This window comes from Chionomys nivalis, chromosome 1 (assembly GCF_950005125.1).
Source record: "Chionomys nivalis chromosome 1, mChiNiv1.1, whole genome shotgun sequence".
NCBI classification, from domain to species: domain Eukaryota; kingdom Metazoa; phylum Chordata; class Mammalia; order Rodentia; family Cricetidae; genus Chionomys; species Chionomys nivalis.
Genome location: NC_080086.1, coordinates 144,234,184 through 144,305,559, shown reverse-complemented (window position 1 = coordinate 144,305,559; position 71,376 = coordinate 144,234,184). Strand labels below are relative to the sequence as shown.

General features: G+C 46.7%; 1 protein-coding gene across 1 annotated transcript; it reads left to right on the top strand.

Annotated features, from left to right (window-relative positions):
* Nucleotides 1-34,005: 34,005 nt before the first annotated feature.
* Evx1 (even-skipped homeobox 1) lies at nucleotides 34,006-37,194 on the top strand. Its single transcript, XM_057792303.1, has 3 exons — nucleotides 34,006-34,432; nucleotides 35,909-36,165; nucleotides 36,655-37,194. The coding sequence occupies exons 1-3, from the start codon at nucleotides 34,006-34,008 to the stop codon at nucleotides 37,192-37,194; spliced, it is 1,224 nt and encodes a 407-aa protein (XP_057648286.1).
* The last annotated feature ends 34,182 nt before the right edge of the window (nucleotides 37,195-71,376 follow it).

Genomic DNA, 71,376 nt, shown 5'->3' with positions numbered 1-71,376 from the left:
TTAATCTGCCTAACAACTGTGATTTAGCTGGGTGGTGGTGGCGCACACCTTTAATCCCAGCACTCGGGAGGCAGAGGCAGGTAGATCTCTGTGAGTTTGAGACCAGCTTGGTCTACAAAGCGAGTTCCAGGACAACTAGAACTGTTACACAGAGAAACCCTGTCTCGAAAAATCAAAAACAAAAATGAAAAATTAATTAATTAATACCAATTCCAATTTATAATCATCTCCATCTCTTAGATGGGGAAAGAAAACCACGGCTCAGCCAGGTAAAGGAACTTGCCCAAGGTCATTTTGCAACAGGAGATGACATTAGGATTGCCCCCTCCTGTGCTGAGAATTAAGCCATGGCTTTTGTGCATACTAAGCATGTGACCCATGTGACCTAACACTGTGCCCCAGGGTCCGTATTTCAGTTACTAATTTCCTCTATCCTGTGTGAGCTTGCTGGGTGGAGACAGTAGCCAGGATGACAGCTAGAGACGATGGCCCAGTGGTTATGAGCACATGCTAGTCTTGTAGAGAGGATCAGAGTTCTGCATCTACCACCTACTTCTGGTGGCTCACAACTTCCTGTGAGTCCAGCTTGAGGAAACTCACAGCCTGGCCTGGCCTCCTCTGGCACTGCACTCATGTGGACATCCCTCACACGTATATCCTTCATTTAAAAAAATAAAGTAACAAACTATGTTTTTAAAAGGAGGACAGCTGTTGAGGAGATGGGCTTCTCTGCACTAAGTATGGAGCCATTCTCTAGAAACGTCCGTTTGAACTGGCCTCAGGGCCAGATTCCTCATCAGCAGCGGATCTATGAATAGAAGATTTTCTGATGATCGTAAGTTATAGGAAATGTAGTGCATATGCCGGGCATTTACTACCAGAGGGGCATGAGAGACCTAATGGAGGAGGGAAGGCTGTAACTGCAGAAAAACATCCATACTGGTAACAGAACTCAGTGGCAGCCAGAGACGGTCTTCACAGGTTTCCGGCCCTGCTGGTGGCCCCTCCACCAGGCTCCATACAGGCAGGAACCCCCAGAAGAGGAAAGGGGCCTGTTATAGGAGTCATCAACCTGTCACCACCGCTAGGGTGAATATGGCCTCTGAGTAGGACGGGCGGGGGTGTGGGGGCTGCTTTATAACACTCCCAGCTGCAGGACTGGGGGCAGGGCTGAGGACTCTGAGAGAGAAGTTGAAGCTGAAGGTAGGCCACAAGGAGGTAGACCCACGCCTCTGAGCAGCAGACCTTTAGGGAGGTCTTTTCCCTCAGGGTCTGTCACCATTTGCCTGTGCATGCGTGGATTCCTGTGAGAGAGAAAAGGGATGACAGCCCTGGATAAATGATCCTGTGGAGAATGACATGAGAAACCGGGATGGTGAGGAGACAGTATGACAGGAGATGGGAGGTGTGGGGTGTGGGAAGGTGGGCAGAGGAGGCTGGGGTGCTGGTGGTGGACCTTAGTGGTACCTCTAAGTTTGGCAGACTGAAAGAGCTTGTTCCTGGTGGGCTGGAGGGTGGTGGAGGGTGGATGGATGCTGGAGACCAGTGCCATCTGGATATAGATGCAGGGTGAAGGAAGGTTGGTTGAGCTCCTACTGTGTACCAGATGCTGTAATTTGTTGCTTCTTTTTCTTCCTTAAGATTTTTATTGCTTTTATTTATATGTGTGTGTGTGTGTGTGTGAGTATGTGTATATGTCCTGAATGCCCACAGAGGCCAGAAGAGGACATGGGATCCCTCTGAGCTGGAGTTGCAAGCAGTCATGAGCTCCCATCATGGGTTCTGGGAGCCAAACCTGGGTCCTGTGGAAGAACAATAAGCTTCCTAATAGCTCAGCTCTCACTCTAGCCCGTTTTAAATCTTCTCAGAGGGCACCATCCCCCCACCAGCTTCTCTGAGATGTGTACTGGTGTTGCATCCATTTCACAGATGAGGAAACTGAGTCAGAGGTCAGTGACTAAAGCAAAGTCTTCCCTGTTGGGTGACAGACCCTTTTTCTCAGCTGCTGGGCATTGGGACTACAGGGGAAGCCTACAACAGGGAATGGTGCAGGGGGCCCCACGGGAACTTTCTGTCTGTGATTTTATTTGTTTTCAGGGCCAGGATAAGAGGAAGCGGCGCTGCTCCGCATTTCTGATTCTCTGCCACCCTCAGTCCCATCTTAGGGAGATATCCAATGGTGATGAAGATCTTTTGTTTTTGGGGGGGTGCAGGAGAGAAGGTATCATCCCTTGGGGTAGGGGTTCCAGAGTGCAGTGGCTGTGAAGTTCCTAGAGGACCGATGATGCCAGCTGGAAGGGCTGGACAAGAGACCCAAGTTCTGCAAAGCGCAGAGTGTGGACCTGAAGAAATCCCCAAGGTCTGGACCAGACTCGCAGAAATCTGCCTCCAAGCCTCAGGGCATCTGCACTGATCACAGAGGGATGCTCTAGATTTGGCACATGGTCATGGCAGAGTGGACATCATGACTCACCTTCTGCCTGTTCTTCTTTGCAGCCGTCCTTGGCTCCCAGCTCCATGACTTCACTAGGAGCCAGAACCCTTGGCAAGCACAGGATTTCCTTTCTTTCTTTCTTTCTTTCTTTCTTTCTTTCTTTCTTTCTTTCTTTCTTTCTTTCTTTCTTTCTTTCTTTCTATTTCTTCCTTCTTTTCTTTTTTTCTCTTTTCCTCCCCCCTCTTTTTTTTTTTTTTTGTTTTTTTGTTTTGTTTTGTTTTTGATTTTTGAGACAGGGTTTCTCTGCCCTGGATTTCACCTTGTAGACTAGGCTAGGACTTCTAATCTGTAAGGGAAGCTCCATGATGCAACATGGATTTGCACTGTGAGTTTGTCTCAAATGAGACCTTGCCATGCCAGGTGCTATACGTGATGTTTATGTTCTAAATATTTATTTTAGCTATGTGTTTTGAATAAATTTTATTGAAGCAGTATGTGCAAAACCAAACATAGAGTCAAGAAAATACCACAAAGTGAAGACATGGGTAGGTGCAATACCAGAGAAAGAGAACAAAACCAGTTCCTTGCTACCCCAAGGAGAGCCACTATCCTGTTGTTTAACAAATACCCAAACATTTACTCTTATTGGTCAAGTAAGCAATGCTGGGATGTTTATGGGCCCTGGGTGAGGATGTTGCAGGCTGTCAGTAAGGTACTATCAGTAAGAGGCCTGTGACTGTGTTCCCTGCTTTTGAAGTAGCATGGGATCTTTGCTTCTCCTCAGTCTTGTCAGGGGACTGGAGCCTCAGTGTCTCACTTCTACACCATAATTGAAATTTGAGGTCACCTCCTGTGATCCCCTCAGTGGAGTGGGGTGTGGTCTTCACTCCTGGTACCCATCCTAGGACTGCTGAGGGTGGGTTTCTGTGTCTCAGAAGTCAGAGGCTGGGTTTAGAGTGCAGGATACTTCGGTACTCACGTTTGACACAAATTATGATGTACTGTAATAATAACACATCCCCAACAAGCTTGTTGGAGTCAATGTGCGGCCTGAGGTTCACCATGAAACCTCAGAGATGCTGCCCGGAGATCAGCAAAACAAAGGGATGGATAATCTCTTGCTACTTCCCAACCCAGGGTCTTGATAGTCTTGCTTGAGAGACAGTCTGCTGCTTTTCCCAGTGTAATCTTCCTAGAGAACAGACCTCAGGTGTGCCACAGTCCAGTCTCACTGCTATTTATCATGCATTTCCATATACCAACATAAAAATCCACAGTGGGCTGAGAAAGCTGAGGCTCACATCTGTAATTCCAGGACTTGGGAGGCCATGGTAAGAGGTTTGTCATAAATTCAAGGTCTGCCTATGTTAAAAAACTAGACCCTGTCTCAGAAAACCAAATATCAACACTCTGAGATGTTAGAAAGGAATGAAACACAGGATCATCCACTTTGTTGAAGAACAAAGGATTCTGGTTTCGGTTCTAGAGTCAAGACTCAAAATTCAAGTTCCCATCCTGGGCAGTGGGTGGCTCAGGCCCTTAATTTCAGCACTCAGGAGGCAGAAGCAGGTGGATCTCTGAGTTTGAGTCCAGCCTGGTCTACTGAGTGAGTTCCAGGGCAGCTAGAGTTCCACAGAGAAACCTTGTCTTGAAAAACAACAAAACAAAAACAACTTGAGCCTCCTGCTTGCTTTGTGACTTTGGGCACGTTGGTTCATAGCTGTACAGTTTAGTTTACTCAGACTGAAAACAGATATAACACTTTCACCTAATCAGCCCATAAGGCTGTTGTGAGATCTGAATTTTATGATTCAGATAAAGCACTTAACTCAGGCCCTCAAGGACTTAGATACAACAACAACTAGGTAATTCATTTATTTCATTTTATTCATTTACTTATTTTTATTTAATTTATTATTACCATAGTTTTTGAGGTACAGTCCCATTATGCAGCCTGAAACTCACTATTTCGGTCAGGCTGGCCTCTCACTCCCAGAGATCTGACCGCCTCTGCTTCTTGTGTGCTGGGGAGTGTGTCACTAAGCCCATTATTTTCATGTTTTGGTCTCAAATTTCTCAGGCTGCCCTTGAACTCTTTGTGCGGCTGAGGATGACCTCGATGACCTTTGTACGCTTTCATTATTTATTTGTTGGAGGAGGGGCATGCACACGGTCTGACATCAGTGTAGAGGTCAGTGGACAATTTGTGGGAGTTGGTTCTCTCATTCCATTCTGTGCGAATCAGAGATCAAATCCGGGTCATCACGCTTGGCAGCAGACATATTTACTGGATCAGCCATCTTGCTCATCCATGACCTTTGGACTTCTGATCCTCCTGCCCCCACCTCCTGAGTGCTGGGATTTACAGTTGGTGTCACCACAATGGGTTTATTCAGTGCTCGGGTTCCAACCCAGAGTCTCCGGAATGCTCGTCAATCACTGCCAGCTGAGCGATGTGCTATGGGACAATGGTCTGGTACTTTGTAAAGAGTTGTCACTCATATTTTAATAAAAGGCTGATTGACCAATAGCTAGGCAGGAAGTACAGGTGGGGCGACCAGGCAGGAAATAGAGGTGGGGCAAGGAGACCAGGAGAATTCTGGGAAGAGGAAAGAGTCAGTCTGCAGTCATCACCCAGATGCAGAGGAAGCAAGATGAGAATGCCTCTCTGATAAAAGGTACCAAGCCACGTGGCTAACACAGGCAAGAATTATGGGTTAAGATGTAAGATATAAGAGTTAATAAGAAGCCTGAGCTAATAGGCCAACCAGTTTATAACTAATATAGACCTCTGTGTGTTTTTTGGGACTTAATGTCTGTGGGATCGGGTGAGACAGAAACCTCTGTCAACAGCTGTGTCATATCCCTAATATCTAGACCAAATTCAGTATTCTCAATATTTTATATGTTGTTAATTTTATAAACATGACAAGGAAACTTGCTCTGATTTCACAGGTGGTAAAGTAATGAAATGCTGATATGTATTACATGTGGCTAAACCTCAAAAATATGCTAGGAGATAAAGGCTGGAATAAAAGAGCAACCATTGTATGATTACAACTACCAAAAAAAAATATTCAGAAATGCCAGGCAGTGGTGGTGCACCCCTTGAATCCCAGAACTCAGGAGGCAGAGGTAGGAGGGTCTCTGTGAGTTTGAGGACAGACTTGTCTACAGAATGAGTTCTAGGACAGCCAGAGCTACACAGAGAGACCCTGTCTTGAAAATCCAGGGGGGAAAAAAGGTAATTTATAGGTAAAAGAACAGAGACATCTGAAAATGGGAAGGGAGATTTGCTATAGAGATCACAAAGGACCTCACTGGAAGGGTGAAGGTAGTCCAAAATGGATTTTTTTTTTTTTTTTGGTGTGGTTGTACCATCACGGGACCAAAAAAACATGGACTATTCCACTTGAAATGAGTGAATTTTATGCCATAGAAAATATATAGCCAGCCGGGCGGTGGTGGCGCACGCCTTTAATCCCAGCACTTGGGAGGCAGAGGCAGGCGGATTTCTGTGAGTTAGAGACCAGCCTGGTCTACAAGAGCTAGCTCCAGACCACAGAGAAACCCTGTCTCGAAAAACCAAAAAAAAAAAAAAAAAAAAAAAAAGAAAATATATAGCCAGTTCTGGACAGACGGCCCAGCAGTTAAGAGCACTGACTGCTTTTATAGAGGAGCTGAGTTGTTCATATGGTGGCTCACAACTGTCTGTAACTCTGTCTCAGGAGATCCCACACCCTCTTCTGGCCCACAGTGTGCAGACAAAAATGTACAGGCAAAAAGTACTCATGCACATAAAATAAACAAATAAAAATAGAAATGCTCATCAGCAAAGGTTTAGCCCCCTCCATCCAATAATACCTCCAGGAGAGAACAGAGCCCCGGATTCCCTTTGTTCGTTAGACAGCAGTTAGTTTTTGCATCTCAGTGGATAGGAAGGGAGGAGGCCAACACCTAGGGGGCGCTACACTAAGAATCACCTCGATGAATGTTGGGAGGATCGAGAGCAACAGGGATATCAGGAGAGGAGAATTGGGGAAGTAGAAAAAGACAAGATCTCCTGAGTAAGTCGGGAGCATGGGGACCTTGGGGGAGGGTTGAAGGGGAGGGGAGAGTCAGGGAGAGGAGCCGAAAAAAATGTAGAGCTCAATAAATATCAATAAAAAATAAAAATAAAAAATTAAAAAAAAAAACAAAAGGAAAGGAAAGGAGAATCGAGAAGGATGGGCTTTTCCAGGGATCTGAAAGAGAACGTGAAGTTGTGTCTCACTTAGCAAGCGCCTTCCTCAGCAAGAGCCTCCCTCACACCATTCCTTGAGCTCCAGCAGCATCGCCATCAGCTGCCTGCTGTTGTGAGCAGCGCTGTAACCTGTAGGCCAGAGAGGGTGAATGTGAAGCCCCAGAAGTTAAAGATGGTGACTAGAGTCATGGGCTACTATGGTGGAGTCAAGATTGGAACTCAGATTGGGAGGATGGGGAATGAGCCTGTGAAAAAGCTTAAGTTACATTGTGAGTGTGAGCCTAGAGTATTTAGAGAACCCAAGGAAACATGCTTAAAAAATATTTTTAGTTGCTTTTTAAAGCTGTATGTGTACGAATGTTTTGCCTGCATGCATGTGCGCCGTGTGCATGCCCACAGAAACCATAAGAGAATGTCAGTCAGATCCCATGGAACTGAAATTAAAGATGATTTGGAGCTTCCTTGTGGGTGCTAGGAATTGCAAGCTGGTCCTCTGCAAGAGCAAAAAGCAACCCTAGCCACTGAGCAATCTCCATACCTGAAGAAAACATGGTGTGTGTGTGTGTGTGTGTGTGTGTGTGTGTGTGTAAGAACCACACTGTAGTGGCACATGCCTTTAATAAAAAACAAAAATACCTCCCTCACCAAAACAGAACAAACAAATTAAAAAAAAAAAAAAAGCAAAATGCTACATCAGGTCTCTTGGTGAGGGGGGTAGATTCTTCCTGTTTATTGCTACTGAATGCCATTTATATATATGAATATAATTAAAAATTATTTATTTATTATGTATACAATATTCTACCTGCACACTAGAATATGGGCACCAAATCTCATTATGGATGGTTGGTTGTAAGCCACCATGGTTGCTGGGACTTGAACTCAAGACCTCTGAAAAAGCAGCTAGTGCTCTTACCTTCTGAGCCATCTCTTCAGCTCTACTTTTTTCTTCTATTTTGAGACAGGGTATCACTGTGTAGCTTTGGTTAGCTTGGAACTCACTATGTAGTCCTGATTTTGAATTTACAGAGATCTGCCTGGCTGTGCCTCATGAATATTGGGATCAAAGGTATGTGCCACCACACCCAGCTGCCTTTGTTACATTTTTATGTGTGTGTGTGTGTGTGTGTTTGTATGGGTACGTATGTGCGAAGGTCAGAGGGCAAATTTCAGGACTACTTTCTCTCCTAACATCACGTGGGCCGCTCAGGTTGTCAGTTTTGGCAGCGAGGGCCTTATGCACTGATCCGTCTTGACGATCCCAATATATAAATATTTTAAACATTCATACAACCCTTATCCTCTCTGTGTGATTGAAGTGTGGCTGTGTTCATTCTCAGAGTTTAAACTGAACTCAAGGTTGTTTTTTATTTAAGATTTTTTGAGATAGGGTTTCTCTGTATAACAGCCCTGGCTGTCCTGGAGTTTGTTTTGTAGACCTCCACCTGCATCTGCACCTGCCACTCAAGTGCTGGGGTTGAAAGCATGTTCCACCAAACCCAGCTTTTTTTTAAAAATAAGATTTATCATCATCATCATCATTATTACTATTATCTTCCAGTACAGGTGGGCACCGCATATACTCACTTGGTGTCTCTGGAGGGCAAAAGAGGACACTAGATCCCTTGACACTAGGGGTGCAGATGGTTGTACACCTCCATGGGGGTGCTGGGAGACATATCTGGGTCTTCTAAGAAGTCCAAGTTCTTAGCTGCCATTTCTTCAGCCTCCTGAGTTCAGGTTTTCAGAATGACATCCAAACTGATGTAAACAATCCCGGAACAACAGCCCACGTGTCCAGTCCTATTACCCTTTCCAGCTTCTTTCCCAGAATCCTCCCTTCCTACGCCCATTCACAGCCCTAGAAATCTCCAGCTTCTCAGTTTAGTTCCTCCATGAGACGTGAAGTCTTTTGAGACTGAATAGGAGGAAAATGATGTTTTAAAGATCCACTCTTGCTGGGCGGTGGTGGCGCACGCCTTTAATCCAAACACTTGGGAGACAGAGGCTGGTGGATCTCTGTGAGTTCAGGACCAGCCTGGTCTACAGAGCGAGTTCCAGGACAGCTCCAAAGCTACAGGGAAACACTGTCTCGAAAAACCAAAAACAAAACCAAACAAACAAAAAGATCCACTCTCTTGGTTTGCTGCACCGCAAGACAGTAATTACAGGCAGAGGACAGGCAGTCCAGGAGTGAGACCGGGCTGGGGTGTGGCTCAATTACTACTCACCTAGCATGCATGGGATCTGTGATGGATCCAAGCCCTGCAAAACAAACACATAAAAGGGCTGGTGGGAAAGCTCAGAGGTTAAGAATGACTACTGCTTTTTGCTGAGGACCTGGGTTTAGTTCCCAGCACTCCAATGGCATCTTACAATGTTCTATCCTCAGAAGACACGGCATCCATACGATACACATACACATGAAATTCAACTCCGGCACATATACAAGCAACTAAATAAATAAGTATTTTAAAAGTCCAAAACATGAAGAACAAAAAAGGAAATAAACAACTTAGAAAGCTTCCAAAAGGCAAAAACATCATATTTTCATTTAGATGACTTGAGCACCTGGTCTGCAGACATGACTCCGTGGTTAAGAGCATGAATTGCAGGTAATAGCACACGCCTGTAATCCCAGCACTCCTAAGGCAGAGGAAGGCTCATCTCTTCGAGTTCAAAGCCAGCCTGGTCTTCAAAGCTACAAATGAGTTCCAGGACTGCCAGGACTGTTACACAAAGAAACCCTGTCTTGAAAAACAACAACAACAACAAAAACAAAACAAACAAACAAAAACTACAACCAACAAAACAAAAAGAATGTGAACTGCCCTTGCAGAGTATTTGAGCTCTGTTCCTGTTATCCATGTCTGGCAGCTGACAACTGCCTAGCTTCAGTTCCAGGGGATACAACTCCTCTGGCCAATGTGGGCAACTGCATTTATATGCATAGACCCACAATTAAAAATAATAAAAATAAACATTTAAAGACAATTCTATACCAGGCAGTGGTGGTGCATGCCTTTAATCCCAGCACTTGAGAGGCAGAGACAGGCAGGTGGATCTCTGAGTTTGAGGCCAGCCTGGTCTACAGAGAGTTCCAAGACATCCAGGACTACACAGAGAAACCCTGTCTCAAAAACAAACAAACAAAAACAAACAAGATTTTATTTTTAAATGTGTGTGTGTGTTATTGGTGATAATGAGACACTTAGTGTTCTGCTAGAACAGTCTCCTAACTACTGAACCATCTCTTCAGACCCTAAAAATAAAATGTTAAAAAAACAAGCAAACAAACCTCCATTACAGGAAGAAAAAGAAAGAAAGAAAGAAAGAAAGAAAGAAAGAAAGAAAGAAAGAAAGAAAGAAAGAAAGAAAAGGAAATAAATCGAATGAACAGAATAACTAACTCTTGCTTCTTTCATTCTTTAGGGTCGCAGGACTTAGGAAGACATGTATATATAAACCAGGAAACCTGCAGTAGACATTAAAGCCTGCAGCTTTCTTGGATACTGAACAGGGAGGAGAAGAAGTTGAGGGATGAACACGGAAATGGGAAGATCAGAGAGTGGACAGTGATAGCAATCTGCTGGTCGGGATGGAAGGCATCTGACTTCTTAATCTCTGCTTTGCGTAGGAGGAAGGAATGAACTAATACACGCTCATTTAGAAAGAGATCAACTATGCCACACACACTCCCCTGTCATCCCAAAGCAACGTGAACATGGAATATACATGGTCGCTACATGATCTCCTCCGAAGTCGCCGACCCCATCTGATTAGCTGCAGAACAGTTTCCCCTCCACTCTAGCAAATGTGGGCACAGATGGCTTTTGTAACTTAACTGCTTCATCTTTAGAGAGCTTAGTCGTGTTTGCCGGTGAGTGGATCTCCTTTGTGTCTTGAGAATTCTATGTGCACTGTGGCTTCATTCAACTGTTTTTATGTCCCTATATTGTTGGGTTGTTTTCCTTTTTTTTTTCCTTTTTAACCAAAGCAATATAAGTATTCTTTTAAAAAATATTCTTCAACGCATTGTGTAGGAGAAAAACATTTCAAGAAGTAACATTACGAAGACAAACTGAATAACTAAACTTAGAAACGACAAATTGTTTCCAAAAAGGTTTTATCGCTCCTGTCCCCTCAAGAAAAAGAACACAGAAATAATTGCACGCTAAGCCAGGAGAATACTAGTGTCTTTTCTTTGATTCTGACGATATCAGACCGACCGTGTCTTCGTGTGTGGTGGTCTGTCTACACAAAATGCACAGAGTTGAAAAGAGGCTTGTATATCTGAACTTGGCAGAGTATCGCCTTGGTAGATCGCGAGAGGGAATGGGCTGCGGGCACAGACGTCTGGCGCGGAAAGAGCAGTTCAGGATTAGGACCTTGGGGGGTCAAGGTGTCTGCAGGACTCCCCACAACTCAGAGGGATTGGATCCCGCCGCGCGAGTTTTTCTCGGCAGATGGAGAATTCCTTTTTAAGCCCAGACAGGAAAGGGCGCAGACACCAGCCCACTGCTCCTGGAGGGTCGAATTTCCTCCCAACAAATACCAAGCGTCAGAATGGAATTCCCTCTCCTGGGTGCACTCCCCGCCTCTGCCGCCCCTGCTGCCCAGGCCACCCGCTCGCCTTTGCCCGGAATGCGCACCTCTGGGCTGCTTGGCTCTCACCGCTGTGAGCTGTGCCTGAGCGGAGGGGCCCTTGTCGCTTTGCATTTGTCTGTGGCGTGAGCTTGCAGTTAACCCAATCTGTGGCGGTCACTGCGGATGAAGTGTGCCCTGGTGTCCTTGGAGAAGGAGGTAACAGTAGAACCTGTCGCCAGCATGAGTGTCGGTCTCTTGTGTCACCAGAGGCCGGAGATCTCAGACCACTCCCGCTGCATTGTGCCTTTCGGATTTGGAGGGGTCATCCCGACACATTTGAGTGTTCCAGAGAGTTTGGTTCTTGTCAGCCCGGATGAGGAGAAAGGCCTAAGCTAACCTAGCCACCACAGAAACTCAGAAGGGACTGGGCAAACTGTGGGCAACAGATGGGAGGCTGTAGAGCTTGGACCGATCAGTCCCAGTCTTGGGTAAGGTGCATGCCCATGTCCATGCGGTCTTCCCAGGTTCACCTGGAGACATGGCTGCCCCACTCCCTCTTCCGTGCAGGTTCCCACCTGGACCGCTTACTTTCCAGGTTAGCCTCTGCAGAAAAGTTCTACCCAGGCCTAGTGGGGACCCTCCTGGACTAGTCATTGTTTAGCAGACACAGAATCTTACCGGGATTCAGATACAAACACGTGAAAATGAACCGTCTACCAACACCATCCGCTTGAGCTGAGACTCTGCTCCACCTCAGTCTTGATCCTCTAAGGTCATAAAGGCATTTTCTTCCATTTCTATGTGCAGGCACAGGGGCTTGTCCCCTGAAGATTTTCCTACTGCTGTGTTCGTTGGTGGCATGTCCACACCCCCGTGGCTCTTTGAGAACCTAGTTAGTTCTTTCTGGAAGACAGAAATCAGAAATATGACAGAGTTAGGAGTCATAGAATACCTGGCTGGGACATTCTAAAAACTCAATTCTTTCAATGTCTTTGGCTGGCCGTGACCCAGAGTCGAGATTGCATTCTGTTTACCAGTCAGGGCCCAGAGGAAGACAGTCGTTTCTTTAAGCTTACACAGGGGCGGGACCAAGTTTAAAACCTACTTCCCTGAATCTAGGTCTTTTCTCTGGGCTGCCCAACAGTGGCCAAAGGTTATACATGACCTTCAGGGAGAGGGAGGGGCTCCTGGACTTTCTCCATCTGCATGGACAGAGGGAGTCAGTGAGGGCTGGTGTGGGTCTGGCTTTCAGTTTTCAGTGCCGGTCAATGTCTGAGAAAGTCTAGAGTTGTGGGCAGTTCTGCTCCTGACGCTCACTCAGAACTCTCAATTGTGCTTTGACAGGGCTAATTTGATCTTGCTGGAAATCAGTCTATCTAATCATTAGGGAAATCCCACAAACCTTCGAGGTTGCCATCTATGGGTATGTGGGGACATTTGGCTGGCTGTCATAATATTGAGTCCTGTCCCCCATTTTTCAATGAGTTGCTAAAAGAAATTGGCCAGACTGGCAGAGAGCTACGGTGGTGGGGACTTCATATTATAATGCGCATGGAAAAATGAGTTGTTGGCAGAAGTAACTTGAGTGGAAAAGAGAAGTACTCTGAAAGCCACTTCGTGTTTTAGGGATGGTCATTTCCCACTCAAGACTAAAACGTGCCAGAGGCCTTAATGTTTCTGCACAAAGGAAATAGCAGTGTGAGGCTTTCATGTCAAGTCAGCACATGGAATAGCCATCTGAAACTGTGTTAACTAGTTAGACGTATCGTCTTACTTCACACGGAGTAAGTGAAGACTTTACAAAAAGCTGTAGCTGCTGCCGGAGAGGCTGGGTTTGGATTCGAAACCAAGAGAGTGCAGCAATGGCTGCTGTACAAGAAGTTACCACCCAGTCCTGTTTTAGTAAGGCTCAAGGTGTTTACTAGTTCACTCTGCTTTTACAGCCAACGGGAACAGTGATTAGGAGTCGGCTCTTTTTCTCAACAGGTTTGCTGAGAAATGTATTCATTTCTCATTCTGTCCCCTGAAGAGCTTCTCATTTGTTTTCTCTGAATCTCTTCCCCAATACCCATCTCACTTGGCTATCACCACCATGCAGGCACAATGGTTTTTTACATATTACATATGTAAAATAATTGGGTTACACCAAGCTCGGGTGGCGCACTCCTTTAATTCTAGCACTCCTGAGGCAGAGGCAAGTGGATTAGGTTATGCAGCCAGCCTAGGCTACAGAGTGAATTCCAAGACAGCCAAGGACCACACAGAAAAAGGTTGTCTTGAAACCCCCTATGATGATGATGATGATGATGATGATGATGTTAACAGTTAACCCCAGCAGCTTCTTCTCAAGCCTACCTGGAGGAGGGATAACTGTAGTCTGAATTCCTATGAAGATGCAAACTTGCCCTATTACACATGCACGCACACTCCTTGTCACATGCAGTCATTAATCCTGTTGCCAACTTGAGTAGATTAAGAGGCATCTGGGGGTGGGCCAGAGAAAAAGGCTCAGCACCTAAGAGCACTCACTGCTCCTGCAGAGGACCTGGGTTCATTCCCCAGCTTCCCCTTGTTGACTCACATTATCCTTAACTCCAGTTCCCAGGTATTGCACACCCTCTTCTCACATCTCCAGGCTCCAGGCGTGCACCCGGTGCACATGCAAGCAAGCAGGTGAAACACTCATCAAAAGAAAATAAATCCGAAAAGAAAAGAAAGGAGGAAAGAAAAGTGTCACCTAGGGCATGCCTTTGGTGTGTCCCTAAGTGTGGTTTCCAGAGAGTCCGAATTAAGGTGGGTGTACGTAGCCTCTGGAATGGGGTCCCAGATGTAATAGACATTGTTTGATGGCCCACACTGTAATCTCAATATTCCAGAGGCAGAGACAGGAGGATTCCTGCAAGTTTGAGATCAGCCTGATCTGTTTAGTGAGTTTCAGGCCAGCTAGGGCTTCATAGCTACACATTAGTAAGGACTGAATGTAGGGTCTCATGCATGCTAGGTGAGCACTCGTTATAATATCCTCTGCTTATGTGCACATATCTTTCTCTTCCTCTCCCTCCTTCCCACTCATTCCCTCTCCATCTCTCTATCTCTCTCCTTTTCTCTTTCTAATATTTTGTTTGCTATATTTAAAAAAATTGAGGAAATATCTCTTTATTATATAGTCGGGCTGTCTTACAGCTTGTTACGTAGACCATGCTGGCCTCAGACTCAGAGGTCCATCTGCTTCTGCTTTCCAAGTGCTGGGATTAAGACATGCACCACCACATCCAGCTTATTTTACTTTTTTTTTCCCCTTGAAGACAGGGTTTCTCTGTGGCCTTGACTGTCCTGGAACTTGCTTTTTAGACCAGGCTGGCCTCAAACTCACAGAGATCCATCTGCCTCGGCCTCCCGAGTGCTGGGATTAAAGGCATGCACCACCACACCTGGCTTATCTTACCTTTAATCACATGAGTATACACATATGTATACGTCTGTGTGAGTGTGTGACATGTGTGTGCAGGTGCCCCCAGGGGTCAGAAGCATCAGATCTCCTGGAGCCGGAGTTAGAGGAGTCCCAAGTTGCCTGATGATGATGGGAATGCTGGGAGTCCACTCAGATCCTCCGAGGAGTAGTATGCACTCCTAGCTGCTGAGCTCTTCCGGCCTCCATCCAGCTCTCTTTTCATACCATTAATTTTGAGACACTGTCTCCCTAAGTCACCCAAGCTGGCCTTGAACTAATTCTGTAGCCCAGTGAGTCCTGCAGTCCTCCTGCTTCAGTCTCCTAGTGGCTGGCCTTGCAGTTCTTCAGCTTGGTGCAGTACTGGGAATCCAGTTCAGGGCCTCACCAATGGTAAACAAGTGTTCCGTCATGGAGTTACAGCCCCAATCCCAGCTGCCTTTCCTGCTTTGTCCACAAGGCAGGGACAGCTTAAACCTGCTGTATTCTTATCAGAATTGGAGGCTCAGCTCCCACAGGCTGAGAACTTTGTCTTGTAGGTTGTACTAGTGAGAAATTGCCCCTGGTGTCATAAAGCCTGAGAACAGGGTGTGGGGTGTTATTCATGGATAGACAGGACACAGGGCACACTTAGCATTTGTAAGGTTCTGGGTTTGATTTACAGAACCAAAAGTCAACCACCCAAGCATAAAAAAATGAATCTAAAACAGTGTCTTAGTTACTGTTCTATTGCTGTGAAGAGACACCATGACCAAGGCAACTTATAAGAGAAAGCATTAACTAGGGGCTTGCTTATAGTTTTAGAGAGGAGTCCACGGCCATCATGGCAGGGAGTGTGGTGACAGGCAGACATGCATGATGCTGAAGAAGTAGCTAAAAATTTTTCCTTCCAGGGCTGGAGAGATGGCTCAGTGGTTAAGAGCACTGGCTACTCTTCCAGTCCTGAGTTCAATTCCCAGCAACCACATGGTGGTTCACAGCCATCTATAATGAGACCTGGCGCCCCCTTCTGGCCTGCGGGCACACATGGAAGGAATGCTGTACACATAATAAATAAGTAAATCTTTAAAAAAAACTCATCTTGATCGACAAGCAGAGGGAGGGAGGGAAGGAGAGAGAGAGAGGGAGGAAGAGAGAGAGAGAGAGAGAGAGAGAGAGAGAGAGAGAGAGAAAGCTGAGCCCTACCACAGCCTTTTGAAACCCCAGAGCCCACCCGCAGTGACACACCTCCTCCAACAAGGCCACACCTCCTAATCCTTCCTAAACAGCCTACCAATGGGTAAACAAACATTCAAATATATGAGCTTGTGGGGGCCATTCTCATTCAAACCACCATACATCATACATGGCTTAAAAATAAATGGCAGGTTAAATTCCCACCCTGAAGTCTGGGTAGGGGTCCAGGGCTGGTGGAGAGCGCATATGTCAAAGATGCAGACTGTTTCCATCTTACCGCTCTGTCGATTTAAATTCAGCTTGTCAGCGGACGAGCTCCAGGTGGCAGGACAACAGAATGGTAAAGACTGACAGTGGGTTTCTACCTTAATGTCTTTACTGGAATGCTGCTAGAAGCAGACATGTGATTTCTGACATGGGATGCCCCTCTGTATGCTGTGAATATGTCTTATTACCCTAGCCAGGCAGAATAGAGACAGGCAGGAAATCCAAGCAAAGAGAAAGGGAAAAAGAAGGCAGAGTTGAGGGAGCCGCCAGCAGCCACCAGAGAAGAAAAATGTGAGGTAACAAGGCACCAACCTCATGGTAAAACATAGAATAATAGAAATGGGTTAAGAGCTAGTTATTAATAAGTCTGAACCAATAGGCACAAACAGTTTGTAATTAATAGTAAGCCTTGGGGTGGTTATTTGGGAACTGGTGGGTGGGAGAGAAGCCTTCAGTTACAGATTTCGGTTTCTGTTCCTTTGAGTCTGCGTTTAGTCCCAAGGCCTCTTCCAGCTGTCACTGAAACAGGGGGATTTATCTTCAGACTTGACATCCATGTGCTCAGGTGAAGAAAGAAACCCTTTCACCATGGCTGAAGGGGCTAGGGGAGCAGTCAAGTATGTAGACGGGTGGCTTAGCATCCCAGAAGCCCAGGGTTCTAGAACTTGGTGACCAGCAAAGAGAGGAGCACAGAGTAGGGACTCAGCAAATGTTGTATAGGCTGAGGTAAGCTTAAGTGTCCTTGGAGAACTTTCTGAGAGCTTCACTAGGGATGTTAATAAGATATGAGTCGGTGGGGGCACAGTGGCACAGAGGGTAGAAAGAGGAAATCAGGAGTTGAAGGCCAGCACCGGGCAAGTAAGGTTTTTGCTTTACCGCCACCAACAAAAACACTGAGTCCAAACAAGCAAAAACTAAAACAAGCCACTGGAGATGTTCTCTGTGCTCGGGAAGAACAGCTTTGGAGGAGATGCGCAAAGGAGACCAAAGGACTTTTGCTTTTCAAATTTGCTGCACCTTTAAACCATCTTTCCCATCTCAAACACCACTGAGATGGATCCAATAAGACTTCTTTTCCATTTTCTCCTCTCCTCTCCTCTCTTCTCTTTCTCTTCTCCTCTTCTTTCCTTTCTTCCACTTGCTCAGGCTGGCCTCAAACTTTTAGGTTCAATTCATTCACTTTTCTTGTTCTCCTAGTAGCTGGGGCTATAGACATGGCTCCATGCCTGGCTTGCTTTTTCCTTCCTTCCTTCCTTCCTTCCTTCCTTCCTTTCTCCTTTTTTTTTTTTTTTTTTTGAGATGGGTGTCTTTCTATGTAGACCAAACTGGCCTTGAACTCACAGAGATCCACTTACCTCTGCCTCCTCGGTGTTGAGTGCCACCATGCCCAGCATCCCTTGACTTTTCAAATACATCCACCTCCTGCTGACACAGAAGAAAGTCTTACACCATCAACTGTAACTCTTCCATCATGTTAGGCTAAGCTTGGCAGGAATAGTTCTTACTGAGCAATTAATGCTAGCACACCAGTGGAAGTCTTCTAAGGACTGAGCTCCTTGGGTAACAGTGAAGGAGTGAGCTGTCTTGGAAGTCCATTCGTGTCCCGAGTTCTCTTTTCTTCTCTTGTGTCCCCATTCTTTAGCCCTCCTCCCACCCATCCCCATAGTGCTGGTTAAGTATTAATGGATTACTAAGTCTCGAGTCAGCAATGCCTTGAAATGTGGCTCCTCCCCGGAGTATGAACTCTGTAATATGCAGAAGAGAAAGAACCATTACAAGTCCAAAGAGTAAAAGCTCTAATGGCAGGCAATATGGTTATGTGTGGGCTAACAGCTATGCAGAGATGGCCAGTGAGATTCCACCCACTCCATTTTCAAGGAAGTTGAAGCGTTTAAGGTTATGTGACTGAAGCCGGGTCTGTCTGGCTTTGAACACATGCTGTTCCCGATGGTGTATTGCCTCCATGGGTGGAGTTTTGCTGTCCACATCTTCCTTTTATCTTACAAGCACACGGTAGGGAGCTGGCATGCCATAACAGCAATTGCCAGCATTTATTGAGTCTTAATATGTGTTAGGGTGTCTTCTAAGTGTTTTATATGTGCCAACTCATTTAATCCTTACTGGCACCTTACTGGCATTTTTATAGATGAGGAAGCAGAGGTTGAAATAATTTAAGACATTTCTCAATACCGCACAGCAGGTAAAGGGAGTGGCAAAGCTGGAATGAGAACACAGGCCGGGTACTTTGAGCTTTCGTGCTCACCTGCTATTCTAGATTTCCACTAGGTTGTCATGAAAAGAACCATTTTACTTATAACCCAATGTAGTTGCCATGTAGGAACAGGGCGTATTCTGTGAAGTTATTTCCTGGGCATTATTCCCACCATGCTCCCTGCTTCCTCCCACTTTGAGAGAAATGTTGAGGAATGAGTGTCTCAGTTATTGTAAAGTAAGATCGGGAAGCCAGTAACATGTGTGGGAGGGTATGCATAGGAACTTGTGCTTATACAGCGCCAGCTCTAGGCCAGTGTTAACTCTTTTCCATCTCGTTAACCCTTCAGAACAGCCCCAGAGGCAGACCTCTTATTCTCTCATTTGGCAGCAGGGTTTTAGATGTAACATCCTGCAGTTTTGGGTGGTCCAAGGTCACTGACTGGTAGTGCCAGAGCTGAAGTTCAAACTCAGGTCTGGCTTGCAAATGTATCCTCTTGCCATGTCATGAATCTCTTTGAAGGACAGAAGTCTTGGATAGACAGGTTAGAGAAAACTGCTTCCCATCGATTCATGTTCAAAGCAGCTATAGACATTTTCCAGCTAAGAGCTGTCCCGGGGGCCTGTCTCTCCTCCTGAACTAAGTCCAGGCCTCACTCTATTTAAGACCAGTTCCTTGATGCCCTTCTGCTAGATCATAAGATCTCACAGTCTATATCTATGTAGAAAAACCTGTATCTGTATAGATTTGTGCCAGGCGGGATGGCGCTCCCCTTTAATCCCAGCACTGGGGAGGCAGAGGCAGGTGGATCTCTGAGTTCGAGGTCAGCCTGGTCTACAGAGTGAGTTCCAGGATGGCCAGGGCTATACAGAGAAACTCTGTATCAAAAACCAAAAACAAAGTCAAACAAGACCAAACAAACAAACAAAAAAATGGATTTGTGGCTACCGAAAGTAAAATGTGTAGTTTACAAGCAAAGGGTTCCCGAGGATCTCCCATTCCCTGTCTGTGTGACTTCAGGCAAGTGGGTTAATGTGTTTCTGCCTTGCTTTTCTCATCTGTTAAGTGGGGAGACCCATCTCTCCCTGTGAAGGTTGTTGTAATATTTAAATGGCAGTATGCGGGGCTGGAAGCTCATGCAGAAGAGTCAGATTCTGTTCCCAGCACCCACGTGGCTGCGCGGCATTATCTGTAACTCTAGTTCCCCTAGAATTGGATGCTGTCTTCTTCTGGCCTTCATGGGTACCAGGCATGCACATTGTACACTGTCATACATACAGGCAAACACTCATACACATAAAATATGAATTAAAAAGTAAAACTAAAATAAGATAAATGAAGTATGCAAATATGTTCTAAGCTGAACGCCAAGACATGGCCTTTGCTCTGTCCACTGTTTGTATCAGCAATAGAAAGGCAGGTTTAATAAAGACAAAATTCGTCTACTTTTGGAGTTAATCTGGCCCACAGTTGCCAGAGGACCATATTTAGCGTTGAAATCACGACTTGATGGCACTGTTGTCACCGGTACTCCAATCCTTCCCCGAGAGCCCAGCTTCAGGACAGAGTTAATCTGGAACTTGGGTTCCTTTTGGCCCTTTTCATAATTATTTTCATAACATTGGCATTTACTTCCTCCCCTGACTCTTTCTAAGAACAGTAAGGTTAAGTCCAGGCTAATTAGGAAAGCATTCCAAAGTTGCCAACAACGGAGGTAATGAAACAAACTCAGGCCAATGGTAAGAGCCCTGGTCCACAGTCCACAGCTTCATGGTGTATACTTTCAGTTGTTAGTAGCATCTTGCAGCTCTCTCTCTCTCTCTCTCTCTCTCTCTGTGTGTGTGTGTGTGTGTGTCTGTGTGTGTGTATGTGTGTGTGTGTCTGTGTGTATATTGGTAGGTTTTAATGATGGGCCAGGGACCAAGAATAACTCTTCATTCATTCTGTCGAACCCCTTGAAAAACTATTTTTGGGGGGCTGGAGAGATAGCTCAGAGGTTAAGAGCATTGCCTGCTCTTCCAAAGGTCCTGAGTTCAATTCCCAGCAACCACATGGTGGCTCACAACCATCTGTAATGGGATCTGGTGCCCTCTTCTGGCCTGCAGGCATACAGACAGAATATTGTATACATAATAAATAAATAAATAAAAATATATAAAAAAAACAATTTTTGTTCCTTGAGACTTTGTTCCATGTCATGGCTGTGAGGTGATGTTGACTAAGACTCTTGATCTGTCCACATCTTGGCTACTGAAATTGGTCACTGAAAAGAACAATTCATTCTCTACTTTCCTGCTTCACTAGAGACCTGGGGGAGGAACAAAGAGAATCCAGGCAGGGAAGGCAGCCTGCACATCTAAAGAACAGATGAATGAAGCTGGGGTGTGATAGCATGTCTTTACTCAAAGCGTTCAGGAGGCAGAGGAAGGTCGATCTCTAAGTTCAAGGTTAGCCTGGTTTACAAGTGAGTTCTAGAATAGCTGGGGCTGTACAGAAACCTTGTCTTAAAAAACAAGAGAGAGGTGGGGAGGATGATTAGGCTGGGGTGGCATATACTTACACTCCCAGCACTTGGTACTCAGGAGGTAGAGGCAGGAGGATAAGGAGTTCAAGACCCATCTAGTCTACATGAGACATAAGAACTTGTCTTAAACAGATAAAAAAGAAAAGGACAGGGAAGGGAAAGAAGGAAGGAAGGAAGGAGGAAGGAAGGAAGGAAGGAAGGAAGGAAGGAAGAAGAAAGGAAGGAAGGAAGGAAGGAAGGAAGGAAGGAAGGAAGGAAGGAAGGAAGAAGAAAGGAAGGAAGGAAGGAAGGAAGGAAGGAAGGAAGGAAGGAAGGAAGGAAGGAAGAAAGGAAGGAAGGAAGGAAGAAGAAAGGAAGGAAGGAAGGAAGGAAGGAAGGAAGGAAGGAAGAAGAAAGGAAGGAAGGAAGGAAGGAAGGAAGGAAGGAAGGAAGGAAGAAGAAAGGAAGGAAGGAAGGCAGGCAGGCAGGAAGGAAGGAAGGAAGGAAGGAAGAAGAAAGGAAGGAAGGAAGGAAGGAAGGAAGGAAGGAAGGAAGAAAGGAAGGAAGGAAGGAAGGAAAAAGAAAGGAAGGAAGGAAGGAAGGAAGGAAGGAGGAAGGAAGGAAGGAAGGAAGGAAGGAAGGAAGGAAGGAAGGAAGGAAGGAAGGAAGGAAGGAAGGAAGGAGAAGAAGATGCTTGGTACTGATACAATGAAACATGAGGCAGATATAGTGATGAGTGCCTATAATCTTACTGCTGAGCACGCTGAGGCAGGAGGACAGTGAATTTGAGGTGCCAGATTAGACAACACAGCAAGACCCTGCTTCCAAGCTGGTGAGATGACTCAGAGGGTAGAGGCTCTTGCTGCCAGGGCTGATGACCTGAGCTCAGTTCCTGGGACCCACATGGTGGAAGGAGAGCTCATGAAAGTTGTTCTCCAACCTTCACCTGTGCGCCATGGCATATGCACCCACACTACAGAAATAAACACAAGAAAAAAAAAAGAAAGCAGAAGAAAAGGAGGACTACGGGTGGTATCTGATAAAAAACAAAACAAAGACAACTAGGTGATGGTGGTGCACGCCTTTAATTCCAGCACTTGGAAGTAGAGGCAGGCGGATCTCTGTGAGTTTGAGGCCAGTCTGGTGTATAAGAGCTAGTTCCAGGACAGGCTCCAAAGTTATAGATAAACCCTGTCTCAAAAAACAAAAAAAAAAACAAAACAAAAGAGAGACAGAGAGAAATAGAAAAAGAAAAGAAAGACTCTGCTTTGAGGGAAAAAAAAAGAAATAAATAAATAAATAAATTAGAAAAGACAAAGATGTCAGAAGGCATAACAGTGTCTCTCAGGTTGCTATTAGCTGGGTGATAATCCCTCTGGCTTTAATCCCTCTGGAACTACTTCTCTTCTTTTTTGGGGAGGGGTGTATTTCTTTACCTGTAAAGAGGGAATATAAAATAGATGTTAGAATGTTTTTGTTTTTGTTTGTTTGTTTTTTAAGACAGGATCTTTGTATAGCCTTGGCTATTCTGGACCTCACTCTGTAGATCAGGGTGACCTTGAACTCAGATACTTGCCTCTGCCTCCTGAATCCCAGCTACTTTTAGAATTTTCTATTTGACAAGTGTCTTGTAACAGCTGGAATAGTAGCCAAGAAAATCCTCTATGAATATGGCAGATAATCCAACTGTTAGGGTTTTTTAGTTTCTTAGTTTTCATTTTATGCTTATAGGTTTTTTTTTCCCCCTTCATGCATGTCTGTGCACTGTTTGTGTGCCTGTTGCCTGTAGAGGTGAGAAGAGAGCATCAGAGCCCCTGGAACTGCAGTTATAGGTGGTTACAATTCACCACAGGGTCCTGGGAATAGAATCCCGATTCTCTGAAAGAGCAGCCAGTGCTCTCAACCACAGAGCTGTCTCTCTAGCCCTATTTTTATTTTTTGAAACAGGTTCTCCATGTCACAGTGGCTGACCTGGAACTTGCTATGTAGACCTTGCTGGTCTTAAACTTGCAGAGATCTTCTTGTCTCTGCCTCTAGTGTTCCAAGTCTACAGGTGTGCGCTACTATGCCAATCTTGTTCTTGTTTTTGTTCGAGACAGGGTCTCTCTGTAGCTTTCGTGCCTGTCCCGGAACTAGCTCTTGTAGACCAGGCTGGCCTCGAACTCCCAGAGATCCGCCTGCCTCTGCCTCCCGAGTGCTGGGATTAAAGGCATGCGCCTCCACCGCCCGGCTCTTGTTTTTGTTTTTAAGTAAGATCTTATTGTGTAATTCTGGGTGGTCTCGAACTCACTGTGTAGATCAAGCTGGCCTCAAACTCAAAGATATCTGCCTCTAGAGTGCTGGGAATAAGGAGGTGTGCCATCATTCTGATTTAGTATGTTTGTATGTTTATATATTTAATGTATGCAGTGTTCAGCCCGCATGTATGCCCACAGGCCAGAAGAGGGCATCAGATCTCATTACAGATGGTTGTGAGCCATCGTGTGGTTGCTGGGAATTGAACTCAGAACCCCTGGAACAATGGTCAGTGCTCTTAACCTCTGAGCCATCTCTCCAGCCCCCTGTTTTAGTTTTGTTATTACTATTGTTATTGATATTTGACACCCGAGAATGGACCCAGAAGCTTATATGGGCTCAGTTTGCTTTCTGCCAAAACCTAACTCCCCGCCCTGCTGACTGTCATACCGCTCCCTGTAACCCCTGTGAAGTCCAGTGCTTTTAAGATCAAAGGCTCATAGAGGCAGGCCTGGTGGATGCCAGGAAGTAGGGGAGGCCTGGCCCACAATATTATTCCCTTGGATTCAGCTGTTGCTTCTGCCATTTAGTTAGCTGTGTGTTCCTGAGCAAGCATTTGACTGCTCTTTGACTTAGTTCCTCCATCTGTATAATGGACACAATGACAACTCTAGCAATCTACTGGAGTTGTGGGGATTGAGTGGCTTATGAGCAGAGCACCTTGTCTAGTACCCAGTACTCAGAAGACACAGCTCTTCTTTATTCCTCAATCATCTTGGTACCTTAGGCCCAGGGGACCTAATTTATAAAACTCACTGTATCTATAACTTATCAAATGTCAGCCTAGGTATAGTATGTATAGAAAAATCTGGCAATGAGACACGATATACACATCTATAGCTAAATGTCTCAGTTCTTTGGGGCCCTTCTAGAGATGTTTGATCTTAGCCTAAATTAACATCTTGAGATATTTCCAAAGGAAAGTCCTCCTATGGGGTGGGAGTATAATTCAGTAGTGAAACCCTGGGCTCATCCCAGTGAAGGGTAGAGAGTGCAGTGATATCTTTGTGGTTGTTGTTTTGTTTGTAAGCTAGGACCTCCTATAGACTAGGAAGACCATGGACTCATTTCTGTGTATATAAGTATATATATATTTAACTTTTTTTTTGGATTTTTCAAGACAGGGTTTCTCCGTAGCTTTTGGTTCCTGTCCTGGAACTAGCTCTTGTAGACCAGGCTGGCCTCGAACTCACAGAGATCCGCCTGCCTTTGCCTCCCGAGTGCTGATATATTTAACTTTTTTTTTTTTTTGGTTTTTCGAGACAGGGTTTCTCTGTGGTTTTGGAGCCTGTCCTGGAACTAGCTCTTGTAGACCAGGCTGGTCTCGAACTCACAGAGATCCGCCTGCCTCTGCCTTATATTTAACTTTTAACAAATTTATTTTACTTTTAAATTTTAGTTTATACGTGTACATATTTTTCAGGCATGGAAAGCCGTGCATCACATGCATGCCTAATGTCTGCAAAGGAACGAAGAGGGTATCAGATTCCTTGGAACTCGAGCTACAGCAGGCAGTGAGCTGCCACATGGGTGCTGGAACCAGAAACCCAGTTCTCCAGAAGAGCAACCAGTGCTCCCAACCTCTGGGCCATCTCTCCAGGCTCTTGTTGGTTTATATTGAGAATGACCTTGAACTTCTGATTCCCCTACTTTCACCTCCTGAATTCTGGGATTGTAAGCCTACACTGCCATGCCCAGTTTATGCCACGTTGGCAGTGGAACCCAGGGTTTTATGCCTGCTTGACATGTGTTCTACCAACTGAGCTACATTCCCAGCCTAGGTATCTGTGTGTAACTCAAGCCTAAAATGCTGCATTCACGAGATACTTGCAGAACCATGCCCCCTTACGGATTAATATGCCCATAATACTGGGAGCCTCCGGAAAACCCGTTTCTGTACCTTATCCTTCCTCGTCCTCAGTTACTTCCAGTGCTCTTCTTCTGCGTTCTGTTAGTGTGAAGAGCTACTTAGAGGTGAGAAAGTAGAAAGGACAGGGATGCTCAAATACGGCAAATACAGTGTATGTCTCAGGCAAAGAATCGCAGAAATGGTGAGATCCCCAGGGTCGCAGATTTTCATCCTGAATATGCATCGTAATCACTTGAGGGGCTTGTTGAAACACATTACTGCGCCCATTCTAAAGAATCTGATTTACTAGACCCCAGAGTGGAGTTCCCCGATGCTGTGGAGACCACACTCCAAGAGCACTGTTGGGGTGAATCTGGAAAATGTTGCTTGTTTATCAGTGGACCCCAGGATTAAGTGTGGGAATAGTTGCCCAAGATTGGTAAGCAAAGCAATGCCCAGGAGCTCCATAGCCCAGGCCGGGTGAGTCACATCAAGTGGAACCATGCATGCTGGAAAGACGACCGAACTTCTTTCTGTTTCATGATACAATATCTGTTTCATGATATTGGGGGGCGAGGGGGTTCTGCCCTGGTTCTCAAATGACTGGGGAGGAGGTAGGGTGGCATCAAAAGAGAGCTACATCCAGTTCCCCACCTGTATTTAATTACCGGTCCTAGGAGCTGAGACTGTGTGGGCGGAGACCTCGCATTCAGACGCCACAGGAGTCTAACTCCAGGGAGGGCGAACCCGGAGTGAGGCTCACTAAGGCGCCAAGATCAACTGACCTCTAGCTATGCAGAATTTGGGTGCCTGTCGCGGCAGAGCCCAGGGATCTGAGCCAGCGAGGATGCTGCGACAAGACGCGACTTCCGCCTCTGGCGATAGGCAGTGGGGGGCGCACCAAGACAGCAGTTCGAGAGCCCTGCTTTGTCACCGCGGCAGCGAGGGGCGGAGAACGCAGGATGGGACTGCGAAGACTGGGTGGGACACCCGACTGTCTCTCAGCAAAAAAGGGACATTGTAAGGCTGCAGCTGGTGCCGCTGTGGTGATGAACCGAAGGGACATGGACACCATAGCGGGCCAGCTGGTGTGCATACTTCTCTCCTGGCCCTCAGCGCTTGATTTCTGGGCTGACATCACTTTTACGCCTCCCTAGCTGGTACGAGCTGTGTCCCACCCTCGGTGACCCGCGGTGGTGCGCTTTCCAATACTCACCAGTCTGGGCCGGGGACACACAGTCCCTCCACGTTGCGGCGCCCTGCGGGCCATATTGCAGTTGATCTATTCTTTCTGTAGTGTCGGATCCTCTGAGTCTAACCCTAACAGCCGCAGCCTCCCTGTCAATTAGGGAAGGGTGGCCCTTGTCTAGATATTTCAATACTCAAAGCATCTTGATTGTCTGGGTGTTAGGATGCAATGTGGTCACGGGTTCTGGGGACACAGGGCCAATGTCCGAACGAAAAAGCTTGCTTTTGGAAGCTCCTCGATATGAGTTTAAAAAAATCGTTCGCTTTTCGCTCCTAGCTGTGTGTCCCTGAACAAATTTTCTAATCTTTCCGAGACTCCGTTTCCTCTCTTCAATAGCTGCACGGACTCATCTGGGTTGGGAGGGGACTTTATGAAAGTCAGCCCCCGGAAGTCTCAAAATCCAACAGAAGACCCTAGAGAAGTCCGGCTTCACCGACCAGTTGGACTAGCTGGCCTGGGCAGAGTAAGGGACGCAGGGTCAGTTTTCCCATCATGCACCCAGAGAGTTCTGGTGTCGGATGGCTGACTGCGTGCATCTCCTGTCGGGGACAAAGGGCAATGAGAGTGGAAGGGGTGTCAATATCCTTCTAATCTGGGAATCCAGAGAAGACAGGGAGACCAGCACTCATTAGGATGCTTCAGGATCAATAGGGGCATTTTGATTGCTGCATTTGAAGGTTGTCCTGGTGGCCCGCGGTTTGTCTCCCTTTCATACACTATTAAGTGGATGCGGTGTACATTGTGGAAGGCGCTTGATTTCTCTGTTTTTATGCCAGTACCAAGCCGTTTTCAGTACTGTAGCTCTGTAATAGAGTTTGAAGTCAGGGATGGTAATGCCTCCAGACAATCCTTTATTGTATAAGATTGTTTTGGCTATCCTGGGTTTTTTGTTTTTCCATATAAAGTTGATTATTGTCTTCTCCAGATCTGTGAAGAATTTTGATGGGATTTTGATGGGGATTGCGTTGAATCTATAGATTGCTTTTGGTAGAATTAGAAGGCGCTTGAAAAGGAAACTAGGCAGTGGAAAAGGCTAGCCTTTGGGTGAAATGCTGGAAAGCAGAGCAAGCCCTGGGCATTCATGGTGCCCATACATGAAGTCCCAGGGACAGAGGCAGGAGACTCACCCCACTTGAGGACAGCCCGAATACCACAGAACTTCCGGTCCTATCAGTCTAGGCTACACAGCCAGGCTCTTATGTCACCCGCTGACCCCTCTGTAAAGTGCAAAGCATCTTGGTGGCAAAGTGACTGATTAGTTCAGGCAAAGCCCCAGGTTCTAGCTGCAGAATCACAAAATAAAAACCAAACCAACAAAAGCAGAGACACCCCTCCCTGGGCTGGGAAAGGAAGTCCTGAAGTAACAGAGTGATGTGGTAACAGCCAGGCAGTCCCAGTCACTCTTGTCTCTATCTCTATAGCCGGTCATCCAGAGTCAAGTCCCACCTTTTAGGGAAGCTTCAGTCAGACCATCTCTCCTTGATACAGGGCCAGAGCCTAGAAGTTTTCAGTGCAGGATGCGTATAGACCAGCCCAGTGGTATAAGCAGGCCTGGCCAGACACTTAAGTTTTGTCCCTTGGGCCAAGCAATCAGGAGGACAGTTTGAGGTGAACCCTGTCATGTAAAGAAAAGCCCCAGATATATATATTTATCTCCCTAAAAATGGATTAGGTCATTCTGTTTGGAGTATGGTAGCTCTAAAGATCTTAGGGGAGGGGAGAGAAATCCCAGAAACCAAAGACTACTTTCAGGACCTCTGTGAATTCTGTAGGAAAAAGGATGCCAATATCTATGAGGTTATAATTCCCAAGGAGTTAAATGTGTTGTGGTAGTTGGCTGGGCATGGTGACGACACAGGCCTGTAAATCCCAGCACCCTGGCAGGCCGACGCCTGTGATTTGGAGCTAGGCTAGTGGGTTTCAGGTTGCCCTGTGTGACTGGTCTTGTGGCCCGGGGAGAAGCACTCAGAGTCAATTGCAATGGTCTGAGGGGATGCCTTAATGTGTCCCAAACCAGTGATTATAGTGACACTTGGGTATTTTGGAGCTGGATCCTGAAGATCTGAGTTTCTACCTTCAGGTCCTAAAGACCTGCTTGGCCACATGGTTATTTTCTCCTACAGACCCCTGTACAGTCTTCACCCAGCTGCCATTCCCTATCCTGTAGAGGGAGTGTTTCCAAATGGTTTACAGCTATTTCTTTGCCTTTTACTCCCCTGCAGGTTGGAGGGGAGTAACCAGAGTTTCATTGTTCTACCCCCTCTCTGAGTTCATCAAGGAATGAGGCAGGGGAGAAAAGACCCTGGTGAAAATCATATGCTGACTTTTTAGGAGGAGAGCCTCAAAGCCAGTGCCTGGCACTGTATGGAAACCAGGGTCTCCAGCATGCCAGCAAGAATTCTACCACACAGATAACACCCCAGCCTCAGAACCTGGTTTGAGCGTGGACTCCAAGGCAGAAGGAGGAGAGCAGCATCCTCTTACTCGTGCATCTACTGCTTCCTGTTTAGGCTTCTCGGCTGCAAGCCAGGGATAATTCATTCTGTGCTGTCCACCCCAAGCCTGCTGAGGCTGGAGAACATAATCCCACAGAAAACAGAACAGTGGCTGATCTTACCACGGGACTCTTTGTCCTCCTGGGAAGAAATGTATGATGGGGAGGGGTGGCATCAGTGACTCTGGATCCTTTCCTCTAAGGAAGAGCTCTTGAGGCTGGAAAGGACATGCTGAGGACCCAGACCTGGCTAGATTCTAGAAAGACCGTAGGGGCCAGGTGGTGGTGGTGGTGTACCCCTTTAATCCCAGCACTCAGGAGGCAGACACAGAGGCAGGTGGATCTCTAAGTTTGAGGCCAGCCTGGTCTACAAAGTAAGTTCCAGGACAGCTAAGATTGTTACAGAGAGAAATCCTGTCTCCAAAAAAAAAAAAAAAAAAAAAAGGCTGTGGAGTATTACCTCAACAGGGTGAAGAGAAGTCATTGCTGAGGGATTCCTCAAAGACAGGCAAGAAGACAAAAAGACCTTATGAAGAGCCTAGGCCTGACAGTCATCATGCCCTGGCTAATGCTAATTGTTAGGACCCTAACATCTGGGGGAGAAAAGGCACTGCAGCCCACCAGAGACCCTTGATGAACTCTTCTGTAGATGAAGAAATGAATGTCAACTAGCTTTGTAATAACAGCAGCTCTCACCAGGCGGTGGTGGCGCACATCTCTAATCTCAGCAAGCACTCAGGAGGCAAAGGCAAGTGGATCTCTGCGAGTTCGAGGTTAGCCTGGTCTACAGAGTGAGTTCCAGGACAACTAGGGCTACACAGAGAAACCCAGTTTTGACCCCCCTCCCCCCAAAAAAAGAGCAAGTTTCAGAACAGTAATGATCTAAGAGACCATGCCCCCCTGTTAGAGCAAGCCTTGGCCTTTGTATGCAGGTGGAGAGAACAAACAGCATGGGCCCCATCCAGGCCTTGTCCCAAGGGAGGGGGTTTGCATCATCTTAGGAACGGCCTCAGGTGTCGCTGTCGGCACTCATAGTGAGTGGGGTACGGGCCTCTAGTCAGATGGCAGAACAGGAACAGGAAGCCACTGGTTTTCGGGGAAGATGAGGAGGGCAAGGAACAGAGGAAGAAAAGGCAGAACTGGGTGCCTTTGGCGGTTCTTAAAAGCATCAGGCATGAGGGGGCAGGAAGCACCCAGTTCCTTGTCACTGATACCTGTGTCCTGATACATCAGGAGGCCCAGAGGCAGAGAGCACTTGTTCAAACCGGACTTCAGAAGCCTCCAGGTCGACCTTCTGAAGCGGAAACAGTTCGCGGCTGTCCTTAGCAGACCTCTCCTCACCCCACCCACACCCCGAGCCTGTGCCCAGGGAAGAAGAGGGGGAGGTAATCTATCTGTTCAGTTTTGATTACTAGGCTCCTGTAGTCTGACTTCCAGTGAAGCTTGTTCTCCGGGCAAGGGGTGGGGGTAATGTTCCCCCCAAGGGGCACCACTCAGTGACTCTGAACTCCAAAAGAGGCCTGGACAGCTGATAGACACTCCCACTGCCGGCCCTTCTAGCTGCAGAGATCAAGCCTCACAGAAACTTCCAAGGAATAGCCCCGACACAGCTTGGAAGGTCACAGAGGACCAGAGGACAGTATCTACGACAGCTGGGAGACTCTTACTAGTTTAAAAAGATGCTCTCTTTGTTCTTACGTTTGACCAAAGAAAAGTTAATTTTTTTTCTTTTTCTCTGATAATGCCCCCACCCACCCACCGGCAGGAAGCAGCGGCTCTAGCTCCAGCACCAGGTCTCCGGACTTTCACCCTTTGCCTTTCACCAGGTGCAAGCTCCGCGATCCAGGCTTCGAAGGCGCTGGGGATGGCTCAGGACCGCTGTCCACCGCGCCTGGTGGGCCTCGGATCACCCAGGCAGCCCCCGCAACAGCCGCCTGCTCTCTCCGGAGCTGGGTTTTCATCCGAAGAAGCGAAGCGAAGCTGTTTCCCAGGGTCCGCGCGGCTAGTAGCAGAAACAGTGCTTCAGATTCCATTTAAAACGACCGGCGCGACTTATCTCCCGTCGGCGCTCCAGGATTCCCAGCCACCCTCTACCACTCCTAGCCAAGGCGGAAGCCGAGCCTGCAGCTTTTGAAGTTCAGAGAATTTCAGTCGGCGGCAAGAAGCTGGCGGCACCCGAGCCTGTCGCCCCAGCAGGGGGGAAAGGACGGCAAATCGGCAGGGCGTCAGGGGAGAGGGATGCTCGGGGCCGGACTCATTTTAGACTGTTGTTGCCCCCTCTTCGTTTTCGAAGGGTTATTCTGCTTCACGCGCTATCAGAATTTTCCTGCCTTCTTCCTCTGTGCACTAAGCAACCTTCATAATACAACGACAGTGACGATTAAATTTAGTACAATTCCCACGCAGGGGAAAACAAAGACAAAAACGTAAGACAAAACAAACCCGAAAACGTGCCCTACCTACTCCGGCACCCTCTTTTCAACTGTCGTTGGGAAAAAAAAATCTCACCTCTCTTCATTTGACGTCGGCCAACTGCTTATTTTAGAAGTGACATTTAGTTGGATATCTTTTTCCTGTAAGCACTGGGGTGGGACGGGAGGGGAGACGATAATCAGTAGGGACCTAAAAACTAAACAAACGGAGGCTGCTTTAAAAAAGTTGGCCTGAAGTCTGGAGAGGAATGGAGGTGGGGGTGGGCCGAGGAGGGATGTCCGTGAAGCACACGGGAGCTTAGAAGAGGCTGCTGCCCCCCTCCTGGGGATGTAAGGGGAAGCCCTGCTCCATAAGACTGACCCAGGAAGGAGACTAAGTGGCACCCCTTGATCTCACAACCCTGCTCTGCTTTCATCTCCAGGGAAAATACTGAGTAAAAAAGGATCAAACATCGAACATTCCCATTGAATGCAAAGCTGGGGGCGGGGCAGGGAAGCCCAGAGTCACTCTAGGGACCAACCTCCCTAGGAGGGGGAGGGCAGTGAGGAGGCTGTGAGAAGGTGGTTTGTTCGTGGGGGGTGGGCAGGGAGAGTGGGTGTCACACAGAGGCAGCACTGGAAGATTTTGGTACAGCAGCAGCAGCAGCTGCTGCATAGTCCTGAGACAGACCCAGACAGTAGAGAGAGCAAGCAAGGTACTGGGGCACACAGGCTCTGGCTGCAGTGAGGAAGGCGAGGAAGGCGGGACAAGCAAGAATTGGTGGCTACTTCCTCATGGCAGAAGGACCCACTATGACCTCTCTCCACCCCCCACATCACTACTCTTGACCTCTGAAATATTTCTCTAGATTTCTGGGCTAACAGTGCTCAGCAGGATGGTGGCTTAGGTACTCATAGGGAGTGGAAATACCTACTGGACACTACCCTCCATGATCCTCTGCCCTTGTCCCCCAGGCAAGGTTAACAAATATTTGCGGCATCATAACAGAAGAGGAGACCAGGAGTATGTAAGGGGGGGGGAACAAGCCGTCCACCCCCATCCCCAACCTCTTGCTTCTTCCATCATTCCCTAATCCCAAATGAGAAAGATTGAGGAAAGGAAAGGTGGTGAGAAAATGAGAAAAAGGGAAGACAGCTGAGAGAGTTGTAGAAACTTTCCTAGAAGCCCGGGCTTTGCCTAGAGGAGCTTTTTTTCAGCTAGGTGGGCAGGCCGCTGCTCTCTGGGGGAAACTGCCGTGGAGGGGCCAGAGAGAGGGGAGCTAAACCTAGAAGATGAAAAAGACCCATCCCACCTGCCAGGCTTCCAAGGAGAGTCTATTCCCTCTCCAACAGCAACTCCCAGAATTCCACAGCCCAGTCCCTGATCACCTGGTTTTTCAGGACATTTCAACGACTTTCTCTTCTATCCTCAAGTTTTGGATATAGGAAATCTCTTCTGGGCAGAGCCCTAGAGAGGACCCTACAAGTTCAAACCCTGCTGGTGCCATTTGTCACACTCTCCACTCTATCCACAGCTGCCCTAAAACCTCCAGGAAAGGCCAGCACCTTCTCCTACCTAATGTCCTTCAGTGCCACCAGAATAGGGCCCCTGGTTGCCAGTGCCTCTTCCTTAAGAACAAGCCATTTGTGGCGGAATTCGTTGCCTCTGAACAAATATTTAAAACACACGGTAGAAAAAGAAAGATCACTCAGACCCCTTCCCCATCCAACATACCTGAAATAGCCTGGAGACCGCAGGAACCAAAAGATGTTTTCTTCTGTGAATAGCCAACGCCAAGTCAAGTCAGGCCATCTAGCTAGGGAGAGAAAATTAACAACAAAAACAACAAATCATCGAACACTTCGAATTTAAGCCAGATTATCTGGGGGAGGGGGGCTTTTCTTCTTAAATCCTGGAATAACGAGTCAGCACCCAAGGCCAGTTTTTTAAGGGGGGAAAAGGATTATCTCTTGGTTCTTGGGGAAGAAAAATAAACTTTGGTTCTTAGAAAAGAGACAGGTGGGGTTGGGAAGACGAGGGAGAAAAGGGTACCGCAAACTCTCCAGACAACCTGAGGGGGTTTACATTTTTCAGTAGCCTGTAAAAAAAAATTTTGAAGCCGGCTTGAAGGACAGGCGGTTGCATTAATGCTCAGAGAAGCCGGATTTGTAAGCAGCGTCTAAAAAGCAGCTACGAATGTTTCCATTAGTATTAGATCGAAACACCAAGTTAAGAAAATAGAAGTCAAAACAACAATAAAATTTCAAAAGCGTTCTCAATTACCGAGTCCCGCTGCCCCTGTGGAACTCGCTGGGCGCCTTAAGCGCTCCCTTTTCTGTCTGCGGAATTCCATTTGCATCCTCTCTGCCTGGGTGTCTCCCCCTTTCTCAGTGTGTGTGTCTCTCTGTTTTCACACTCTCCTCCCCATTCGAGCGAGGCCCACACCTGGCGCATCACTGCCGAGCCATTAGCTGCGGGTTTCCTTTCATCTTCGCTGTGGCAGACGTTTCTATTTATCCACTTGCGTTCGCCGAGTGGCGTCACCAGCGGTACTGTAATGACGATTGCAGCAGGAGGATGACAGCTTAGAAAGAAGAGGGCAATGGGGCTTCCTCCCAGAGGCGGTGCGGCACAGAGGAGCGCTCGCATCACAAGGTGACCCTAGCTCCCCACGGCCAGCTCCGCGGTCGCAGAAGACACCGCCCTGGGGCTACTTGGCGCCCCGCCTAGTCTCCTGGCCTCCTTAACTCCTTTTCTCAGCCAAGATCCCAGGGAGCCTGGGGTTAGGAGCTTACTTGGGGGGCCATCCCCCTTCCCCCCTCCGGAGAGCCCGGGGATGGAGAGCCGAAAGGACATGGTTTTGTTTCTGGATGGGGGTCAGCTTGGCACTCTGGTTGGTAAAAGGGTCTCTAATTTGTCCGAAGCCGTGAGCAGCCCACTGCCTGAACCGCCAGAGAAGATGGTGCCCCATGGTTGCCTGAGCCCGCGAGCCGGCCCTCCGTCTGCCCGGGAGCGTGGCGGGGGAGGCCCGGAGGAGGAGCCGGTCGATGGACTAGCAGGCGGTGCTGCAGGGCTGGGCGCCGAGCCACGGTCTGCCGGAGCCGCCGTGCTTGGCCCGGGACCCCCAGTCTCCTCCGCGGACAGCCTTTCTGGCCAAGGGCAACCCAGTAGCTCAGACACCGAATCGGATTTCTATGAAGAAATCGAGGTGAGCTGCACCCCGGACTGCGCCACCGGGAACGCCGAGTACCAGCACAGCAAAGGTAGCCACCTTGCCCCTCCGGTCCCCGGTCCACGCACTGCGCCCACACTTTACTTCATCTCAGGCCAGGTGGAAGATACTCCTTTCCCTTGGGGCAGGATGCCTGGGTTGGGGGTGGGGGAGAACACCTGAACAACTCCTATGCTTTCTGCACCTTGGTGTGTGTAGGGTCTCTTGTGTTACCGTATTGGTGGGACTCAGAGTGACAGCTCTCAGAAATATTAGGGTGGTTGACACAAGTCTTGGGCTTGAGGGATCCAAAACGCACCCCAACCCCCCCCCTAGCTTTTTGTAGGAATGATTTTGCTGCGCAGGGAAGACACCTTGCATCGGGTAAGGCAAGATCAAACGCTAGTCTGGGCAGTTTGTGACTGGAGGGGTGCAAGGCGCATGGAGGCGCGGAAGCCAAGAGTATATAAAGGACCGTAAAATCGCGGCGGACTCTGGTCTCCAGAGTGTTGCAGCCCTCCGACCAGTTTGCACGTCGGTCAGAGGTCCAAATTACCTTGTCACTTCCCGGGCTGGCGGCGCCAGGTCGGAAATGGTCCCAATGGTCTAATTGCCTTTGGTCTCCGGTTGCATTTGAAAAGGCGGGGATTGGGCCCTCCCCTCCCCCTTTCCTTCAGTCTCACTTCTCCACCCAAAGGAAAAGCAGCTGCAGGGGGCTAGAGCCCCACCCTTCTCTGGGGTGGGTCTAAGGGGTTGATCCTTTGACTACAGAAACCTTCTCACCAGGAGCTAATGGGAGTGGGGGTGGATAGCTCAGAAGGGAGCCTCTCTCTACACCAACAATATCTACTAGGAATGAAAAGCTGGGAACAGGAGCCCATCAGCAGACACACCTCCACAAAGCCATGGGAATGGGTGGGAAAGGCTTGCACCTACTTTTAGGCCAACACCGCCTTGTTGACTACCTACTTCCTTCTCCGACCATCATGTCACCGGCGTAACCTAGATTCTCTACTGTACCCTGTCCTCACAACCTGCACTCAAATCTACCCTTCCTGCAATGTATGCAACCCAACACATTCTCACACCTGTGCAGGAATTCTGGCACACACCCAAGAGCAAGAGCGCTCACTGCATGCTCAACAATCCACAATCTACTAACCAACCTCAAGAGTTCATAGTGTTCCAGCAACATCCTTGGCCATCCCTGCCAACCGGAGCAGAGAGCTCAGGGATTATGCCCTTTGCTGTACCCAGGGGCAAGAGAAGGGGAAAGGAAATTGGAAGAGGTTAGACCCAGCATGCCTCAGGTCCAGGTCTTCCAAACAGCCTCTTCAAAGTTGCCCCAAACCCTCTATTCCAATCATTCAAGACCTTCTGCCGATGCTTCCAGAGTCCACCCCCCCATCAGTGACTTGAGGTAGCTGAAGGGTTCTCCTAATGGCTCTCCTTCAGCCTGAAGTCAGTATTGTTTGTGTTTGTGTTGTGTCTCTGTGTATGCACCTGTGTGCTCTGGGCTCCTGTGCAGGGTCGGGCTCTGATGCACTTGGCGGCAGTCCTAACAGTGGCAGTGAGGTCCCCAAAAGCAGCGGTGGTAGTGGCAGTAGCGGCTCACAAGGCACCCTGGCCTGTAGCGCCAGTGACCAGATGCGCCGATACCGCACTGCCTTCACCCGGGAGCAGATTGCACGGCTGGAGAAAGAGTTCTACAGGGAGAACTATGTATCAAGGCCGAGGAGATGCGAGTTGGCAGCAGCCCTAAACCTTCCTGAAACTACCATCAAGGTATGCTGGTCTAGGACGCTCGAGGCGGGCATAAAACAGGGTTAGTAGGAAGGAAATGCCAATCACTTATCTCCTGAATTGCAGTTGGGGAGTCTAGGCCTGGATTTTTCCAATCCGAGACGTGCAGAATTGCCCTTTGACAGTCCCTTTCCTAGGCAAATAGTCTACCGAGGCAGGTGACTTAGAGGAAGTGTCTCAAAGGACAGGGAGGATATGGGACATAAATCTGGGGGAAATGCTTTTTACCTCCTCAGACCAATCGAGGCAGGTCCTGCGATTTGCATCTTCACTCGCAGTGAAGAAGGCGAGCAGGTCCCTAATTCTCCTTCCTACGGTTTCAATCTGGGATGGCTGTGGGTGACCTGCTCTTGTTCAGGCGGAGTTGGCTTTGGCTCTTCCCCGCCCTAGGGGTATTGCTTCCCAGTGCTCATCCCGAGTTGGGTCTGGGTCTCTTGCAGGCATCCAACATTCCCCCTCCTGTTTCCCCAGGTGTGGTTTCAGAACCGACGCATGAAGGACAAGCGTCAGCGGCTGGCCATGACGTGGCCGCACCCGGCCGACCCCGCCTTCTACACGTACATGATGAGCCACGCGGCGGCCGCGGGAGGCCTGCCCTATCCCTTCCCGTCGCACCTGCCCCTGCCCTACTACTCGCCCGTGGGTTTGGGTGCAGCGTCCGCGGCCTCGGCTGCCGCTTCGCCCTTCAGTGGCCCGCTGCGTCCGCTTGACACGTTCCGCGTGCTGTCGCAACCCTACCCGCGACCCGAACTGCTGTGCGCCTTCCGCCACCCACCGCTCTACCCCGGCCCGGCGCATGGATTGGGCGCCTCGGCCGGCGGCCCCTGCTCCTGCCTTGCCTGCCACAGCAGCCCGGCCAATGGGCTGGCACCTCGGGCCGCTGCAGCCTCGGACTTCACTTGTGCCTCCACCTCCCGCTCGGACTCCTTCCTCACTTTCGCCCCCTCCGTGCTCAGCAAGACCTCCTCCGTGTCATTGGACCAGAGAGAGGAGGTGCCCCTCACAAGATAAGGGGTCGCCCTCGGGCTGCTGGCTGCAGGACGCCATGGGGGTGGGGTGGGGGCCCTTTGGGACTCCTCTAGCGTCCCACCTGCCAACCCTCTTCCCAAATGCAGAGGGGGGAAAGGAGAGGGCACCACAAAGAACTCGGTCTAGAGGATCCAGGAGCCCCGGAAGTGGCAGTGGCCATCTACTTGGGAGCAGGAATGGGTTGGGAAAGCAGAGGTTGTGGGAGCTTCCTCTGGAGAGGCCGGTCTTTGCCATTCTCCACCAAAACCACAGCGCTGTCAGAGGTGGAGGCCTTGGTTCAACAGCTAAACAAAATTCAGCAGCAACAACCTACCCCCACGCCCCTCATACCCTGTACCTGGGCCCCCACTCTCCTGTCAAGGGCAAGCATTGAAAAGGGAAATCGCGGTCTCTTGAAACAAAATGCTGTGTATGCAGAGCAGGTAGAGATTAATCTTCAGGAGCTTTTCCAAAGCGTGGCAGGGGGCTTGTTGATGGCAACATACCAGCCATTTAGGGGAGAGATGATTTACTGCTAGGGAGAATTTTGCCCCTTGGCAAGGAACCTGGGGCTGATTCACCTTCTTGGAGTCCAGCATCTTTCTGATCTAGCCTCTGCCAGCCCCTGACCTCTTTCCGCATTCGTCTCTCAACTTGCCGCTCCAGCCTTCTCCCTTTCTGTTTCAGGTTGCAGGGAAACTACAGGGGCTCCAGGGTCCCTAGGAGACCAACCTCTTCTCCCTTAACCCAGCACACACCCTGATTAGCAAGTCATGTGTGAGGAGGGTTGAATGTTGAATGTATGTATAATAATGATCCGTCACTCTGCTGGGCCACCAAGCCCAGAGCTGAGCTGTTCTAACAAGGCACCTGGGAAGATCTTAGGGAACGGAGACTTACATCTTCTCATTATCTCCCCACATTGCGACGAGGCCTTGGCTTTCACCTGCCCGCAGAAACCTTCAGCACTCTGGAGGGCCCTGTCTCTACCCTTCATTGGGGTTTATTGGGGAGCCACCCCGGACTCCTGTATTCATCCTTTAGCCAGCGTTTGAGGAAAAGGGCAACTTTAATCACCCAATGCAAGCTTCACCCCACCGGGAGGGAGCGGTTCTTCCTGTAGGGCATGAATTTGGTTTGGTCTGGGGTTTTCCTTTGCAACCCAAAGAATTTGCTGTTATGATTTGTTAACCATATTGCAATAAAAGCTGAACACGATTCTTACTTTAGCATTTAAACATTTTTTTTTTTTTTGGAATCAGGGAGCACGTTTACTATTTTTGAATTTCCAATTTAGCTACCATGGACACGGATAGAAAAAGATGGGCTCACAAAAGGGGTCTCCTAAGTCCCTGTTGGACTTTGGCAGGCTCCACACAGACATAGCTGGAAGATGGAGGCTGTCTTTCAGCTGCCTTGGGTGTATGTTTGGTAAGTTCTGGGACTATCTGAGACTTGCAATAGATAAATGGGACCTCCCCTAAAGGGTTGAGTCTGCCTAGGGCTCACCCCTCGAATGGATGGCTCCTCAAGGTTTGCCATCTTGAGACCTTCTTTCAGCCCAACCCCAGATGCAATAAGTGGGCACGGACACGTGCCAGACTACAGAGAGGTATGCTTGCTGGCGCGGTCAAGCCTTCCTCCATAGGAGGAAGTCACTGCATGAGGGTTGGAATAGTCTTGGTGCCATCCATCCACGTGCTAGAAATCCCACCTGAAGGATAGAATTCTGGGACTTCAGGGTAAGATTCAGGAGGGTCAGGTAGTGCTTGGAAGTCACCCCACACATCCACTCATTCTAGAATCCCTGCTCAAGAGCCTTCATTATCAAGGCTAAGAAACTTTAGACCGTTTAGTAGTGAGGGTTCTCTGCTGGTGTCTCGGCTGGGCAGGTGGGGGCTCTGCCCTCTTATATGTAGTGGCCCCTATATGGAGCCTTCCACCCAACAACCAAACCCCACCGCAGGCCCTCAAAGTTCCTTCCAAAGCCAGAGGCTCCCCAGTGCCAAATCGGAGCAAATTTTGCAGTTGCTCGGCATTGGGCAGAGATTGCTTGCGACAGGTAAATGGGCTGCGGGTTGCCTTAATGCCAGGCGTATTTTCAGTTAATAGGGAGGGAAAATGAGGTGTCTGCAGCGATATTGGAAAGTACAAGATCGATGATCCGGCCTCGTGTCCAATCAGCAGCCTTTAATTGACTGTATTTTCTGGGTAATTGAGCCTCTCTTCCTCCAAATTGAAGTGGAAGATATAACAATACATCTTGCCAGGAGGAATTACTCATTACTTCATAATGAAATTTCCCTTTTGCCAGGGTTTGCGGTTTGACGGTAGGCACCACTTCTCACTCTATGGCCCCTCACTCCCCAAAGAGCTTAGCCGCCTGCACCAGGCCATGCCATCTGGCTTGACATGCCCCACTTTGTCTGGGAGAGTGGAGTTGACTATGAAGACACTGTCCATCTCTGGCTTCAGTTTCTGTCTGTATAAGGGGCAGGACAGACCAGGCAAGGAGCCTAACGTGGGACTGTTTTTGTTTTTTTTTAAGTTCTGAGTATCTTGTCTTAATTGAACCCTAGTGTGGTCCCATTTTGCCCGAGGCTCTGTGCTGTGTGCATCAAACAGGGGCTAGGGTGCACCCGTGAGCTTCAGGTTCCGGACTGTTCTCCCCATCCCCACCCCCACCCTCATCAGCATCCCACCTCCACCCACCTCCAGGCTCTGAAGCTCTGAGTCCAAGATCAATCTCAACAAAGTTTAGCATTTCACTTCCAACTCATTTCCCCCTGCAGCTTCTGAGTCCTGGCAGGACCTGCAGATCTGAAAACAAGGTCCAATGCTCAGCTTGGGTTTGCCTAGACCCGCAAGACTAACCACCACCCTGCAACCCGAGTGTACGTGCGCAAGGCCGGGCCCGTCGCTGGCTTGTTAGTGTGTGATTGATTGCCTTATTAAAGCGTGTTCTTGTAAGTGTGACCAAACTGATTGCATTGCATATGTTTGGGATAATGCTCATTTTAAACAACAGGATAAAGCGGATGAGCTCGGCAGAGCCTCGAAGACGAAATGATTCTGGCCAGCACTTCCTGAACTCTGGCATTAAATTACTCAGTTACATAGCAAATTGCTTAGCTTTCCCATTGTTACCACTATTTTTTTGGCGATGGGGGGGGCAGGTGCTTTACAGTTTGATCACGTGGTCTGTCCTACTGATGACTTTTCTAGTCACCATAACAGATCCACCTTCCTAGACTCCAAACCTGTAAGGAATCACTCGACATGGAGCCCTCCACACTCCAGGCAGCCAGAAAAAGAGGTTCATCGTGCACCCTGTCACCCAGAGGACACGGCCCCAAATGGAAGCCTTGGGGACCCCACAGTATGCCTCCTCCATCCTAAATGCTTTTATGGAAGTTTAAAAGATCCCTTTGTTCTCCAGGCTTCTCCTGCTTGGTTGCTTCTATTATTCTCCAACCGAGGAAACACCCGTTGCCATATGTCCTCCCGAGAGCACGGGTGTCACAGTGGACAGTGGTGGAAGATGTCCAGACGGATGGCGTGCTCCACATGGGACGAGCTTCCTGGACTCAGCATCTTTCCCCTGCACAGTGAGGGATGGAAAAGAAAAAGAGTGTAGCAAGGTGTGTGTGTGTGTGTGTGTATGTGTGTGTGTGCCCTAATCATCTCCACTCCCGGCTATTTGCAGCAGCATTTTCTTTCTGTGTGCCCAGCTCCCGACAAAGAAATCCTCAGCTTGTCTCCACTCACGCCAGAAAACTTGCACTAGAGCCAAAGGGCTCGAAGATTGAACTTCTTAAGGAACACCTTTGGGGTATGCTGGAATTCTGATTTGTTCAAGATGATGACGGTCATCAGGACAAGTTGCAAACAATGACACTCTTCAGGGTGTCATTTGTAAGTGCAGTTGCACAGATTCATTCGCAGTCTCCAGCTAAAGCCAGTCTGCGAGAGAGAATAGATGCATGGGCAGATTTCTTCCCCGCTCCCCTCTTCCTAGGCTCTGCAGGGACAGGAACATTGGAGTGCAGTAGAGAGAACACCAAGGCCAAGCTCACTCTTTACTCAATGTATGGGACCCTGGCAATGTTGACCCGAGTGGGGAAAACAAAAACAAAACCCAACCCCAAATCCTAACTATAAAACCCATCACGTTATCTACAAAACCAACAGAAACACAAAGTCGTTTCCAAAATTGCCTTCTCAGCACAGAAGTATGTGATAGTCTGAGTAGGAGGGAGAAAGATTGCCACTTAAAAATAACATGAAAGCATTAAGTAATTATTTAAAACAAGGCTGTTTAGAAAAATATTTGTATTTATTGCAGCTGCTCAATTGGCCTCGTTAAAGTCGGCAAGCATTTAAATTGTGTTACAATCTCATTTAAATCCTGCTCCGTTCCAGCAGGCTGAAGAGCTTGAATAGACCAATCACTTCATAATGATGATGAATGAGAAATTAATTCAGATACAAGCAAGACAATTTAGGCCTTCATCTGTTTAAATAGCCTTCCAATATTATTCGCGATCGCGGGTCACAGATTGAATCAATTGTCCAATCTTGTGAAAGTCATATCCTTACATCTTCATCGAGATTATTTATAGCGCAGTGAGGGCTGCTGAAAGGTATACGCCGTTAACAGGGACAATTACTTAAAGGGAAACGTTTATAAAATGGAAAACAAATGCCAGTGTTGGTAACAAATGGAATCAAACGCAGCCATTCCAATCTGGCAGCTGGAGAGAAGGTAGCGCCATAGCCGCTCAGGAAGAGAGGCAGATTCTGACCTCTCCCGGGCCCAGGTGAGGCCGGGAATTGAGGGCGCCTGCGCTCTAGCTGTCGATGTTGCTGCGCGATCACCTCAATCTGGCCCTTGCTTGCTTCCTTTAGGCTCTTGCGTTAGTAGTGCAGAAGGCAGTCCAGCAGTTTTCCGGAACCCGCATCTTGAGGAACAGTCCCCGGCAGGGGTCCCAGTTTGTGCTTAGGTCTCAGTTCCCCTTGTGCCGGACTCCAGCCTTTCTCCGTTCACCTCTACCAGGTGGTCTTGGTGGTGGAGCAGCAGAAGGTGTCCTGTGCACAGAGTGGAGGTTGCTGATAGTTTTTGCAGGCTCTATCGCCTCTTAATTTAGCATCCTTCTAAACTGAAGGGCTCTTGGTTCCGCAGGCCCCTCGATTTGCTCCCTTCTGTACAGCCCGCTGTCTTCCCACCCAAGAGCAACGCCTGGGTCTCCCCACTCTGAAGTGTCTCATCCTGATTCTAAATCTTGAAATAATCTTTTCCCACGAGGCCAGGCTCATATCGTCTCCCTTCTTTGTCAGGAGGTCCTCTACCAGGACACATGGAGTCAGGGTGATTGTTACGACTTTGAGGGGACAGGTGTCTTCCCAGAACGTCTCTCCCGCCCGCATCACCCCCGTGCGGCTTGTTTAGGAAAGACCGGCATGGCATGAGGCCGGCAGAGAGATGGGTTCTAAGCACGAGTCTCATCTCAGCCAGCTAAAAGAGCCTGTCCCAGGGAGAAAGAGAGAGAGAGAGAGACTTCTAGGCGGCGCTCTTAGGGGGAAGTTATTGGGGTGGCCTCAGAACACAGGAGCAGGGAAGATTGGTCTGTTCTGTTCCGCAGAGCCTGGAGGATGAGGGAGAACAAGTGGATCCTGAGAACACAGGAGGAATCCGTGCGGCCTTCCAGCTCTGGCCTCGGGATGGTTTATTTATTTTTTATTTTTCATTTTCTTCTACTTCTGTATTTCTCTATTTGAAACAAAAGCCCAACTAACGGGTCACTGGCGCTCCGGAGGACCTACTCCTGGGAGCGACTCTGATGTATTGCTGTCCAATTAGTGCCTTTAATTGGCGTCCTCAGGGACGGGCAGGCCGAGAGCTGGGACGCAGCCTCCTCTCGACTCTCCTGCACACTGAAAAGGTAAAATTTATAACGCGCTGTGGGAACCCCTTGGGAGGGTAACGAGCAAGGGAGGAAGCGAAGGGAGAGTGGCAACTCTGTGTTGCTGAGGATACATCCTCCAAACTCGGGGGTCCAAGGGGAAGGGTCCAGAACACGAGTGTTCTGCTCAGTTTTCTGTGCAGGAGCGTCAGAGCGGCTAAGTCGCCGAGGCTTATGAATTTCCTTGCAGAAAAGCCAAGGGAGTTTGCATTGTCTGTAGATGCCCAACCCCATGTGGTCTCCCATCTCGTTAATAATGGCTGTTTGTTAACAAGGATGCGGAGGTTAAATAATCCGGGTGGAAGATTAAACACGCCTCATCAAGGCGCTGGGAGCTGAGCCTCGGAGCAGAGACCTGCATCACAGCCAGCTAGCCTGCTGGAGCCTGGAGGAGGGTGGGAATAAAGAGCTGCACTAAGGCGGAGGAAAAGGAAAGTTCTGGGGCTCTTGGAATGGCCAATTTCTAGACCTGCTAAGTTGAGAATCCAAATCAGGCTGTTCCAGTAGGAGGTGTTTTTTCCAATTTGTGGAGGAATCTGCTTGGGGATCAGAAAGTAGCTGGTTCTGAATTCAAGGCTCTCATGTTCCAGTTCCTCCACTAGGAAGTAAGGGGTGTTTGTATACCACTTGACTAGCACTCATGGGACACAGGAAATGTGGCTCCCGGTTGGGTACTTGCCCCTTGAGAGCTGTTTGAGGAGCATCCCAATATTCTCCCCAGTCCGCTTGTTCTTTTGTATGAAATGGACAGGAGATGCTTCGTGCTGATGATCTTCTTTCCTTCTTTCCTCCATATCCCCAGGAGAATTAGAAAGTGGAACTCCCTTTCCTCTGCACTGTCTCTACTTAACCTCAGAGAGTTCAGTCAAGGAGAATTTCATTTAGCAAATATTTAGGGCCTACTCTGTGCTAGTCATGGTGGGACATGTGTGCTTTTAAACTGGAGAGCCGATTAACAATTCCTATTTTCCCCACTATTTTTAAATATGTGTCATAAAGGAAGACAGGGAAAGAAATTTTGAAGGCAAGAATAGAATGGGCACATATTTGCATGACAGAGAAGCTGCTGAGTGAGGTATAATGGAACTGATTAAAAAGAAAAGATAAAAAAAAAACTTGAGGAGACTGCAGGGATGTCACTGAGGACAGACAGTGCACACAGTAGCTCCTTGAGCAGGTGTGGAAGGAATTGCAGAAGAGGTGGGAGGGGGAGCCCTCTCTGGAGTCCTGGGGAACAAGGGCTCGGAATTTGCTAAGAAAGGATATGTACATCAAATGTTGCCGATTTTCTATTTAAATGTTGTTTCAACAGTTGGAATTATACTCGCTACCTGATTTCAAGAGAAATCACTTTTTATTTTTTACTAAGCAGAGAACTCAGCTGCTAGGCTGGTACTCCAAGCTTTCCCCCTCAAAGAAGATGAGTTAGCATCCCGTTGAGGTTTCCTCTAGACAGCAGTAAGGATGGTTTCCGAGTCTGTCTACCTTCGGTTGGAAAGGCCAGAGGTGATGATGCTGGCCAGTGAGACAGACACAGTGGGGGCTGAGTCTCTGCTGGTAGCATCCTCTGTGCTGTGCTTGCCCGGAATCATTTCCCTGACTCTCAGCTCTGCTGAGTTGAGCACTGTTTTCATGCTCACCCTGAGACACGGGGAGCTCGGAGCAGGCTCGTTCCTGGACTGTGTTACACAGTCCATGGATCAGTCTGACTCCAGAACTTGTGCTTACAATCACACCACTAAAGCTAACTTCCTGATGTAGCAGGGTGACTGGGGTAGATGATATGTTTCTCCTTGAGTTGCTAATATCAAATATCAATTCTAGATAAAGGCAGCCAGTGTGGGGGAACGGGATGGGCTGACACTCATGTATCTATTTTAACAAAAAATATTTGTGCCTGTTGCTTGGGATCCAACCCATGACCTCATACATACTAGGTGAGCATTCTGCTCTAGATGTCTATTATTATTATTATTATTGACTTTTTGAGTCAGGTTCTCACTATATAGCTCAGGCTGGCTTGGAATTCAATGTATAGACCAGGTTGGCTTCAAACTCAAGGCAATCTGCCAGCTTCTGCCTCCTAAGTGTTGGGATTAAAGACCATACACCTAGCAGATGTCTGTTTCCAAATAGCGTAACTCTTTCTTCAGTCAGTGCTTTTTAGAGGATATTCTGCAAGCAATGTGGCCCAATACATGAATTCAATGAAGATCTTTAGTATCTTTTATATGGGTGATACCAGATTAAAGTTTGCATAATGTTTTCATTTCACATTTGGTGTTGATATGGCTTTTTGGGGGCCTCCTCACTATTAATTTGCACTGTGCTCAAAAATAACCCATTAGTGGTGACAGCTGTGGTGAAGAGGCTCCTATGGGGGGGGCACACAGTAGCTTTGGCAGGGAGCCTGCCAGAAGAGAACTCAGGAGATACCTCAACTCGTTTGCTGTTTGATTCATAGCCTTCATTTCTTTAGTATCGAAACTTTATGTTTTACAAAATACAAGTGTATTGACACCTATTGGCAAAAGTATAAATAATTTGAGTCACATAAAAACATATTCTGAGGGCTGGAGAGATGGCTCAGTGGTTAAGAGCATTGCCTGCTCTTCCAAAGGTCCTGAGTTCAATTCCCGGCAACCACATGGTGGCTCACAACCATCTGTAATGATGTCTGACACCCTCTTTTGGCCTGCAGACATACACACAGACAGAATATTGTATACATAATAAGTAAGTAAATAAATAAATATTTTAAAAAAAAACATATTCTGACCAGATGGTGATGACACACATCTTTAACCCCAACACTCAGGAGGCAGAGGCAGGCAGATCTCTGTGAGTTCAAGGTCAGCCTGGTCTACAGAGCTAGTTCCAGGACAGCAAGGGTTACACAGAGGAAACCCTATGTCAAACAAACAAACAAACACAAAACCAAACTAAAAAGAATGACAAGAATCATAGTCTGGCAGGACAGAGGTGGTGCACACCTTTAACCCCAGTAGAGGTAGGCGGATCTCTGTGAGTTCAAGGCCAGTCTGGTCTACCAGAGCAAGTTCCAGGTCAGCTAGGGCTGCTACACAGAGAACCCCTGTCTCAAAAACAAAAACAAACAAAACAATCCTATTCTGGAGTCAGGATCCCTGGGCTTAAATTTCCACCGCTGATCCTTACAAGTTGTGTAACCCTGAAAGTTTTCAAACCCTGAGTTTCAATTTCCCCATCTGCTCAACTGAGATGAGAAAAACAGGCCTGTGGTTGTTACACATAGAGTAACCCACAGTAGGACAGTTGCCTTCTTTCAGAGTGAATGTGCAAAGGCTGGGATGCAGAGACAAACAGAAACCATTGCCCTTTTGTTAAGTAACTGTGGAGGTGACATGCCATCACTTGGGATAGGGATATTATAGTTATCAGAAGTAGCCACTAGGTCCAACCCAAGTTTAAGGGGCAAGTGCACAGGCACAGGGCATCAGATGTAGGAGGCAGGAGTCTTTGCGTGCTATTCTAGAGGTCTTACAGGGTTGCTGCATTACATGGCTCTATATTTATGGAGAGTTAGAAGAGTCGTTTAATTGCCACTGTCCTCTCCCGCTGATTTAATGGAATGGCCAGCTCTTCATGAAGATTCTCCTACCCCAACTACAGGCTCCATGCATCCTATTTTTTTTTTTTCGAGACAGGGTTTCTCTGTGGCTTTAGAGCTGTCCTGGAACTACTCTGTAGACCAGGCTGGTCTCAAACTCACAGAGATTCGCCTGCCTCTGCCTCCCGAGTGCTGGGATTAAAGGCGTGCGCCACCATCGCCCCACAAAGATAGGTAGGTTTTTTTTTTTTTTTTTTTGGTTTGTTTTTTTTGCTTTTTTCGAGACAGGGTTTCTCTGTGGTTTTGGAGCCTGTCCTGGAACTAGCTCTTGTAGACCAGGCTGGTCTCGAACTCACAGAGATCCACCTGCCTCTGCCTCCCAAGTGCTGGGATTAAAGGCGTTCGCCACCACCACCCGGCCATGCATCCTATTTTTGAGAAAGGGTCTTTCACTGGCCTGTAGCTTGCCAATCACGGTAGGCTGGCTGATCAGTGACCCTCCAGGATAGGCTCAGTTCTGCCTCCCCAGTGAGTTCTAGAGCTAAGGCCTAGGTCCTCCTGCTTGCAAGGCAAACACTTTACCAAACTGGGGTTCCTCACTAGTCATCATCTTTATTTTTATTATTATTATGTGTATGATGTGAATGTGTGTGTGTGCAGGTAGAGGTGTACCATGGTACCCACATGGAAGGTGGAGGTCACAGGAAGGTGTTCAGGAGTTTCTATTCTGGTTTCTGTGAATCAAATTTAGGGATGAGGGTTATATAACAAGAAATTTTATCTTTCCAGCCCTGTTCCTTTTTTCTTTTTTCTTTCTTTCTTTCCTTTTTTTTTTTTTTTGAGACAGGATCTTACTATGTAGTACAGGCTGGTCTTGAACTCAGGATCTTCTCGCTTCAGCCTGCTGGGATTATAGGCGTGAGTCCCTATATTCAGCTCTGAACTTCCAGGAGGGTGAGGCAGTTTGGACAGAGGCAGGGTCTGGGGAGAGAAACTGGGTTTAGTTCCTGGTTGTTGTTTATTGGTTGAGTGGGCAGGAACCTTTAATCTCCTGAGGTGAAGGCTAGAATCAAGTGATGGACAAAGAACATCTCCCTGGTCTGCCCTCTTCCCTTTATCCCTAATCATTCATTGACCCTTTGGGCAGAGAATATGATTTAACCGCAAGTCTCACTTTCTCTGGGGTCAGAGCTATTATCTGCAGATTCTACCTGTTAGATTTGTCACAGAGCTGGGGCAGACTGCTGCTGCTGCTGTTGATGGTGGTGGATGAGCTGTGGAAAGTTCCATGCTGCTGCATATTAGAGTCCCCTGCGGGAGACCGTCCACTAGGCCGTGCCCTAAATTAGCTGAATGTGACTCTTACCATCCGCGACCAGGGCGTCTGCGGTTTCCGCAGCTCTCCAAGAAAATCTCGAGGCAAAGAAACGCGCTGTTTACCAAAGTTGGGTGACCTTACACGCCTGATATATTTCACTTGGGCCAAGTTAACATGTCCGGATGTAAGTAAGGGATAACTCTATTTCTCGGTGGCCCCGCTGGGAATAGCATGCTCTAGCTGAGCGTCTCTGGAGTTGAACTTAGTGGAGGAACCTAGTGAAAGGCAAAGGCTGGGGTGGCCGTGGACAGGACAGCTCCGACAGGGCACAGAGGACCGACCTTGCTGGCGTACTTTCACCTGTGTGTCACCCTACTAAACCACCAGGAAGGAAGTGCAAGAGCTGAGTGACCCCGCTGAAGCTCCGGTTACAGACACTGGGAGATAAGCTCTGTGTTGACTCAAGGGAGCTTGGGGAAGAAACCTTTGGAAGCCTGAGCGACTTCTGTTATCTAAATGACCAGGACTGGCCAGGTGCCCTTAGGAATTAAGACTGTTTAGGATCAGAGATGGGCTGGCAGGAGTGGGGGTGGGCTGGCTGAAATATTCTGGCAGTCCACAGAACATGTCTCCACCCCCAGGGAAGCACTCAGCGCTGCCGGAGTAGATTGGCTTCTGAAATAGCATGATTTCATTTATTTATTTATTTTATTTTTAAGACAGGGTTTCTCTGTAGTTTTTGATGCCTGTCCTGGAACTAGCTCTTGTAGACCAGGCTGACCTCGAACTCACGGAGATCCGCCTGCCTCTGCCTCACGAGTGCTAGGATTAAAGGCGTGCGCCACCACCGCCCGGCTCAACATGCCCCATTTCTAAGGATCTTTTTAATAAATTAGAATTACGATTTAGCCTGATGAGATTTTACTCTTATTTCGCATGTAGCAGGGTTTGAGTGCACTACAGTCAGGGCTTCCCAGCTGGCTTCACTGCGGTTCCCTCCCTTATCCATCCGTCCACCGATGAACTCTTCGTTTGTTTCCCAGTCTCAATCACTGAGTCATCTCATCAGCTCTCCTTAGCTCATTTTTGATGTTTTTGTTCCTGTTATTTTGCTATAAGACTTCTTTATAAATTTTGGATAATTAACCCTTTATCAGAGAGGTTGACTTCATATACTTTCTCCCATCTATACATTGATTTTTTAAAAAATTTTGTTGGCTGTTTCCTTTGTTGTGTTTGTGAATATCGTTGCGATAAATTCGGGATGCACATATCCTTAGCGGATGGTGACTTCCCCTCCTTAGAGTTCAGGGTTTACCCAGAAGAGGGATTGCTAGGCCGGATGAAATGAAAGTTCTAGTTTCAATTTCTTTGGGAAACTTCCTACGGTCTTCTGTAAGGCTGTGCCAATCTATATTCTTGTTAATGGTACATCAGGGGCTCCCTTGGTCATTTCTTGTGCCCCTCCCCCTCACTAGGGTTGAACCCAGGGCCCTATACATACTAGGTACGCACATTACCACTAAGCTTATATTCTACCTTGAAATGCTTAGAAATGCCTTTTGAGACAGAGCTTTGCTAAGTGTTCCAAGCTGGCCTTGAACTTGCTTGCCTTTAAATTTCAGTCTTCCTGCCCCAGTTCTCTAAGTAGCTGGGATTCTCTCTCTCTCTCTCTCTCTCTCTCTCTCTCTCTCTCTCTCTCTCTCTCTCTCTCTCTCCTCTGCCTTGCATTCACAACCATAGGATGATACAGAACATTGACTGCTTTTGCTCCTGGACACTCTCAGCTGAAACACAGTAGCTACCACACAGAAACCTTTTCGGGTCTCTTGGTTTTTTTTGTTTTGTTTTGTTTTTTGTTTTTTTAATTTCTTTTTCACCTGTTTATCCCTCCCGTATTTTGATTTGATACTCTCTACTGCTTTTAATTTGTGCTTTGCTGATGATGAAAAACTGAAAAATGATCAGGCATTTTTCATATACTTGTTAGACCAGGCTGACCTTGAACTCAAAGATCCGCCTGCCTCTGCCCCCTGAGTGTTGGGATTAAAGGCGTATACCACCACCATCAGGCTTCTTATTGACCAATTTTATGCCTGTCTTTGGAAGAAATATACGGTCAGGTCTTTAGCTCATTTTTTAAGAATTACTGTTTTTTTTTAATTAAATCTTTCAAAAATTTTATGTGTATGGGTGTTCTGCCTTCAGTGCCTAGAGTTACAAAGGGTTGTGAGCCGCCATGTGGGTGCTTGGACTCAAACCTGGGTCCTCAGGAGGAAAAACCAGCACTCTTAATTACTGTTTTTTTTTTTTTTATCTTTTTATCTCTCCTTAACTCATTTTGAATTCTTTTCTTTTCTTGCTATTTTGCTGTAAGACCTCTTTATACATTTTAGATATCGTCAGAGAGGCTGAGCAAATATACTTTACCATCTACACAATGATTTTATTTTTTATTTTGTTGACTCCTTTGTTGAGCAGAATCTTTGCCGTCTTAGGGTTTTGCTTTTTTTAAATAAGGTATCCTAAAGATCATTGTCAAGGCCAGCATCAGGCAACTTTCTCCCTGTGTGTTCTTCTAGAAACCTTATGATTTCGGGTCTTTTATTCGGGTCTTTTAGTCATTTCAATTTGGCTTTTATGTCTTCTGTGAAGTAAGACTCCAGTTTTAGGATGTGATGTGCACATGGAACCCAGCAGTCCCCAAGGTGGGCGTGGATATGGTATTCCATGTTGTGCTTCCCAGTGGGCCTTAGGCTGTCTTCCTGGGTTGCTGTACGTTTGTATGAATGTGTGTCCCTTCCATCTTAGACTTGGAATTTCTAAATTTTGTATTTCTCTCCTTAGAGTCAATGGAGACTCAGATCCTCTTCCTACACACCTCCCTTCAGTACCACTGGGGGATTTCTTCAAAGCAGAGATTCTATTTATAAAATGTAGAGGTTTTTAGAGGCCTTTGGAGATAGTTTCAGTTGGTGGATAGTTGAATGGACAGACTTTGTAGTTTTGTTTTCTGGAAAAGGAATTTTTGCTGTGTATTCCAGCTCGGTCTTGATTTGGTTCTCACCTGAGAACTGGGGTTACAGGTAGATTACAGGTATGCATTACCATGTCTCACAGTCGAAATGTCTATTGAAGTTGGGTGGTGGTGGCACAGACCTTTAGTCCTAGCACTTGGAGGCCAAGGGAGGTAATCTCTGTGAGTTCAAGGCCAGCCTGGTCTACAGAGTGAGTTCCAGGATAGCCAGGACTGTCACACAGAGAAACTCTCTCTCAAAACAAACAGACAAACAAACAAACAAAAACAAAAAGAAAAGAAGAAAGAGAGAAAGAAAGGAAGGAAGGAAGAAAGAAAGAAAGAAAGAAAGAAAGAAAGAAAGAAAGAAGAAAGTGATTTAAAGTGATTTTTGTGAAGTTAACTGCATATACAAACACACACAGAGGCCCACATACATGTGTTCTACACTGAATTATACTCCCAAGCCTCACAGTATACCTTTGGATGTGTGTTATAGGGTTTCCTATTGATGGGTGGTACTTTATTTACACCCAAGATGACTTTGAGATGACTTTCGATCCTCAGTGAGAAGCTGTGGATCTTCTAATTTTTCTCCTTTTCCTGTGGTGTTAAGTCCCAATGACATAATGAGTTAGCTTGGCCCTTTTTTCTACTGTGTAATTTTTGGACAAATCATGCCTACAAGATTGCTTTGACGTAGATAACATTCGAATGCTTTGTGCAGTGTTACCCCTTGATGGACAGTCTTGTTGCTTAAAGGAAGTCACTTCGGTTATTGGCTAATGCAGCATGTTCTGTGCCCATTCCTTCCACCCTTCAAAGTCAATTATTCCAATTTCAGGGCAAAGCAATACATTCTTGGGAGGAGGGTTATCTGCAACAGCTTTATTTTTGTTTGCTGCAGGCCCTCTGCTCTTAATCCCATTTTTCAGGCTGTGTTTTAATTCCTATCACACTGGATTTAAAACTACATAGCAAACGGCACAACCCGGCAGTGTTATAGGGACCAGGGGAGGAGAACTGATTTCTAAAATTGTGTTTACCAGGTGCTATTATCTGTTGATTTTTGTGAAGGATGAAAATGCCTCGTGTCTGCTTTGTGTCAAAAGGCAAAATGAGCCAAATTAAACGGAATATCCCTGCTGTGAGGGTGCTAAGTGGTTTTCAAAGAGCAAGGCTAATATGACTGATTTCATTTTTGTACTTAGGCGCTTCAGTGCAAGGAACGGTGTTTTAAGGCACACCCTGCTAATAACGCCTATTATTATTTGGTGTGGTTTTGATCTAATACACGTGGTAGCTTTAGCATTCCAGTATTCATGTCAAACAACGTCCTCTATGACTGGTCTCTCTACATTTAATTTTCCGGCTGTCTCTTCAAAGTAGCTGCTAAATTGGAACAAAGAAATCATCCCGTATGATTTAAAACATCCCGTTTAAAGCAGCCACCAAGAGCCCAAGTTCACTGTAAATTCGGAGGGATTGGAAACAGTGGGTTTGGCTATGGCTGCAGAAGGTAATTTGAGATCTTCCACGGAGAGGGCGGCGTGAAGACTTTTCAACAGCCAAAGTGAGGGCAGTCCGGATCTGTAACAGGCAGGGTTGCTTTCTCAGGAATAAAAAGGCAGCTAGGTCCTGAAAAGGGGTTAGACTTTGAAACCAGGCAAGCCTGAGTTCAAATCCTCTCTTATCATTTATTAGCCGTGTGTGAAAAATCAACCCCAGGATGTTTCTGAGTAAGAGTTTCCACCCATCTCTGGAGCAGTGACCAATTCGAAACTGATATCAGCACCCAGACTTCCTGCCTCCCTCCCAAGGCAGAATGATTAGCCCGCATCCCCTCCCCCACCACCTCCACCTACCTGAAGAGGAGGTGGGACCTTTGAAGTGCAGACCCTGTCAGCAGGGATTACCTCCCCTGCTGAGGAGACGCAGCCTGCGACGGGAATTGCAAATGACGTCGGTAAAATCCTGTTTGGAGTGTTTGGAATCTTGGGAAATACCAAGGCCCTGTGAGACAGTGCCTGGTGCCTGGGTCTCAGAAGCCTTGGCTGGCTCGGCTTACCGAAGACTGGCAGACTGAGGCCAGTTCCAGTGCTCAGCCAAAGGCCAGGCCATTCTTGGGCTGGGAGACACAGTTCTTCTTTTTCTCTTTCTGAAGTATTTGGAGGGGACTTTTATTAGAGAGCCCAGTGGGGATTTGGACCGTGGGGATGGTACCAACCCAGCTTTGTTCTTCCAGTGTCTTAGGGCTATTTCTGGCCTAGAAGGACATCTGTCCCTCCAAATGTTCTTCCTTTGCAAACTTTTAAAAAGAAAGAAATCTTTTTTTTTTCTCCTTTTAATATGTGTTGGTGTTTTGTCACGGGTGTCAGGTCCACTGGAACTGGAGTTACAGACAGTTGTGAGCTGCCATGGGGGTGCTGGGAATTGAACCCAGGTCCTCTGAAAGATTTGTTTTTTATTTTTTTTTTTTTTTAATTTGGGTTTCTCTGTGTAGCTTTGGAGCCTGTCCTGGAACTAGCTCTTGTAGACCAGGCTGGCCTCAAACTCACAGAAATCAGCCTGCCTCTGCCTCCCCAGCGCTGGGATTAAAGGTGTGTGCCACCAACGTCCAGCTTCTCTGAAAAACTTTTAAAAATTCAGGATCAACCTACCTCTGGACCCAGCAATACCACTCTTGGGAATATACCCAAGAGATGCCCTATCATACAACAAAAGTATATGCTTAACTATGTTCATAGCAGTGTTGTTTGTAATAGCCAGAACCTGGAAACAGCCTAGATGCCCTTCAATGGAAGAATGGATGAAGAAAGTATGGAATATATACATATTAGAGTACTACTCAGCAGTAAAAACAATGACTTCTTGAATTTTGCATGCAAATGGATGGAAATAGAAAACACTATCCTGAGTGAGGTAAGCCAGACCCAAAAAGAGGTACATGGGATGTACTCACTCATATTTGGTTTCTAGCCATAAATAAAGGACATTGAGCCTATAATTCGTGATCCTAGAGAAGCTAAAAAAGAAGGTGAACCCAAAGAAAAACATATAGGCATCCTCTTGAATATTAAACTTCATCAGGCGATTAAAGGAGACAGAGACAGAGACCCACATTGGAGCACCGGACAGAAATCTCAAGGTCCAAATCAGGAGCAGAAGGAGAGAGAGCACGAGCAAGAAACTCAGGACCGCGAGGGGTGCACCCACACACTGAGACAATGGGGATGTTCTATCGGGAACTCACCAAGGCCAGGTGGCCTGGGTCTGAAAAAGCCTGGGATAAAACCAGACTCGCTGAACATAGCGGACAATGAGGACTACTGAGAACTCAAGAACAATGGCAATGGGTTTTTGATCCTACTGCACGTACTGGCTTTGTGGGAGCCTAGGCAGTTTGGATGCTCACCTTACTAGACCGGGATGAAGGTGGGTGGTCCTTGGACTTCCCACAGGGCAGGGAACCCTGATTGCTCTTCGGGCTGACAAGGGAGGGGGACTTGATTGGGGGAGGGGGAGGGAAATGGGAGGTGGTGGCGGGGAGGAGGCAGAAATCTTTAATAAATAAATAAATAAATAAAATATAAAGAAAGAAAGAAAGAAAGGAAGGAAGGAAGGAAGAAAGAAAGAAAGAAAGAAAGAAAGAAAGAAAGAAAGAAAGAAAGTTAAAAAACGAATGTGTATAGTGTTTTGCCCACATGCATGTCTGTGCACTGTAAGCAGGCCTGGTACCTGTGGAGGCCAGAAGAGGGCATCAGATCCTTTGGAATTCGAGTTACAATGGTCGTGCACCGCCATCTGGGTGCTGGGAATCAAACCTGGTCCTCTGGATGAGCAGCCAGGGCTCATAACCACTGAGCCTTCTCTTCAGCCCCAGCATTTTTCAGACTCTTAAAAGTTTCTTTCAATAACAAACTTTTTACAATAGATAAGCTCTGAACGTTTTATATGACCCAGTACACACACAAGCTCACACGGGCACACACACACACACTCCTCTGGAACAAATATTTCCTACAACAATGTTTATATTTACTCATGGACTCTGTTGGGCTCGTCCCCATTCTAGTTTGTAGATGTTGTAACCCACGAGATTTCTTTACTCACTGTACGAATCGCACCAGCCTTAAATGAGTTATTGTCAGTAACCCTAGAACCTCAAAGGAGATTCAGGCTATGCCGAGTAGATTCTCTTCATACCCACTCCGGCCCTACACACTCATATGTGCCTATACTATAAAGACCCTGAACGCCGAAGACTGGCCCAAACTTGACCAGGCACATGAGGTTTGGTTTTTTTTTTCTTTTTAATTTGCTGTCTATAGTTTTGTGGGTCCCCAATGATTCCAAACTAGATTTCCCAGCTCTTTGAGGACACAGCTGATGGCGAATATAGATCTACTGAGATGATAGCTGGAAGGACTGAAGCTTGGGTTTGGTAGGCGGAAGCAGGCCAGGGGTGAGGGGTGAGTGACTTTAAAGGGGAGGATAGAAGGCAAGCAGTGAGCGCACTTGTGTTAGAGTCGATTGCTGGTTCTCTGCTCCCTGTATATTCCTTTAGAGTAAATCTTGAAATTGACCTGGGCGGGCTGTCTCCACTCCCCTAAGCTGCTGAATCCTTGGCCTGGCTAAGCTAAAAGTCTAGGGAGAAAGGGACTGTATTCAAGGCTGTTGCTTGCATAGATGCCGGTTGGATGCTGTGATGGAGAGTACTAGGGCAGCTCACCTGCCCCTTCACAGGACGCAAAGCTGGAGGAGGTACACCTGTTCGCTCAGAGACCTGAAAATACGTCCAAGAGCAAGGGTTTCCAAATCTGAATGTGTGTTTAAACCACTGGGGTAACTGGTTACTATACAGACTTACCTTCAAATATCTCCAGGGTGGGGCCTGGAAATTACACATGTTAAGACACAGTTAAAAATAAAAACTAAATGCGGGAGACCGGGGTTCAATTCCCCGACAGGGAGCCAAAAAAAAAAAAAAAAAAAAAGAAGAAAAAAGAAAAAAAAAGAAAAACTAAATAAAATAAAACTGTAAAGCAGTGATCAAGGGCATTTCTATAACCAGTCAGAATTGCCACTCTGCTCCATAGTAAGTTTGGGGCACACCAAGGCTACTTGAGACCTTATCTCAAAACAACACAATAAGCAAAAGACACGCATGGAGAAAATAAAGCTTATTCTGGTAACTGTTTTTATGTGTTCAGCTCTGTTAAGGGTATGCACATAGTGTGTGGTACATCTCGAGAGCCATCCATCTCACAACATTGAACCTGTGTGCTTACAATGAAGTCCCTAAATCAAGCAGTGGTGGTGCACACCTTTAATCCCAGCACTCAGGAGGCAGAGGCAGGCAGATCTCTGTGAGTTCGAGGCCAGCCTGGTCTACAAGAGCTGGTTCCAGGATAGGCTCCAAAGCTACATAGAAACCCTGTCTTGAAAAACCAAATCAAACCAAACCAAACAAAACAAAAACAAAAACAAACAAACAAACAAAAAAACCCACGAAGCTCCCTATTCCCCCTGCCCTGTTTAGACCCCAGGCTGTGATCCCCTACTTCTTCCTCCCAAGTGCTGGGATGACAGATGTATATCCCCATGCCAAGGAGTTTGAAAACCTGATGTCTCTGTAACTTTAATGACCCCAGAGAAGGCACATAAATATAGCCAGAAACTATGTCAGGATGCTTTCTCTAGGGGGAGAAACACACTTGCAGGGCATTGTGAGAACGGCGTGGCTGAGCATGGCAGAGCTGGGGACTTTCTTGTCCTCCTTCTTTGGGAAATGTAATTAGATGTTTTATCCTTTATGAGAGAGGCCTGATCCACAGAACAGTTTGCGAGGCATGATCCCAGTTAGCCCTATAGGCTATGGTGTTGGTAGAACCTATTGTTTAAGTGAATGTTTCTCTCTCTCTCTCTCTCTCTCTCTCTCTCTCTCTCTCTCTCTCTCTCTCTCTCTCTTTGGTTTTTTGAGACAGGGTTTCTCTGTGTAGCCCTGGTTGTCCTGTCCTGGAACTCACTCTGTAGTTCAGGCTGGCCTTGAACTCAGAGATCTACCTGCCTCTGCCTCCCAAATTATGGGGTGTGTGTCACCACACCCAACCTAAACATTTTCTTTAATTGAGGGGATACCAAGGGGAAAAAAAAGACAAAATAAAGAAAAAGAAAATGAAACATCCTTCCAGATTCCCAAGAGCACACAGGATACAAATTTTATATCAGTGTGTTAAGGGCCAAAGATATATAATAGGGGAGAGATATAAGCAAATATCTATGAAATATTTCTCATATGCCAGACTCTACTTTAGGTGCTGGACATAATCTGATTTAAGACAGATGGTCTTGGAAGGTTTCCTGCAGGTGATGACATTTGAATGAATGGATGATAAAAGTAAACTAGATACACAGTAGAATATTACTCCTCTACAACGAAAAATGAAGTCCTATAGTTTGCAGCAAACTGGAGAATGTGGTGTTAGGATTCATGCATTAACATTATGGTGTTAAAATCCAGGCAATTTGCTGACAGGGTGCACTCGGGCAGTACCCTGGCTAGCCCAAGGTCCTATGGCTGCTAGGTCACTCTCTCTCTCTCTCTCTCTCTCTCTCTCTCTCTCTCTCTCTCTCTCTCTCTCTCTCCTCTCCCCTTTACCCTTCTCTCAACAAACTCCACACTCAGGCTCTGTCTGCAGGGCTCATTTGTTTCCCACCACCGTGAGGCTCTCACCCGCCAGGGTCTCTCTTGTACAGTTTTACAACAATGGTAAGTGCAGTGAGACAGACAGTAAGTCCACACTACATGGTTTTCACTTCAGTGTAGATGCTAAAGTGAGGAAGTCTGAATGTGAGCTGAGTTATCAAGGAAGAGAAGGAGTTCGGAGTTAACCAGCAAAAAGGTCAGAGAGTAGGAAGGTACATTTTCTAGCACCTCGTGGTGATTTGAGGAGATAGAAGGCCAGTGTGGTTGGCTAGAGATTGGTGCAACAGAGGCCTAGGTTATGTCTTTGTAACAAGGCAGATTCTGTAGGTCCAAGTAAGGCCATGGGCTTAGCATGTCTTTTCAGTAGACACAGAGCATTTTTGTTGCTGTTTTGTTTTTCTTTCGTTCTTTCTTTCTTTCTTTCTTTCTCTCTCTCTCTCTCTCTCTCTCTCTCTCTCTCTTTATTTATTTATTGGTTTTTGAGACAGGGTTTCTCTGTAGCTTTGGTGCCTGTCCTGGTACTCACTCTTGTAGACCAGGCTGGCCTTGAACTCACAGAGATCCGCCTGCCTCTGCCTCCCCGGTGCTGGGATTAAAGGCATGCGCCACCACCGCTCAGTTATGTTGTTTTGTTTTTCAAGACAGGGTTTCGCCTGGCAACAGTGGTGCACGCCTTTAATCCCAGCACCCAGGAGGCAGAGACAGGAGGATCTCTGAGTTCCAGGCCAGACTGGTCTACAGAGTGAGTTCCAGGACAGGCTCCAAAGCTACAGAGAAAACTTGTCATGAAAAACCAGAAACAAAATGAAACAAAACAAAACAAGACAGGATTTATCTGTGTGACCCTGACTATGAAACTTGCTCTGAAGACCAGGCTGGCCTCGAACTTAGAGCTCTACCAAGGTCAGATGTATATTGGAAAAGAATGCTCTGGATTCTTTGGAAAGCAGATTCAGGTAGGACTGTTCAAATGGTCTTTTGGGCTCTAATGGATGTGGGCCTGTGTGTGCATCCATCTGCAGAACTTGATGAGCTGGAGAAGAACACTGGGCCATGCTGGGAAGAGAATTTGTACTTTTGCAGAAGGTAGCTTAATTTTGTAAATTCTTCATCAAGCAGTGAGATCATCTGGTTTGTATCTTAGAACAGTCTATCCACTGGAGAAAACTGACAAAGCCCAGGAGCTGGGAGAGAGTGAGAAAGGCAGAGAGGAGGGAAGAGCCAAGATTTATGTAACAGGAAAGCCCTTCAGAATTTGTGAGCAGCCAGGCATGGCAGCACATGCAGGGGGTGGCGCGCGCCTTTAATCCCAACACTCTGAAGCAGAGGCAGGAAGATCTCTAGGAGTTCAAAGCCAGCCTGGTCTATAAAGCCAGTTCCAGGCGGGTCAGGTTCATATAGGGAAACCCGGTCTCAAAACAACACTAAGATAGAACAAATGTCTACCACCACCATCACAAGCTGCTTGTTCACAGAGTGGGAATAGTTGGTCAGCAAAGGAGGAAGACTGAGGAACACTTTGAAGGTCAGTGTGGATAAATGTGGATCCATTACCTGCCTGGGAGTGATACAGGGGAGAGAATAGGTTCTTTGGAGAGTAAGGAAGATGAAGGAAGAGGGGAGAAGGCATGAGGCATCCGCCTTGGGAAATGTTCAAAATTAAGGTACTTGAGGTACAGAGATGCCCATGCCAGGGCTCGCTGAAGTCTTTCTGTGAGCGACTGCTCTGGATGGGCCAGGCACTGGGCTGAGGAGTTTCTGCAGCTCACCCTTAATCAGGGCAGTGGCCCCGAGGAATAGAACCCATTGGCTCCATTTTATACGTGGGGAAACTGAGCAGCTGAGTGTTTTGGAATGCTCACATAATTGGCTGATTCCTATTTTATTTCATCCTCAAAAAATTTTCAAGAAATCCCTATTCTGCCATCCTGTCCTCTTACCGTAAATTTCCCATCAAAAAAACCTTTTACCTTCCCATTCCTCCCCCGTTTCCTCATTTGCTAAAGGCAATCATAGAAAGAATGTTGCCAATTTGAAATGAGGTATGTCTCCAGACTCAGACTTCTTGCAAGACAGCTCTGAGGCACACATTTGTAAAATGGAGAAAGAACAAAGCCCACTACTCCCAGGGAGGTAGAGCTGGTCCAGCATTTAGTACATTTAGAAACAGTTGGGCGTAGTAGGACATGCTGGTCATCTCAGTACTCAAGAGGCTGAGGCAGGATCGCGAGTTCAAGCCTGGACTACACAGTCAGACCCTGTCATGAAGCAAACAAGAAAGGGACGATGAAAGAAAAGAAATGTAGGACTAATGGCTTCCAATGAACAGCCAGACACACTATTGCTGGGGTAGGAAAAGCGCGTGTTTCTGAGCCAACTTCAATAACACATGAGCTTCAAAGAGATTTCATGGCTCTGCTGAACTGTGGTTGAGCTACTTCCTCAGATCTTCATGGATCAAAGTTCAGGCTCCACCGGCAGGAACAGGAATGGGGAAGATTGAGACTCGCCATACGTTCTATTGATATCTAGGACTGAAATTAGGACCAAATGATCAGCAAGGCTCTCGAGTATCACTGCGAAACAGCTTTGTTATAAAACTCAGGGGCAAATGCTGTTTGCCTTCGTTTTGGTTACAGGCTGGCTCAGACTTTCGACGCCTCTCCTTTACCCCAGCTTCACCTATGACAGCCTGACATTTTACCCGGGCTAGTCTCTTCCTGACTGTCATTGGCACAGGTAGTGAGCCCTGAGAACCAACGTGGTTTTGATTTGGTTTGATGTCTAACTGCCCCGCCCCACCCCTTGCCTGTTTGACTGGTTCTCTCAGCCTCCTTCAGTCTCAAGCCCTTGGTTTTCAGATTGGGTCAGCCCCGGGCTCTTTCCCGCATGGATTTTCTCAGTGCTGACCAGTTTAGAGCAGGGATGACAATGCTGACATCAGGCGCTGTTGTCACGATTATTATGCCGGTTGGTGTTTGTCAAGTTGATACAAACCTAGACCTACCTGGGTAGAGGGAATCCCAGCTGAGGAACTGACGCCATTGGGCCAGCCTGTAGGTAAGTATGTAGGGAATTTTCTGGCTTAACCATTGGCAATAGAGGACCCAGCGGTGTCACCCTTGAGAAGGTGGTCCTGGATGGAGCTCTGGAAAGGAGGCTAAGCAAGTTGTGAGGAACAAGTCAGTAAGTCGCTGTGGTGGTTTGAGTGAGAATGGCCGCACACAGGACGTGGAAGGAAGCACCTCGGAGATGTGTCTCGCAGGCAACAAGACTGGGAGAACAGAGCCCCATCAGATAAAGCTACAGGACTTGAAGTTTGCACTGCAAGGCTTCGTTCTGCCTTGCCCAGTATTTCTTCACTATGCATGCTCCCCTTCCTCCCTTTTGGAGCAGTAATGTATATTCTGTTTCGTTGTATGTGGACATATGAAGCTTGCTTTTGACTTTTTACAAGGTTACAATTAAGAGATTGCCTTGAGTGGTCAGAAGAGACTTTAAACTGTGAACAGTGTCGAGAGACTGAGAGATTATGGGGAATTGTGAGGTTGAACTAAACTTTGCATTGTGATGTGGCTGCAGGGTTATGGGGACAGGAGAAGAATGTGGCAGTTTGAATGAGCATGGCCTCCATAGGCTCATATGCTCAAATATTGATCGCTAGCTGTGGAATTGTTTGGGAACAATTAGGAGGTGTGGCCTTGTTGGAGGAGGTGTGTCACTGTTGAGTGGGGTTTGAGGTTTCAAAAGACTCAGATGTTCCGAGAGTATTCTCTCTGCCATGCTTGTGGATTAAGATATGAGCTCTCAGAGCCATACCTTTGCTCTGCCATTGTGGACTCCAAGTATCTGAAATGGTAGTTCCAATTCAGTGTTTTCTTCCTTCCTTCCTTCCTTCCTTCCTTCCTTCCTTCCTTCCTTCCTTCCTTTCTTTCTTTCTTTCTTTTTTCAAAGAAAAATAGAAAGGGTTTTCTGTGTAGCCTTGGCTGTCCTGAAACTCACTCTGTAGACCAGTCTGGCCTCAGAGTCACAGAGATCCACCTGCCTCTACCTTCCAAGTGCTGGAATTAAAAGCATGTGCCACCACCACCTGGCTTTTTTTCCTTTATTCATTTATTTATGAGACAGGGTCTCACTATGTAGCTCTGGCTGTCCTGGAACTCATGTAGATCAGGCTGGCCTCAAAGTCACAGAGATCCTCCTGCCTCCGCTTCCTGAATGCTGGGATTAAAAGTGAGTGCACTAGGTCCCACTTAAACACTTCCTTTTGAGTGTTGCCTTGGTTACGGTGTTTTGTCACAGCATAGAAAAGGGACTAGGACAGTAGTGTTTCTCTGGCTTCTGCTTTGGTTCCTGCCTCCAGGCTCCTGATCCGCTTGAGTTCCTGCTTTTACTTCCCTCAGTGATGGAGTGTGGCCAGAGAGTTGGAAGAAGAAATAAGCCCTTTCCTCCCCTGGTTGCTTTTGGTCATGGTGTTTTAGCACAGCAGTAGAAAGCCTAACTAAGACAGTTACTCTTTTCAAGTCTCTTATCAGGGACCCCCAGTCTCAGGGACCAAGATATCTCCTCTTCCAGAAGTTTTGAACTCTTTACTTGCTTTCTTTTCTTGAATCTCACCCTGCCAGTCAACAAAGTTACTTATAGGTTTCTTCTGTTTACATTGTATTTGTAACTTTATTTTTATTTTATGTGTGTTAATGATTTGCCTGCATTTATGTCTGTGTGAGAATGTCGGGACCCCTGGAGCTGGAGCTACTGCCAGTTGTGAGCTGCCATGTGGGCGCTGGGAATTGAACCCAGGTCCTTGGGAAGAGTGGACAGTGAGTGCTCTTAACCATGGAACCATCTGTTCAGCCTGTCACTTATGAATTTCAAATATCAAGAAGCAATTTTTTTCAATACTAGGGCTTGAACCTAGGGCTTAATGCATGCTGGGTAAGTACTCTATTACTGAGTTACATAACAGGCCCATTTTTTTCACATTTTTATTTTGAGATAGTGTTTTCCATAGGCTAGCCTTGAACATAGTCTGTAACCCAGGTCTTGAATCTAAATCTCCTTGCTTCAATTTTCCAGGTAGCTGGGATTACAGGCCTCACCACCAGACCCTCCTCAATTTTTACTTCTGAATATATTTTCAATTTAGGTTGCAAGTAAAATCTGTTATTTTCAGTACTGTGTAAATATTCATGCCTTTAAATTAAAAAAAAAAAACCTCATAAAAGTAACAAAAACTCATCAAGGAAAACAATGCAAGCTGACCAAAACAAAGTAAATTCCCAATGTTTTGGCAGGGGCTTTCTGAGATTTAACCTTTTTTAAGGAAGGTAGAGGAAGAAGGATAAGGAGTTCAAGGCCAGCCTGAGTTACAAAAGGGTTGGTGATGTGGCTCAGGGGATAAAGATGTTTGCCTCCAAGGCCAACAACTGAGTTGCATCCCTGGGACCCACAAGGTAGGAGGAGAAAATCGACTGCTAGGGGCTGTTATCTGACCTCCACACAACACATGTGTGCTACGCAAGCGTGTGCTCGCAAACACACTTACGGGAAATGAATGCAATAAAAAGTTAAAACAGCAACAAGTAACATTGTTTTGTATTTGTTAAAATTTATCTTTTGGCAGGTGCTTGGTGTATATCGAACTGAGATTACTTCTGGGTGGCCTTCAAGGATTGCCTAAGTTTTCTGAAATTCTTCATGCATATGGGCATATTCAATACTGCTACTATCATTATTAGTATTTTGTGCTGGGCACTGAACCTAGAGCCTGGATCATGCTCATCACTATCATGGTGCTACACTCCCAGCCTGGCATATGCAGTTTTTTTTCCTGGGAAAGAGACGTAATTTGTATGAGATACTGTGAGAAAGAAACCCATGACTTCAAACACTGTTGGAAGTTACAGTGTATCTTTACTGCACTTCCCGCTGCTGGAGAAGCACCTTTTTTGTGGTGCAGATGGTGTTGGTACGCTGCTGGACCAGCCCACGGCTCAGCATCTTAGCTTGCCCTTTTCAGTAGGGTTGACATCCCTTGGAAGGATTAGACCTTCCCCGTAAGCATGAGGATCTGAGTTTAGATTCCTAGCACCCATGTATAAAAACCATAAAAAGCATGTTCATCCCAATGCTGTTTGGAAGAGACAGGGAGTCCCCCTTAGCTCACTGGGCAACCAGTGGAGCCAACCTGTGAGCTGTGGGTTCATTGAGAGAGCCTTTCTCAGGAAATAAAGTTGAGAATGATAAACTTGAAAGCTGTCTCTGTCTCTGTCTCTCTCTGTCTGTCTCTCTCTCTCACACACACACAGACAGACAAACAGACACACACACACACAGAGACTCACAGACATACACATAAATTCACAGATACACACTCACACATTAAGTTAGAGTTTCTCCTACAGTATAAAAGTGACTCAGATCTAGATAACCAAGAAACATTTTAATTTTAATTTTTACTTTTATTTTTATTTATTTATTTTTTTGAGACAGGATTTACTCAGTGTAATCCTGGCTGTCCTGGAAGTCACTCTGTAGACCAGGCTGGTCTCAAACTCACAGAGATCTGCCTGCCTCTGTCTCCTGAGTGCTGGGATTAAAGGCGTGCACCACCACTGCCCAGCTATTTTTCTTTTTTAAAAGGAAGTTTTATTTTAAATTATGTATGGCTGCTGTGTGTCTGTGTGGGTATGCACATGTATGCTGGTGCCTAAGGAGACCAGAAGAGACTGTCAGGGCTGAAGCTGGAGTGTGGTTGTGAGCCACCTGACTTGGAAGCTAGCCATGGATCTCGGGTCTTCTGCTCATAACTTCCGAGTCATGCTCCCATTCCATAAGGACCATTTTCATTTCCACATTTCTGCTAAGTATGTATAAGGGGCGGAGCTGGAGGCATCACTGCCGAAGGTGACAACGAAGGGCATGAAGACCAGCAGCAATTCCGGATCCTGAAAGGGAAGGTCTAATCTGTTTAAGGGTTGTAGGTCACAATTGGAAGTTGCTGTGATCAAGCTACTAAAAACAACAAGTACCGGGGTGTATCTTGGTCGTAGAGGGCTGACTTAGCATGGATAAGACTGTGGGTTCAATCCCCAGCACCAAAATTCACAGCAGAAAACAAAACACCCCTACAAATATCAGTGAGCACTGAGCAGAATGGTTACCTGCCTCATCCCTGCACAGGAAACAGCATCAGTAACAATTAAAATGATTCTTTTACACAGGAGGACACTGGAGTGTGGAGATCAGAGGTGGAGCATGTGTTGGGAGGCTGGCAAGCTGCTGCTAGGTTTGGAGACCTTAGTGGGCTGCACTCTGCTGCCTCTGTGGTCGGGCCAGCAACAGGCACCCAAACAGTGTCTCTACTCCGTGCTTCATCCGTTCCTCCTATTCACGCTTCTGTGGAACCCACAAGTAACCACTAACTGATCTTCAGGAGAAACAGATGTCATGATCATTTCTCCTTGGCAAACAAAAGAAAGTGATGCTTAAAAGACACCCGTGGGTTTATGTATTTATTATTTATTTAATTCTCGGCAGCAGGAAACAAGGAGCTTGGCATTGGACCACACTTCACCAGGCCTTCGGCTACATCATTGTTGTCACAGCTGCTTTTGGGGAGCACCTTCCGTCAGAATGGTTTCTGAATCGTCAGATGATTTCTGTGGGCACTCGGGGGTGCTCGATAAAACTAGCTGCTATCTGGTGTGGTCATTAGCTTTTCAGAAGCGCAAAAAAGCAGGCGCCCAAGCAGCGAGGACAAAGGATGCTTATGCACTCTATGCTGTAGACACCTTGGACCTAATTTTCTTAAAAATGTGTCCCTGTTCTGAGGGCTGTGCCTAATCTGCCACTTTTGAAGTTTTCCGTTTCTGTCCTTAGAACATTACCAACTACCATGAAATGCATTTACTTCTCATCATGGAGATAAGAGTCCACTTGGAGAGGGACACGTGCCAGGTAAAATCCAAAAGACCTGTAAAGGAGAGCTGTGGGAAATGGTTCATAATAGGGGCATATGTAGAATTTAATTTTCAAGAGTTTGCAGGACATCGCTTCGCTAGCAGACGCTCACCTTTTAAAGAAAAATGTGCTTGTAACAGATACAAGGAGATTTTTATAATTATCCTTATTATTCAAAGATTTGATTTACATCAATACAATTGACAAAAGTGCTTAGCCATAGATTTCCAAACTGCTGTACTTTACACATCACACATTAAATTGATTTTCTCATTTTTAGATATTAGACTTTAAATGTTTCTCAAATGCTCTGCAGAATGTTGAAGATTTCAGAAGACAGGGACTCTATCCAGTATGGTACATGTACTCCGCAATCAGGTCTCCCAGTGGGGCCATACGTTTTCCTAGAGAAATAGTTAGTGTTGAATAATTAGTGCCATAAGGTTCAAGGTGTCCCAAATGCCAACATCAAGATGTTTGACAATTAGCAGCAAATTATTTAACAAAGAAACCACCGAAGAACATATTTTCGTAATCTGCATTTTGATGTTTCATGACATCTGATGTGTATGCATTTGTGTGTGAGCATGTGCACACGTGTACGCATGCCTGTATATGGGGCTGGGGATAGGTATACACTCTCAACCCACATTTGATAATTTTAATATCAAATGCATATGCGTTGGTGTTTTTAAACATATAAACACATGCTTATTATACTTTTAAAAGTAAGCCGGGCGGTGGTGGTGCACGCCTTTAATCCCAACACTTGGGAGGCAGAGGCAGGCAGATCTCTGTGAGTTCGAGACCAGCCTGGTCTACAAAGCTGGTTCCAGGACAGGCTCCAAAGCCACAGAGAAACCCTGTCTTGAAAAACCAAAAAAAAAAAAAAAGTCGAGTGATTTTTAAATTATAAAAGGGGTATATGTTAAAGGATGAAAAATGAACAGGAAGACAGAACAGAAGAACGAGTCTATTGCCTTACTTCTCAAGCCTTAGGTCTACTGGTCAGGAAGAAGCAGGTTAAAACTTCCTACCAGCAGACTTCTGAGTCAAATGTATGTGTGCCCTTTAAAGAGCTCTAAAAGCATGATTGTAACATTATTTTGTAAATAATGTCTTGAGCTTCATCATTATACTTCTGTGTGTATAGGTCACTTCCATTCTTGGTGGTCATTCTACATGTCACTGTAAAAATATACCTGAATTGATTCAACCAACTCCTCAATGGGGAAATCTGGTGGTATCTAGGTTTTATCGTTTTCCTTCCTTTTCTCTTTTCTTTTCATCATCATTATTATTTTGATGTGATGATGATGATGATGACAACAGAATCTAACCATGTAGCCCTGGATAGCTGGGAGTTCCATATTTAGATCGGACTGGCCTCAAACTCATAGAAATTTGCTAGCCTCTGTCTCTTGAGTGCTGAGATAATTAAAAGTAAGTGCCGCTAGCTCTTGATGGTTTTTTGTTTGTTTTTTTCGAATGTGCTCTATGTGTTTGCGTCTTAGTTAGGGTTACTATTGCTATAACGAAACACCAAAACTGAAAACAACTTGGGGAGGAAAGAGTTTATTTGGCTTATGTATCCTAAATCACAGTCCACTGTCAGAACAGGAACTCAAGTAGGGCAGGAACCTGGAGGCAGGAGCTGATGCAGAGGCCATGGAGAGGTACTACTTATTAGCTTGCTCCTCCTGGCTTCCTTAGCCTGATTTCTGATAGAACCTAGGACCAGCTGCCCAGGAATGGCACCACCCAACGTGGACTGGACCCTCTCCCATCAACAATTTATTAAGAAAATGCCTTACAGGCTTGGCTACAGCCTGATCTGATGGAAGCATTTTCTCAGCTGAGGTTCCCTCATCTCAGATGATTCTGGCTTATGTTTCAAGTTAACATAAAACTAGCCGGTACTAAGTGTGTGTGTGCGCGCGCACGTGCGTGTGTGTGTGTGTGTATGTGTGTGTGCGCGCATGTGTTTGCTTGCATGGAGGCCAGAGGCTGACATTGATATCATCTTTAATTGCTCTCTACCTTAATATTATTTTTTAAAATATTTATTTCTTCCTCGTTAGTATAGTGGTGAAAAAAAAGAAAAAAATATTTATTTTTGTGCCTGGAGACATGGCTTAGCAGTTAAGAGCACTACCTGCTCTTCCAAAGGTCCTGAGTTCAATTCCCAGCAACCACATGGTGGCTCACAACCGTCTGTAATGAGATCTGGTCCTCTCTTCTTGTCTGCAGGCACACATGCAGACAGAACACTGTATTCATAGTAAATAAATAAATCTTTGCCAGGTGATTGTGGCACATACCTTTAATCCCAGCACTTGGGAGGCAGAGGCAGGCGGATCTCTGTGAGTTCGAGGCCAGCCTGGTCTTCAAGAGCTAGTTCTGTGTATGTGTTTGTATGGGCATGCGACTGCCATGGCACATATATGGAGATCAGACAACCATTGTGGGTGTCAGCTTTACCCTCCATCTTATCTGAGACAGCGTCTCCCTTGTTTGTTGCTGTGTTGTGTAGTCCAGGTTAGCTGGCCTGCAAGCTTCTGGGGGCAGGAGAGTAGGGGGTGGGATTCTCTTGTCTCAACTTCCCATCTCTCCATAGTAGGTACTAGAATTACAGATGTGTACCACGTACCCAGCTTTGACCTGGGCTCCAGGAATCCAAAGTCAGGTAGTCAGGATTGGACTTTCATAAACCCACTGAGCTGTCTCCCTGGTTCAGCCACCTTAGTTTTTAGGGAAAGTCTCACTGGACCTGGGGCTCAGCACTTCATCCAGGCTGGGTGAGGCTCTCCAGGGATCTGTTTGTCTCCACCCTCCAGTGCTGAGATGGCAGGCACTGCTGACTCTTTCTGTGGACATTTGGTTCCTCATGCCTGCTCTACAAACACTACCAACCAAACCATCTTAAAGTCCTCTTTCTTTTGAAAACTGCTGTGTGGTGATGGTCATTATACCATTATCTCCCCACACAAACACAGCACAAATTTTCTAGAAATGGGATTTCTGGGTAAAGGACATAAACACTTTTATATACCTGGGTGTCTTTCTTCCTTTGAACCTTTCTCCCCCTTCCCAAGACTTATTTATTTATTATGTATATAGGTTCTATCTGCCTGTACACCTGCATGCCAGAAGAGGGTACCACATCTCACTACAGGTGGTTGTGAGTCACCATGTGGGCGCTGGGAATTGAACTCAGAACCTCTAGAAGATCAGCCAGTGTTCTTAACCTCTAAGCCATCTCTGAGCGTCTCTCCAGCCCCTCTTTCCTTTGGACCTTTAAGGGGGCTTGTGTTTATAATGAAAGTAAACCAATCTATGGAGACAGTAACAAGTAAAAAGAGACAGTAACAAGTTATGAGCTGTCCACCATAATCATCTGGTTTTGTTTTTATTTTTTGAGACAGGGTTTCTCTGTAGCTAAGCTGAGTTGTTTATTATGCCATTTTATAAGGGTATTGATCATCTGGGACTTGGTGCGTCTCTTGGGGTCCTAGAACCATGTCCCCCAGACCCCATGAGGATTGTATGATATTCACTTAAAAAATGCAAGTGGTAGGATCCAGCGTGAGCTGTGTTAGCTTCACACGTGGTAAACACCGCTCTTGGAGAGGACCAGCTCTATTATACTTCCACTAAAACTGTGTGGGAGCCCCGCCCCCCCGACAATCACACTGGGTGTGATCGTGCTTTTCATATTTCCTTCTGCTGTTGGTCGACTTTTTGGTGATGCCAGGGACTGGATTTACGGTTGCTCTCAAGCATGCTAGGCAAGCACTCTGTCACTGAGCTATGTCCCCAGTCCCTATCCTTAGTCATCTGAGGGGTGAAAGTGGTGTCTTTTAAATACTTTTTATTGTACTTATTTATGAGCAAGGTGGAGCCACACACAACTGTCTTCCTTGCTGGGCACTGTTTGTTTCTTGGCACGCCTGCAATCACATAGAAACATTTTTACTCTTCTGAAGTAGACACCTACTCAGTCCCTAGAGGTGTTTACTCCACTCTGATTTCCTTCAGTGTGAGAGCCAGACAAACCCAAGACTTTCTCAGAGACCCTTTAGAAAGGACTAAGGGAACTTTAGTTCTGTGTCCTTGTCGAGGAGTGGACTTGGCAAGGGCAAGAGCCAGTGCCCAGAGGAGTCAAGGTTGTAGTTTCTGGGGACCCAACTCTTCCCTCCCTCTGGGCTGTGGTTATTAGTCCTTAGGCAGCAGTGTCTGGGGGTGTCCCTTGTTCCCTTTGCCCACCACATTGTCTGACTTAGCTCTCTGATGATTTCGACCTTCTCCCCTGCAAATCGTATATATGATGCTGTGCTTTTTTAGTAAACTTGCTTGGTATAAGCTTATTCATGACCTCCTGGTCCCAGCTACTGCTTTTCTTTATTTCTCATCCCCATTCCTCCCACTTGACACCTTGCCATTTGGTACCCCTATTCTTGCTGGTTTGGGTCACTTCAGCCATTCTTTGTCCCCCTAATAGGAACTTGATTGTCTTCTGCTTTTTGTCCCTCTCTGTCCTCTGCCCTCAGGCTAGACAGAGAGACTCAGTAATTTCAGGTCTAGACTTGAAGGGTCCAGGAGAGAGATGGAATCTTTGAGGCTTTCCATGTCTCTGCAATAGATCTTTTCACCCCACCTGTGAATGATGTCTTGAAACATGGAGCCTTCATTTGAAGCTTCCCCTTTCTTCCTCTCTACTGGTCTACTCATGAGAAACACTGATGATGTCCAAACAAATTCTAAAATGAAGAAATGCTGAAGATACGGCATCCCTTTTTGCCCTTATTTCTAGCAGTATGAGTTCCTGGACTACAGTGGGAATGTAAGCCACACAAATTTGGGGTCTGAAGCTAACTCCGCAGACACTGGATCACAGGCTTCTGCCAGGTTGTTGGGTGATGTTTTACACTTTTGGCTTTTTGGTGGGCTTACCACCCAGCTCCCAAATAAATCACATATGGAGGCTTATGCTTAGTTATGAATTCCCAGCCTTAGCTTGGCTTGTTTTTTTCCAGCTTTTCTTAAATTATCCCCACTACCTTTTGCTCTGGGCTTTTATCTTTCGCTATTTCTGTATACCTTTCTTTACATCTTTCTCTGTGGTTTGCTGTGTAGTGGGGTGGATGGCCCCTGATATCCTCCTCTCCTTGTTCTCTTGCTCCTTCTCCCAGATTTCTCCTATTTATTGTTTCTGCCTGTCTGCTAGCCCCGCCTATGCTTGCTCCTGCCTCACTATCAACCATGCAACTCTTTATTAGACCATCAGGTGTGGTAGACAGGGAAAGAATCACAGCTCCACAGAGTTAAACAAATGCAGCATAAACAAATACAAGACACCTTAAAATAATATTCCCCAACAAGACTGTCACAGAGTTTCATCCTTACATGACTCAGAATCATCTCTCTTCCCACTAGTAATGACTTGAGTCATGACTCGCGATAGTTAAACACAAAGATAAACATTTCCAGGGGAATTTCTATCGAAATTTCCTTCCTTAACACTTATGTATCTTTTCTGCGGCTACTATTTTTTGCAGAGTATTTTATATTTAAGTTCAATATAAATGACATCCAAAAAGGACAAAAAGTGAGATAAAAGTATAGACT

Bases quoted from the DNA above. Each gene is read 5' to 3' on its own strand.
- Evx1 (XM_057792303.1), top strand. From the start codon at position 34,006: ATGGAGAGCCGAAAGGACATGGTTTTGTTTCTGGATGGGGGTCAGCTT. The intron at 34,433-35,908 runs GTAGCCACCTTG...GCTCCTGTGCAG, and splicing joins CGAGTACCAGCACAGCAAAG to GGTCGGGCTCTGATGCACTT. The intron at 36,166-36,654 runs GTATGCTGGTCT...CTGTTTCCCCAG, and splicing joins TTCCTGAAACTACCATCAAG to GTGTGGTTTCAGAACCGACG.